Source organism: Pseudophryne corroboree, chromosome 12, assembly GCF_028390025.1.
Source record: "Pseudophryne corroboree isolate aPseCor3 chromosome 12, aPseCor3.hap2, whole genome shotgun sequence".
Lineage (NCBI taxonomy): Eukaryota > Metazoa > Chordata > Amphibia > Anura > Myobatrachidae > Pseudophryne > Pseudophryne corroboree.
The window spans coordinates 149186664-149258752 of NC_086455.1; the positions used below are offsets into that span (position 1 = coordinate 149186664).

Genomic DNA, 72089 nt, shown 5'->3' on the forward strand with positions numbered 1-72089 from the left:
ATATTGCTGGCGTTGTCCGATGTCACAAATCCCCAGGAGAGTCCAATTGGGGTAAGCAATTCTGCGATGATGTTCCTCAGTTTTCGTAAGAGGTTGTCAGCTGTGTGCCTCTTCTGGAAAGCGGTGATACAAAGCGTAGCCTGCCTAGGAACGAGTTGGCATTTGCGAGATGCTGCTACTGGTGCCGCCGCTGCCGTTCTTGCTGCGGGAGGCAATACATCTACCCAGTGGGCTGTCACAGTCATATAGTCCTGAGTCTGCCCTGCTCCACTTGTCCACATGTCCGTGGTTAAGTGGACATTGGGTACAACTGCATTTTTTAGGACACTGGTGACTCTTTTTCTGAGGTCTGTTTACATTTTCGGTATCGCCTGCCTAGAGAAATGGAACCTAGATGGTATTTGGTACCGGGGACACAGTACCTCAATCAAGTCTCTAGTTGCCTCTGAATTAACGGTGGATACCGGAACCACGTTTCACACCGCCCAGGCTGCCAAGGCCTGAATTATCCGCTTTGCAGCAGGATGACTGCTGTGATATTTCATCTTCCTCGCAAAGGACTGTTGAACAGTCAATTGCTTACTGGAAGTAGTACAAGTGGTCTTCCGACTTCCCCTCTGGGATGACGATCGACTCCCAGCAGCAACAACAGCAGCGCCAGCAGCAGTAGGCGTTACACTCAAGGATGCATCGGAGGAATCCCAGGCAGGAGAGGACTCGACAGACTTGCCAGTGACATGGCCTGCAGGACTATTGGCTTTCCTGGGTAAGGAGGAAATTGACACTGAGGGAGTTGGTGGTGTGGTTTGCAGGAGCTTGGTTACAAGAGGAAGGGATTTAGTTGTCAGTGAACTGCTTCCGCTGTCACCCAAAGTTTTTGAACTTGTCACTGACTTCTGATGAATGCAGTCCAGGTGACGTATAAGGGAGGATGTTCCTAGGTGGTTAACGTCCTTACCCCTACTTATTACAGCTTGACAAAGGCAACACACGGCTTGACACCTGTTGTCCGCATTTGTGTTGAAATAATTCCACACCGAAGAGGTGATATTTTTTTGTATTTTGACCAGGCATGTCAATGGCCTTATTCATCCCATGGACAATAGGTGTCTCCCCGGGTGCCTGACTTAAACAAACCACCTCACCATCAGAATCCTCCTTGTCAATTTCCTCCCCAGCACCAGCAACACCCATTTCCTCATCCTGGTGTACTTCAACAGTGACATCTTCAATTTGACAATCAGGAACTGGACTCCTTCCAGCACTTGCAGGGGGCGTGCAAATGGTGGAAGGCGCAAGCTCTTCCCGTCCTGTGTTGGGAAGGTCAGGCATCGCAACCGACACAATTGGACTCTCCTTGGGGATTTGTGATTTAGAAGAACGCACAGTTCTTTGCCGTGCTTTTGCCAGCTTAAGTCTTTTCATTTTTCTAGCAAGAGGATGAGTGCTTCCATCCTCATGTGAAGCTGAACCACTAGCCATGAACATAGGCCAGGGCCTCAGCCATTCCTTGCCACTCCGTATCGTAAATGGCATATTGGCAAGTTTACGCTTCTCATCAGATGCTTTCAATTTAGATTTTTGGGTCATTTTACTGAACTTTTGTTTTTTTGATTTTATATGCTCTCTACTATGACATTGGGCATCGGCCTTGGCAGACGACGTTGATGGCATTTCATCGTCTCGGCCATGACTAGTGGCAGCAGCTTCAGCACGAGGTGGAAGTGGATCTTGATCTTTCCCTATTTTAACCTCCACATTTTTGTTCTCCATTTTTTAATGTGTGGAATTATATGCTAGTATCAATAGCAATGGCCTACTACTATATATACTGCGCACAACTGAAATGCACCACAGGTATGGATGGATAGTATACTTGACGACACAGAGGTAGGTTCAGCAGTGGCCTACTGTACCGTAATGCTATATATTATATACTGGTGGTCAGCAAACTGTGCAAAACTGAAATGCACCACAGGTATGGATGGATAGTATACTTGACGACACAGAGGTAGGTACAGCAGTGGACTACTGTACCGTAATGCTATATATTATATACTGGTGGTCAGCAAACTGTGCAAAACTGAAATGCACCACAGGTATGGATGGATAGTATACTTGACGACACAGAGGTAGGTACAGCAGTGGCCTACTGTACCGTAATGCTATATATTATATACTGGTGGTCAGCAAACTGTGCAAAACTGAAATGCACCACAGGTATGGATGGATAGTATACTTGACGACACAGAGGTAGGTACAGCAGTGGCCTACTGTACCGTAATGCTATATATTATATACTGGTGGTCAGCAAACTGTACAAAACTGAAATGCACCACAGGTATGGATGGATAGTATACTTGACGACACAGAGGTAGGTGCAGCAGTGGCCTACTGTACCGTAATGCTATATATTATATACTGGAGGTCAGCAAACTGTGCAAAACTGAAATGCACCACAGGTATGGATGGATAGTATACTTGATGGCACAGAGGTAGGTACAGCAGTGGCCTACTGTACCGTACTCCTATATATTATATACTGGTGGTCAGCAAAATTATGCACTGTACTCCTACTATATACTACAATGCAGCACAGATATGGAGTGTTTTTCAGGCAGACAATGTATACTGGTGGTCACTGGTCAGCAAAACTCTGCACTGTACTCCTCCTATATAATATACTGGTGGTCCCCAGTCCCCACAATAAAGCAGTGTGAGCACAGATATATGCAGCACACTGAGCACAGATATGGAGGGTTTTTCAGGCAGACAACGTATACTGGTGGTCACTGTCAGCAAAACTCTGCACTGTACTCCTCCTATATAATACTGCTGCTCCCCAGTCCCCACAATTAAGCAGTGTGAGCAGAGATATATGCAGCACACTGAGCACAGATAACGGATAAGGAGCGTTTTTTTCAGGCAGAGAACGGATAAAACTGGTGGTCACTGATCAGCAAAACTCTGCACTGTACTCCTCCTATATTAATAATACAGCTGCTCCCCAGTCCCCACAATTAAGATATAAGCAAGCACAAATATTTGCATTCTCCACTGTGCTTGATTCAGGTGCATTCCCCCTCCTTTGCCTACATCGTGGGCAGATGTATAGGCTTGAATGGCCTTTTGCTGCTCCTCCATCCTCTGAAGCATATAGAGGGTTGAATTCCACCTCGTTACCACCTCTGGCTTCAGATGATGGCAGGGCAGGTTCAGGAATGTTTGGTGGTGCTCCAGTCTTCGGCACGCGGTGGCTGAATGCCGAAAGTGGCCCGCAATTCTTCGGGCCACCGACAGCATCTCTTGCATGCCCCTGTCGTTTTTTAAATAATTCTGCACCACCAAATTCAAGGTATGTGCAAAACATGGGACGTGCTGGAATTTGCCCAGATGTAATGCACGCACAATATTGCTGGCGTTGTCCGATGTCACAAATCCCCAGGAGAGTCCAATTGGGGTAAGCAATTCTGCGATGATGTTCCTCAGTTTTCGTAAGAGGTTGTCAGCTGTGTGCCTCTTCTGGAAAGCGGTGATACAAAGCGTAGCCTGCCTAGGAACGAGTTGGCATTTGCGAGATGCTGCTACTGGTGCCGCCGCTGCCGTTCTTGCTGCGGGAGGCAATACATCTACCCAGTGGGCTGTCACAGTCATATAGTCCTGAGTCTGCCCTGCTCCACTTGTCCACATGTCCGTGGTTAAGTGAAATTGGGTACAACTGCATTTTTTAGGACACTGGTGACTCTTTTTCTGAGGTCTGTTTACATTTTCGGTATCGCCTGCCTAGAGAAATGGAACCTAGATGGTATTTGGTACCGGGGACACAGTACCTCAATCAAGTCTCTAGTTGCCTCTGAATTAACGGTGGATACCGGAACCACGTTTCACACCGCCCAGGCTGCCAAGGCCTGAATTATCCGCTTTGCAGCAGGATGACTGCTGTGATATTTCATCTTCCTCGCAAAGGACTGTTGGACAGTCAATTGCTTACTGGAAGTAGTACAAGTGGTCTTCCGACTTCCCCTCTGGGATGACGATCGACTCCCAGCAGCAACAACAGCAGCGCCAGCAGCAGTAGGCGTTACACTCAAGGATGCATCGGAGGAATCCCAGGCAGGAGAGGACTCGACAGACTTGCCAGTGACATGGCCTGCAGGACTATTGGCTTTCCTGGGTAAGGAGGAAATTGACACTGAGGGAGTTGGTGGTGTGGTTTGCAGGAGCTTGGTTACAAGAGGAAGGGATTTAGTTGTCAGTGAACTGCTTCCGCTGTCACCCAAAGTTTTTGAACTTGTCACTGACTTCTGATGAATGCAGTCCAGGTGACGTATAAGGGAGGATGTTCCTAGGTGGTTAACGTCCTTACCCCTACTTATTACAGCTTGACAAAGGCAACACACGGCTTGACACCTGTTGTCCGCATTTGTGTTGAAATAATTCCACACCGAAGAGGTGATTTTTTTTGTATTTTGACCAGGCATGTCAATGGCCATATTCATCCCATGGACAATAGGTGTCTCCCCGGGTGCCTGACTTAAACAAACCACCTCACCATCAGAATCCTCCTTGTCAATTTCCTCCCCAGCACCAGCAACACCCATTTCCTCATCCTGGTGTACTTCAACAGTGACATCTTCAATTTGACAATCAGGAACTGGACTCCTTCCAGCACTTGCAGGGGGCGTGCAAATGGTGGAAGGCGCAAGCTCTTCCCGTCCTGTGTTGGGAAGGTCAGGCATCGCAACCGACACAATTGGACTCTCCTTGGGGATTTGTGATTTAGAAGAACGCACAGTTCTTTGCCGTGCTTTTGCCAGCTTAAGTCTTTTCATTTTTCTAGCAAGAGGATGAGTGCTTCCATCCTCATGTGAAGCTGAACCACTAGCCATGAACATAGGCCAGGGCCTCAGCCATTCCTTGCCACTCCGTATCGTAAATGGCATATTGGCAAGTTTACGCTTCTCATCAGACGCTTTCAATTTTGATTTTTGGGTCATTTTACTGAACTTTTGTTTTTTTGATTTTATATGCTCTCTACTATGACATTGGGCATCGGCCTTGGCAGACGACGTTGATGGCATTTCATCGTCTCGGCCATGACTAGTGGCAGCAGCTTCAGCACGAGGTGGAAGTGGATCTTGATCTTTCCCTATTTTAACCTCCACATTTTTGTTCTCCATTTTTTAATGTGTGGAATTATATGCTAGTATCAATAGCAATGGCCTAGTACTATATATACTGCGCACAACTGAAATGCACCACAGGTATGGATGGATAGTATACTTGACGACACAGAGGTAGGTTCAGCAGTGGCCTACTGTACCGTAATGCTATATATTATATACTGGTGGTCAGCAAACTGTGCAAAACTGAAATGCACCACAGGTATGGATGGATAGTATACTTGACGACACAGAGGTAGGTACAGCAGTGGCCTACTGTACCGTAATGCTATATATTATATACTGGTGGTCAGCAAACTGTGCAAAACTGAAATGCACCACAGGTATGGATGGATAGTATACTTGACGACACAGAGGTAGGTACAGCAGTGGCCTACTGTACCGTAATGCTATATATTATATACTGGTGGTCAGCAAACTGTGCAAAACTGAAATGCACCACAGGTATGGATGGATAGTATACTTGACGACACAGAGGTAGGTACAGCAGTGGCCTACTGTACCGTAATGCTATATATTATATACTGGTGGTCAGCAAACTGGGCAAAACTGAAATGCACCACAGGTATGGATGGATAGTATACTTGACGACACAGAGGTAGGTACAGCAGTGGCCTACTGTACCGTAATGCTATATATTATATACTGGTGGTCAGCAAACTGTACAAAACTGAAATACACCACAGGTATGGATGGATAGTATACTTGACGACACAGAGGTAGGTACAGCAGTGGCCTACTGTACCGTAATGCTATATATTATATACTGGAGGTCAGCAAACTGTGCAAAACTGAAATGCACCACAGGTATGGATGGATAGTATACTTGACGGCACAGAGGTAGGTACAGCAGTGGCCTACTGTACCGTACTCCTATATATTATATACTGGTGGTCAGCAAAATTATGCACTGTACTCCTACTATATACTACAATGCAGCACAGATATGGAGTGTTTTTCAGGCAGACAACGTATACTGGTGGTCACTGGTCAGCAAAACTCTGCACTGTACTCCTCCTATATAATATACTGGTGGTCCCCAGTCCCCACAATAAAGCAGTGTGAGCACAGATATATGCAGCACACTGAGCACAGATATGGAGGGTTTTTCAGGCAGACAACGTATACTGGTGGTCACTGTCAGCAAAACTCTGCACTGTACTCCTCCTATATAATACTGCTGCTCCCCAGTCCCCACAATTAAGCAGTGTGAGCAGAGATATATGCAGCACACTGAGCACAGATAATGGATAAGGAGCGTTTTTTTCAGGCAGAGAACGGATAAAACTGGTGGTCACTGATCAGCAAAACTCTGCACTGTACTCCTCCTATATTAATAATACAGCTGCTCCCCAGTCCCCACAATTAAGATATAAGCAAGCACAAATATTTGCATCAACAATGAATAAACGGAGAGGACGCCAGCCACGTCCTCTCCCTAACATTTCCAATGCACGAGTGAAAATGGCGGCGACGCGCGGCTGCTTATATAGAATCCGAATCTTGCGAGAATCCGACAGCGGGATGATGACGTTCGGGCACGCTCGGGTTAACCGAGCCATACGGGAGAATCTGAGTATGCCTCGGACCCGTGTAAAATGGGTGAAGTTCGGGGGGGTTCGGTTTCCGAGGAACCGAACCCGCTCATCACTAATTTTAATACATTTTACATAAATAACAATAACATATAATTGTTCATTTCTATCCATCTTGTGCAATCTAATCTACATAAAGGTAAAAAAAAAGTGCTTCAATAGATGGTGAGGGGTTAGTTGCTTTGTGCACTCTCTTGGTCCCGATCTGTTCAACTGAAGACCCAGTTGGAACACTCAGCCTTATCACTCCTAATTAGAGATGAGCAGGTTCGCTTCTCAGAGAACCGAACCCTACCGAACTTCACGTCCCGAGCACAGATCCGAGCCCAGCTCGGTACTTCCGACCAGACTCGGAAAGCAGAATGAGGCAAAATGCCATCATCCCATTGTCGGATTCTTGTGGGTTTTGAATTCCATATAAGGAGCCACGCATCGCCACCATTTTCACTCTAGAATTGGAGAGTGTAGAGAGAGGACGTGTCTCCATCCTGAGTGTCTGTGTGGGCGGGAAAGTGGGATGGCGATTCCAGTGCTGTCTTGTGCTGCTCACTCCAGTGAAATGTCTGGTGCTGCATCAGTCCAGTCACAGTGTTGGTGTCCTCTGCTGCCATATATCCAGTGTAGCTGTATAAGTCCAGTGCAGTGGTGCTGTGTTGTTCTGCATCAGTAAAGCGGTAGTGTCTTGTGCTGCATCAGTCCAGTCACAGTGGTGGTGTCCTCTGCTGCCATATGTCCAGTGCTGCTGAATAAGTCCAGTCCAGTGGTGCTGTGTTGTGCTGCATCAGTCCAGTGATGTTGTCTTGTGCTGCATCAGTCCAGTCACAGTGGTGGTGTCCTCTGCTGCCATATGTCCAGTGCTGCTGTATAAGTCCAGTCCATTGCAGTGGTGATGTGTTGTCCTGCATCAGTCCAGTGGTGGTGTCCCTGTGCTGCTGTATAAGTCCAATGGTACTGCCGTATAAGTCCAGCGGTACTGCCATATAAGTCCAGTGATACTGCCGTAAAAGTCCAGTGATACTGCCATATAAGTCCAGTGATACTGCCATATAAATGCAGTCCAGTGGTACTGCCGTATATGTCCAGTGATACTGCCGTATATGTCCAGTGGTACTGCTGTATAAATCCAATGATACTGCCGTATAAGTCCAGTGGTACTGCCGTATAAATCCAGTCCAGTGATACTGCCGAATATGTCCAGTGGTACTTCCATATAATTCCAGTGATACTGCCGTATATGTCCAGTAGTACTGCTGTATAAATCCAGTCCAGTGGTACTGCCGTATAAGTCCAGTGGTACTGCCGTATAAATCCAGTCCAGTGGTACTGCCGTATAAATCCAGTGGTACTGCCATATAAATCCAGTAGTACTGCCATATAATTCCAGTGATACTGCTGTATATTTCCAGTGGTACTGCCATATAAGTCCAGTGGTACTGCCGTATAAATCTAGTCCAGTCGTACTGCCGAATAAGTCCAGTGGTACTGCCATATAAATCCAGTCCAGTGTTACTGCCATATAAGTCCTTTCCTCCTCAGTAGTTTCCATTATAGTACCCTTGATACTATATTTAGCCTTTGGGTTTTTGAGACCCAAGTGCATGATTTTGCATTTTTTAGCATTAAACTGTAGTTGCCACATTCTTGACCATTTCTCAAGCATAGCCAGGTCATCAATCATTTGTTTTACCCCTCCCGGTGTGTCTACCCTGTTGCATATCTTTTGATCATCTGCAAAAAGGCATACTTTCCCTTTAATACCATTTTCAATGTCACCAACAAAGATATTGAAGAGAACTGGTCCAAGTACAGATCCCTGGGGTACTCCACTGGTAACATTTTCATCCATAGATTGCACTCCATTTAATACAACTGTCTGTTTCCTATCCTGCAACCAGGTTCTTATCCATTTAACTGTTTTATAATCCACCCCTATGCTTTCAAGTTTATTTAGCAGTCTGCGATGTGGGACAGTGTCAAGTGCCTTACTAAAGTCTAGATATGCTACATCTACAGCTCCCCCTTGATCTATTATTTTCATCACAGAGTCAAAAAAGTCAATAAGATTTGTTTGGCATGATCTCCCACCAGTTAATCCATGCTGCTTTGGATCCTGTATGTTGTTTGATTTAAGATATTCCACAACTCTTTATTTTAATAGTTTTTCCATTACTTTCCCTACTACTGATGTAAGGCTTACTGGTCTGAAGTTACTTGCTTCTTCCTTTCTTCTACTTTTGTGCAGTGTAACTACATTTGCTATTTTCCAGTCCTCTGGAATGGCACCTGTATTTAGTGACTGGTTAAATAATTCTATTAAAGGTGTCACCAGCACATCTTTTAGCTCTTTTAGTATCCTTGGGTGTATCCCATCTGGTCCCATTGATTTATCCAATTTTACTTTTGAAAGTTCTGTTAGAACCTTCTCCTCTGTAAATGTACTTTCACCTACCTTATGTTTATGAATGTCCTTGCAACTTAACTGTGGCCCCTTCCCTTCTCCTTCTGCAGTAAATAAACTGTGGCCCCTTCCCTTCTCCTTCTGCAGTAAATACTGAGCAAAAATAATAATTTAGGTGATCTGCAATTGCCTTGTCTCCCTCCACCAAATGCTCACTCCCTGTCTTGAGTCTTATTATTCCTCTATTTGATTTTCTCCTTTCACTTATATACTTAAAAAAAGTTTTGCCCCGTTTATCTACTGACTGGGCCATTTTCTCCTCAGCTTCTGCCTTTGCACATCTGATCACTTTCTTAACATCCTTCCATCTTTCAAGATACACCTCTTTGTTGTTATTATTTTGAGTCTGTTTGTATTTCCTAAAAGCCATCTTTTTTGCTTTCACACTAGTTGATACTTCTTTTGTGAACCACATTGGCTTCCTTTTCCTGGTGCTTTTTTTAACCCTTTGATACAAAAGTCTGTTGCCCCTAGTATTGCACTTTTCAGTTTTTCCCACCGCTCCTGCACTTCTTCCTAGTTCCTCCAGTCCGCCAATGACTCACTTAAACATCTCCCCATTTTTGCAAAGTCAGCATTTCTAAAATCTAACACCTTTGTTTTTGTGTGACAAGAGTTGAATCCTGTTTTTATACTAAACCATACTGCTTGATGATCACTGGATCCCAGGTGCTCACCCACCTATATGTCTGAAATCCTGTCACCATTTGTAAGAATTAAATCTAATATTGAGTCTTTGCGAGTGGGCTCCCTCACCAATTGCTTGAGAGATGCTCCCTGCAAGGAATTTAGAAATTTGCCACTGTTAGCTAAACTTGCAAAAGACCCCTACCAATTTACATCAGGTAAATTAAAGTCTCCCATGATTATGACTTATCCCTTTAAAGCCATTTTAGTGATGTCCAAAAATAGGTTCCTGTCCAAATCCTGCCCCTGGCCTGGTGGTTTATAGATCACCCCAATGCAAATAATGTCCTCTCCGGTTTCTATGGTGACCCAAAGGGCCTCAGTTTTGTCTTTTAGATTTTGTATTAAAGTAGCATTTATGCTTTTTTTCACATACATTGCTACACCTCCTCCTATTCTTCCCATTCTATCTTTCCTAAATAAATTGTATCCTGGTATAGATATGTCCCAGTCATGATTCGCATTGCACCATGACTCTGTAATTGTCAGAATATCTAGGTTATCCCTTGTCATTATCGCAATTAGCTCTGGAATTTTGTCTCCTAAGTTCCTAGCATTTGCACACATATCTTTAAGAATTTTGTCTGTGCATCTGTTATTAGTAACAATGTCCAGAGAGTACAAAATAAATGACAAGTTTAAAGTTGAAATTACCTGTTTGGTGATGTTGCTCAGTGTTTTTTTTTTTTTTTTTACTAATCAGGAATCACACTGTGTCCTTTACACTACAACTACACCTCACTAAATGTAAAGATATAGTACACCTGACCACAAATGGCCAAATGATCAAAGGAGGTGAACACCAGACAGCATGCAATAATAAACTATGTTTCACTGAGCAGCTTCACCACACATGCAATGACAATTACAAGCAAATCATTACATCAAAAAACATACATGAGTTTGCATAAGAGAGAACTGTAGTGAGCAGATTGGGGATGTCTTTTTATAGTTTAAAAAGACAGATAACATTGGTACAGGTAAGAATTCAGACATTTTTGGTAAGATAGAGACATAAATTTGAGTAGTTGAGGATGAAGTGGAAAGGTCTTTCAGCATTCCTAACACAGATTTAAGTTACATGTGTCTGGGTTACTCAGACTGGAGTAGTTTGATGTGTTGCAGAATTGGACTCACATTTGTTTGAAAGCTGTCCTTCAGTGGTCCAGATTGTGGGTTGATTTTTGTCCTTCTGTTTACCATTGTTAAACGTCGGTGTATTGCTGCAATTATGTTTAAAATTGTAGTTATCCTTTGAATAATGTCCTTTGAATTAATGGACACAAGCCTCCTTTATGCTCTTTAAGTAATGGGCCAAGCATGTGAATAGACTGATTACACCAAAACTCCAATGAACCCTCACCCAGCAATGGCTAGTAATAAAACAGTTTAACTAAAATAAGCTAACATACCAACCAACTGAGATTTATCAGAGTCATGCCATCATGCCTATACTCAGGAGACAACACTCCAATTCATCAATAGCAACCCATCATGTGCATAAGCAATCCAATACAAAAGCAGAAGCCTTATGCATATAGCAATGCTATAATGCTTATCACCCAATTTGCCAACCAGTATTTCAGTGCAATCAGTAGTGACAATTTGCAGCTCTCATTTTCAATATACCCAGGCAAGTATAAGCAGATAGTAACCTTATACCTTAATAATGTAGATGCAAAAAAAATAATTTTTTTTTCACTGTGTTAGATTCAGCTCAGTATATATCAGTATATAGAGAAAATGTATGAAATTGAGTAAAAAATAGTGTAACTATACAGGCACCCCCCTATACGTAGAAAATAAATACAGATTGCACTGACAAGGTAGGTAGTAAGAGGATTAATAGATCATGCAGTTGCTTGCAATTACTTTACTTTTTTAATATCTATTCATGGAACCTCCTTTCATTGGTGACCAATGTTTAAGGGGGGTTCCTATGTCCATGGATTAGTTGCTTAACACTGTGTAGATAAACTAAACCTGAAGCAGGGTGCCGATGTCCGTGGTCCAGCCGGTAATTCGGATGCCGGGACCCAAAGTTCAGCTCAGTATGGACAAATATATGGATCAGCTGTATTAAATTGGGTGTTGGGTAGCATAATTATACAGGTGTCCATTTACATGTAAGCCATAGATATGGGTTTCAGTAAAAATGTATATGGTAAGGGAAACAAAAAGTACAGCACTATTAATTACCCCATTTATTAAATGTTTACTTACAAAACATCCATTAATTGGTGGTCAGTGTGAAATTAAAGTGGGAGTCCTGTATCCACGGGCCACTTGCTTACTGCTGTGTAGATGAGCTGGGCCCGGAGCATGGTGCCGATGTCAGCGGTACACATGACCAGAAGTTCGGACACTTGGACCGGAAGTTGATGCGCGTTTCGCTCTAGGAGCTTGATCACCTAATCGCCAGGCGATCATATGCTAGAGAGGAGGGGACCTGCATGGAGTCTGCACACTGGCTCTCCCCTCTCTTAAGCTGCACCTGCTTCCTAATGCTCTAGTTCAACTGAAGAGCAGCCTATTACCAGTGCCAGATTAAGGTCCACATGGATCAGAAGCTGAAATGTATGGCCCATATTGTGCTGCAGCAGAGGGTGTGACTAGTTATGTGGGGGGAGGTCAATGTTGTCTGGGTGTGGTCTGCACATGGGGTGTGGCCTTCACCGTGGGTTGTGACTAGCGGCTACCTTCAAAAACCTCAATCCCCTCTTTGCATATATTAACAGTGTAGTGGAGAAACACCTCTTGTTAACATGACTGTAATATCAAAAACATTATGTTATGAATGTGAAATCTTGGTATAAAAAAAATTATTACCGTTTTGATAATAGCTATAATGAGAGACATTAGATCATGGGTGGTGGGGGGTGAGGCAGAGCAGCATTGATGCAGGATAGGGCAAAACAGCAGGGAAGACTGAGGAGACATTTTGCTTTTTTCAGATCCAAATATGGTGAAAAAAACAAGTCAAAACTGACTTTAAAACTGGGTTAGACTCCGGGAAGGGTTAGGGTTAGGCTGAGGGGGGAGGTTAGGGTTAGGCTGCGGGGGGAGGTTAGGGTTAGGCTGTGGGAGGGGGAGGTTAGGCTGCGAGAGGGAAGATTAGGGTTAGGCTGTGGGAGGGGAGGTTAGGGTTAGGCTGAGGGGGGAGGTTATGGTTAGACTGCGGGAGGGCGAGGTAAGGGTTAGGCTGCGGGGGGAGGTTAGGGATAGGCTGAGGGGGGGAGGTTAGGGTTAGACTGCGGGGCGAGGGTTAGGCTGTGGGTAGGGATGGTTAGGGTAAGGGACTAGACTAAATTGCGCACACAGTAGTAATAATGCTTCTTAGATACAGTTTATTGCACACACAGTAGTAACATCCCATGCACATTTAGCAGCACTGCCACTGTGCCACACAATAGTGCCCTGTCACTCACCTGGTGTGTCTGCTGCAACAGCATCTCCCTCCGCAGTGATGTGGAGTGTGGAACTGATGGGAGCGGGGGGGAGACTGCCTACTGCGGCTGCAGAGGTCAGTGCAGGGAAGGAGCCAGGACTGACTAGGGAGCAGGCGCCCGGCATTGTTTGTCTGCACCATGTTTTACGGGTAGACCTGCTCCCCAAAGTGAACGCCAGGGCCGCAAGGTTAATAGAGCCACAACAGTACTGCACTCCAGCACTCCAGTACAGTGAGGCAAGGATAAAACAGCCTCGGCCAGCAGGCTCTGTCAGCTAACGCTGACGATCAGAGTGCTGGCCTGGTATTGGGGGGGACGTGCGGCTACTGACAGGACAAAGTGACCAGCCAACCAGGAACTGTCATGGTGTCCCGGTGTCCCAATCCGCCCCTGGATATATATACAGTATATATATATATATATATATATATATATACAAAAAGAATGGATCAGTGCACTCGTCCTCGTCAGTATATCCTGTTCACACAACTCAGTCAATGGAAAATAGTAAATAGTAGATCTTGTATCCTGTTTCCACACTCGGGGTACACAGGGTATATTCACAGTCACAGAGAGGCCCAATAGCCAAAAGTCCACAGCCTCCATGTCTTACGGGCAGCTGCTGGGTTCTTCAAATATGCCACTAGGTACAAGCAGCCCAAGGATAAACTAAAAAACAACATTAAGAACAAGAAAGCGCCTGCAATGTAGTAATTCTTAAAAACGTCTGTCACACGCAAACAATAAAATTGTGTACCGGGTCACGACTTGACTCAAAGCATATCAGTTTCCTATTCTGTAGTCCAGATATCTCAAGACCTTGTTTGCTCTCCAACAAAAATCCCTACAGATGATCAACAACAAATACAAGATGAAAGGTCTGCAGACATACTGAGGCTCTCCTAAGGGATTTGTGAAGTTTCTGAGCACACAGTTGGTTCCTGTGCCTTAACAAGTTACATTTTTTTGATCCATGATTCAGTTGAAAGCTGAAGAGGATTTAGCATACAGTTTTTCTTCAGGGGCCTGGCACTCCACTTGCTTTAGTATTATCTGCCCTGGTGAACTCCTTAAATTGAGAGACAAACGTACAAAAAAGACAGCGGCAATCAGGGACTTCAGGTGATAAGCCCGCCAGTGTGTAGAGACATCACCCACACTGTCAGCTGCAGCAGGTCCTGTACAGTTTCCGGTGTCCCAGGAGAGTGACGTCACTGAAGCTGACAGAGCTGGTGATGTCACTACACACTGGCAGGCTTATCACCTGAAGTCCCTGAGTGCCGCTGTCTTTTTTGTACATATATATATATATATACATACACACACCCACCCATACATACATGCATACGCACACAGGAATACATTTGGGAGACTGGCAGATAGGATGCCGACTGTCAGTATGCCATCAGCAGCATCCCATCAGCCAGGGATCCCATCAGCGAGGCAGCAAGTCCCCCTCACGGGCTTGCTGCCCTCCCCACGCTTCTGGCTAGGTGGCTTAGCTTGCCACAGGTTATATTCCCACTCGGGTGTTGGCATACCCCCTCTGGCTCCAATTATTTAAAGGGAGAAAAGCTGGGTGCTTATCCCTATTAAATTCTGTGGCTATCATTAGCTGTAATTAAGTACCACCCGCAACAGCTTCTGTCATAGGCCCTCATTCCGAGTTGATTGCACGTAGCAACTTTTTGCTGCTCGTGCTATCAACTAGACGCCGCCTATGGGGGAGTGTATTTTAGCATAGCAGGGCTGCGATTGCTTGTGCAGCCCGGCTATGCTTAAAAAGTTTCCTGCAAAACAAGATCAGGGTAAGTGTTACTTACCCTGTGCGACGGATCCAGCGACGAAGGTCCCAGGATTGACGTCAGACATCCGCCCTCCAAACGCCTGGATCCGCATGCGTTCACCTCACCATGCCTGGAAAATGATCAGTTGACGCCCTGGATTGCCTCCCGCCTGTCAGTCTTCATGTGATCGCGGCTGCAATCACTTTCTGTGCTGGCAGCGTTGCTGCCCAGTGACGACCGTCGCCGGGCAACGACGCGCATTCGCATTGCTGGCACCGTGCATTCGCTGCCCGACCCGTTCGCACCACAGCGAAGAACTGCTGCATGCGAATGGGTCAGAATGACCCCCATAGTTATCTACCAATGCCAGTGGTTCTACAATTACTGCTAACTATCCTCTTTTCACTGAGATATTCTTCGTTATTATTTTTTTTCCATATTGAAATACTTTTTGATAATTAGTTTGCAATTTATTCTTACATTTTCATACTTTTTTGTAATAAAAGTGCCACAGAAAGTCTCAGATTCCAGATCACTGTATATGCTTTAATAGGCAAGGACTGAGCAGCATAATGGCGGGAGTCCTCTTAGTGCTCTTTGTCAGTATTGCTAGTTTCTGTTATCAGCCATTATTGCTGGGAAGATTAGTGGCACTCTGCTCTGCAGGTGATATTTTAACAGTTAATTAAGTAAAAAAGATTTTCTATACTGTAGTTGCGATAAGTGGGAATAAAAACTTCTTATTATATAAACCTACTGTGCTGTTCAGGTCTATTTGACACGAAATTAAATTGATGTCAGTTTATTATTTATGTAACTATGATTACAATTTCTTAACACTTTTATTTTTTGATGGCAAATAGTTGTTACGATAAAAAAAAATTCACTTTGAGTCCGACAATGAGGATGACATTGTAGATTAAAATGTTGCTACAAATCGATATGTTCTTTCCAAAGATGGTCAAATAGAATGTGAACACGATCCTCCTTGACATCCTACTGGTAAGCTGCTCTCGAAAGCCAATATAGATTAAGAGTAGATGAGGATATTGGTGCTTTGAAAGGGTTCAGCCTGCCATATACACTCAGGGTCTGGCCCCAGTGACCCCTGGATATAACTATGGTAGAAAACAAATGGTGTATACTACATGGCGCTCCCTTTATTGGTGATGGGTGAGGTGTTAGAAGGACTATGGGATATATAGAAGAGGTATTGGGTGGAAAGAATAAATAAATAAATAAATAAATAAAACCATACATCCCTTTGGATGCCCCTTGAGCCCTCTTCTATACATGTTTACAATCAACCCTTTCATCAGAAGGTTAGAGAGCGGCATGGTGGAGGGGGTGCAGCTGATCCGGAGACACCTTTGAGGGTAATAGTCTACGCTGATAATGTCATGGTGATTCTGTCATCGGAGGCGGAGGCACGTGAAGTGGACCAACTAATCTGTGAATACTCTGGAGCCTCTGGCTCTATAATGAATCAGGATAAGTGTGAAGCTTTTTAAATGGGGGAGGGAGACAAGTAGTTCTGCCTCCTGGATAGCCTCCCCAAGGCCAGTCATCAAATTAAGATCTTAGGCATCCAATTCGATCACGGTGATTATGCCACAGCAAATTTGGATAAGAGTTTGGAGGATGCTGCCAAGAAGGTGGAGGCCTGGAGAAAATGCAAGTTTTCTCTGAAGGAAAGGGTTGACTTGTGTAAGACTTATCTGATTCCAATATTTTTTTATGTCAGTTATGTATGCTTTTTGCCGCTATCAAGGTGGTCTGAAATATGTTCCTTCTTCTTCATGTTATGGGGGAACAAGATGAACATAGTAAAGAGAGGCCTAACCTACAAACCGAGGGAGGAAGGGGAACTCGGGATGATAAATCCTGTGGTCTTCTTAATAACTACCTTTTTGAAAATACAAAAATACAGGTCTCTTTTTAGGGACCCCCCTCGGTGGGTAGCTGGTTTCAGGAAAAGGGGGTCCCCTTTCTTTGGAGCATGGCTGGATTGAAAAGTCTTTGGGCTAGAAAGGGCTACCTCCCAATCTATGTGATTCAGTGCCTGAAGGTAATAGGGCAGTGGGGCTTGGGAGTCGGGGAGCTAAGAGACCTCAGGAGGAGAGAGTTGGAAAAGAGGATCTTGCAAACCCATTTTCATGTTCCGCTGGTCTTGAGGGATTGTCCAGGTGATGTTTGTTCAGAGGGAATCTCTCTGTTCAATTTAAAAAGAATTCCGCTCAAATTCAGGTACATTGCCTTGCTCTCCTTTCAAGGGAAGCTCTATGTTGGGTGAAATGTAATATTTAGAAGTTCCAGTGAATGCGGGTGTCCGCGGAAGGAATGTCTGGGAGAAGAAGAGACCATGGACCACTTCTTGCTGCAGTGTACCTTTAACATAGAAATTTACGAGGAGGTTTCAAAAGCTTTACGTATCCCTTGCCTATTGGGGCTTAGTTACCCAGAATGAGTTTATAAGACATTGAACCGGTATGAGGCTTTTGAGTTGAGCACTATTTTTTTTAGATAGTTTAGCAGTCAGGTATCACATGTGGAGTGCATGGTGTCAAGTACCTTTAAGAGGCAAAGTCCTTCCCTGTAGAGAGCTGTTGGCTTTAATTCAGTACGAGGTGAGATGGATGATGGAGTTGGAGAAGGAGAGACTAGACGTTGTCAACTGGTCATGTTTGTGGCACCAGTTTAAATCCCCTTAGTGGGTGGCGAATGACTTCCCTCTATTCAGCCTTTAGCTAAGCTTTCCTTCACTAGAATCTGTATCCTAAGATTCTGGTATGGTTTGTTTTGTGAAATGGATTGCATGGGTCTCAAGGGCTACAAAAATCCGTTGTTCATTCTTGTTAAATGTCGGTAGTCCTGGTTTGAGTGAGGGATGTTTGGGACTGTGTGGCAGAGTGGATGGAGTATGGATGGGTGTGAATGGGGAGGGCTGTTTGGTGGTGGAGGGAGTATGAATGGTTGTGAGTTTGAGTTTGACTGGGCTCCTATAAGATAAAGAACAGGAATTTGATGGTTTAAAGGTTATAAGAGGGGACTCGCTTAAGTAAAGACACTTTTTTTTTTTGACAAATAAATGGAGACGGTTCTGTGGTCATTAGAGATAATTATATATGACATCATTGCAAGATTTTCTTTGTTGAATATGTATTTTTATTTTATTAATTTATTGTAAAAATAAAGTATTTAGGGCAAGTATCCAATAGGTCTCTCTTTTAAGAAGATACCTTTGACTATCTCCCCCTCTTTTGTTACATGTTACTAATTATATCCCCTTTATTTTTTATCCAGTTGGATTCAGATTTAAAATGTCTTGGGACACTATGAGCAAGGACACCATTTTCAATATTTCTGAGGTGCTCTAAAGCTCTAATCTTTTAGGGCCATTTTGTTTTCTTGATATATTGTCTATTGCAGGGACATGTGAGCATATAAATTACGAATGTTGTATTGCAATTAATTATGCTTTTTATATACAGCAAAAAAAAATTTCAGAACCTGACTATTAATAATAGCTCCTTTTCAATAAATATACAGATTTTACAGTTTCCACAAGAGAAACATCCATGCAAAAACGAGTTGGTTAGGGATTTATCCTATATTGCATCTAGTTTACTTTTAGACACAATGCTCTTTATATTTTTTGATTTCTTATGTACAATTTTTGGAGCATTTGGTATATTTCCAGCTAAAACTGGGTCGAGCTGGAGAATATGACAGTTCTGTTTCAAAAATTCTTTCCATTCACCCAGAGTCGGATCTGGCAGGTTTTGGATTCCATATAAGGGAGCCACAGCCACTCCCTTTCTGCCAAGTTGTCTGAAATAAAGTGGAAATATGTTTAATTAATACAAAAATTAGTTGTGTATATTGGTCAAAAACATGCATATTTATTTACATGGTGCATGGTATGTAAACAACACATTTTTGTATTAATTAAGCATATTTCCACTTTATTGCAGACATCCCTGCAGAAAGGGACTTGAGCAACTTGAGGCACTCCACCCATTGATGGCAAACTACTCCAACAGGTACCTTCTCCAGGTCAAACATAACTTTCAGGAACTGATCCTACATTGAAGCTGAAAATAATCTGTAGAGATAATTACTTCATCTGAAAATATATATTGCACAATATATATTTTTCATTGTTTGTACTGTGTTCAAAAATTGCCTGGAAATGCCTGAAAACTATTGTGATTGGTGTTAATAGTACTCTAGAAACAAAAAATGGCAAAATCATATCATTTTAGCTGTAAAAAATAAAATAAATAAATAAATATGAAACCAAAATCAGCAAAAATGGTCTGACACAGATCTTGATCAATCACTAGATCAGGGTTACAAGGGAAGTATGTAGTAGAAGGAAATAGTGATTAGCAATTTAGTTTAATTTAATTTGTTTGATTCTAAAAATGTAAATTTACCATTGAGGGCAGTGGTGATGGTCTTTATTGAATAGACACCAATATTTATTGTTTTTATAGCCTTAATCTGATTCCGACTAATCCGACTTTTACTATGTTTTTATTTTACATGCCATGACTTAAGCCATCGATGCCCTTGGGCATCCACCTTAGTGGACTTGTGTCATCATGGCTGGTGGCAGCACCTGCAGCACTAGTATGTGCTTCCTGCTCTCAACTGAATTGTTTGTCCTCCATATATATCAAAAAACATGAACCAAGTGGGGTACAGCACACACCACAATTTGTACAAAAAATGTACCACCTACAGTGTCACAATATATGTATGAGTCAGATATAATAATCTAACACTATGGTTTACTTTCACCTACAGTGTCACACAATATGTGTATGAATACGAAATAAAATATATTACTGTGGAACTACCTTCACCAACAGTGTCGCACAATATGTGTATGAGTTTGAAAATATTTTACTGTGGTACCACCTTCACCCACAGTGTCGCACAATATGTGTATGAGTATGAAAATATATTACTGAGATACCACCTTCACCCACAGTGTCGCACGATACGTGTATGAGTATGAAAATATATTACTGTAGTACCACTTTCACCAACAGTGTCACATAATACATGTATGAGTCCGAAAAAGTAATAGAACACTGCAGTTTAATTTTACCAACAGTGTTGCATAATATGTGTATGAGTAGTAAAATGTATTACTGTGGTACCACTTTCACCCACAGTGTCGCACAAAATGTGTATGAGTATGAAAAAATATTACTGTGATACCACCTTTACCCACAGTGTCACAAAATATGTGTATGAGTATGAAAATATATTACTGTGGTACCACCTTTACCCACAGTGCTGCACAATACGTGTATAAGTCTAAAATAGTAATAAAACACTGCAGTTTTAATTTTACCAGCAGTGTCGCACAATACGTGTATGTGTATGAAAATGTATTATTTTGGTACCACCTTCACCAACAGTGTCACACAATACGTGTATGAGTATGAAAATATGTTACTATGGTACCACCTTTACCCACAGTGTTGCACATTACGTGTATGAGTATGAAAATGTTTTACTGTGGTACCACCTTTACCCACAGTGTCGCACAAATGGGGTGATCCCGAGTTGTTCGCTCGCTAGCTGCTTTTAGCAGCATTGCACACGCTAAGCCGCCGTCCTCTGGGAGTGTATCTTAGCTTAGCAGAATTGCAAACGAAAGATTAGCAGAATTGCGAATAGAAATTTCTTAGCAGTTTCTGAGTAGCTCCAAACCTACTCACAAATAGCGATCAGTTCAGTCAGTTTCGTTCCTGGTTTGACGTCACACACACGCTCAGTGTTCGGCCAGCCACTCCCCCGTTTCTCCAGACACTCCCGTGTTTTTCCCTGAAATGTTTGCGTTTTTCCGCACACTCCCCGAAAACGGCCAGTTTCCACCCATAAACACCCACTTCCTGTCAATCACACTACGATCAGCAGAACGATGAAAAAACTTTGTTAGGCCGTGAGTAAAATACCAAACTTTTGTGCTAATTTACTTGGCGCAGGCGCGCTGCGTACATTGCGCATGCGCAGTTTGCGACTAATCGCTCTGTAGCGAAAAAATAATAATGAGCGAACAACTCAGAATGACCCCCAATATGTGTATGAGTATGAAAATATGTTACTATGGTTCCACCTTTACCCACAGTGTCGCACATTACGTGTATGAGTAAGAAATAATTATATACTGCGGTCTGTCTGGCAATGTCACAGTAAAAAAAAATTGTATAGTACATTGGGGTACAGCACAAACCCAAAAAAGTATACCGTATATACTCGAGTATAAGTCGACCCGAATATAAGCCGAGGCACCTAATTCTACCACAAAAACCTGGGAAAACTTATTGACTCGAGTATAAGCCTAGGGTGGGAAATGCAGCTCTAGCCGTACACAGCCCTCAGTGCCAGATATGCCCTCATAGTGCCAGATATGCCCCCACAGTGCTGCCAGATATGCCCCCACAGTGCTGCCAGATATGCCCCCACAGTGCTGCCAGATATGCCCCCACAGTGCTGCCAGATATGCCCCCACAGTGCTGCCAGATATGCCCCCACAGTGCTGCCAGATATGCCCCCACAGTGCTGCCAGTTATGCCCCCACAGTGCTGCCAGTTATGCCCCCACAGTGCTGCCAGATATGCCCCCACAGTGCTGCCAGATATGCCCCCACAGTGCTGCCAGTTATGCCCCCACAGTGCTGCCAGATATGCCCCCACAGTGCTGCCAGATATGCCCCCACAGTGCTGCCAGTTATGCCCCCACAGTGCTGCCAGTTATGCCCCCACAGTGCTGCCAGATATGCCCCCACAGTGCTGCCAGATATGCCCCCACAGTGCTGCCAGATATGCCCCCACAGTGCTGCCAGATATGCCCCCACAGTGCTGCCAGATATGCCCCCACAGTGCTGCCAGTTATGCCCCCACAGTGCTGCCAGATATGCCCCCACAGTGCTGCCAGATATGCCCCCACAGTGCTGCCAGTTATGCCCCCACAGTGCTGCCAGATATGCCCCCACAGTGCTGCCAGATATGCCCCCACAGTGCTGCCAGATACGTTCCCTCCCCAAGTGCCAGGTATGCCCCACAGTGCTGTTACTTACCCCTCCGTCGATCCCGCGCTGTCTTCTGGAGGGACACGAAGCACACAGCGTGCGCGGCTCTCCTGTGTCCCTCCTGCATCTTCGGCGGCCGCGGCGGGTCTATTATAGGAAGTGCCGGTTCGTGATCAGAGGTCACGAACGGGTATTTCCTGTAATAGAACCGCCGCTGCTGCCGCCGGAGATGCAGGAGGGACACAGGAGCGCCGCGCGCTGTGCGCTCCATGTCCCTCCTTCACACTGCTCTGCCTCTGCCTGCACTGACTCGAGTATAAGCCGAGGTGGCTTTTTCAGCACAAAAAAAAGTGCTGAAAAAGTCGGCTTATACTCGAGTATATACGGTATATTTTTTTCAATAAAAATATTTTATGCTTTTTAGCTTTTATTATTTTCATTTTACACTGGGGCAGAGCTCTTGGATGGACACACAGATTACCCCTTGGTGGACAGAGCACCTATTGTCAGATACAGCAGATGACAGAGCACCCCTGGACTGATAATGATAGGACACACCAGACCCTGGATGTACACACACTATAATGGGTTTTTAATTAACACTGGGGCAGAGCCACTGGATGTATGGACAGATCACCCCTATGTGGACAGATACACCAAACGACAGACAGAGCAGCCCGGGACTGGTACACCAGCTCTCCCATCAGCCACCAGCTGACACAAAACCCAGCACTGAGATGGACACGTCCATTCAGTGCACTCTTCACAGCCGGAGTGAAAATGGCACTGATCACTGGGACCTATATAGAATCCAAAACCCCAGGAGAATCCAACAGCGGAATGATCACATTTTGCCTCCATTTGGGTTCTGAGTCTGGCAGGAAACCTCAAGCTGTACACAGATTTGTACTCGGATGGGGAAGTTCTCGGAGAACCGTACACGCTCATCTCTAATATTAATATGTCCTGCTGATCCTGCATTTTTCACTGCTGTTATAAGTGGTGATAAGAAATTATAATTATTGGGAGCAAGTCCCAATAATTACTAAAAATGCCTCTTTCTGTCAGATATGTAGAGCATGACTCAAAGCAAGAAATTTATTTGTTAGCCTACATAACCAGCATCATTATAAACTGGTGTTACAGTAGCAGAAAAAAATGAAAGCCACAAAGGACCTTGTTAGGACTGTTCATAATTAAGTTCTAAAGAATATGGATAATGAGAACTACCTAAAGATTTTTTTTTTGTTCAATTATACCAGGTGTAATTTATTTTTCTGTATCCATTATATAAAGGGCTACATAAGGTAAGGTTACAACTCTAACACTACCAATGCTGGATTCAAAGCATAATCTGCTTTGATTATTTATTTTCCAATCTTCTATTCTATAGAATAAATAACAGAAACTATTACCAAAAATGTATATAACCATCAAGTCTTGTATACAGTATATATATGAAACTCTAGAATATTTTAGTTAAGGAAATATTTATCCAATAAATCACAAGTAAATATCTATGCAATACCATATTGCTTGTGCTTAAACTTAAAAAATAATAATAATAACTTAAGGTATTGATGTAAAGATAATGTCTTAATTAACAAATTGCTAAAATATAAATATTTTGCTTGCACTTAGCAAGTTTAGCTGATTGAAACAAATCCATTGTTTTATGGATGAGCAAGTATTAGAATTTTTTTTCCTGCTCCATAAAAAGCAAAGAAATGTACTATTTATTAGTCTCCACTAGTCTGGTGTATAGCTAAAATACTAACTGCTTGCAAGTGAAAAATATAAGCCCACAGGAAATGCAATTCACCAGACATGCGACAGATTTGAATTTTCTTTTTTTTTATATATTGAGAAAAAAAATTACTGCTTATATCATACTTGCCTACCTGACCCTCTCCGTGAGGGAGAAAATGCTCTTTTCCTGGACTTTCCTGGTAATGTATGATTGCCATCACCTGTGGTGAAACACCTTTCTTATCAATTAACTAGCTCACCACAGGTGATGGCAATCATACATTACCAGGAAAGTCCAGGAACAGAGCATTTTCTCCCTCATGGAGAGGGTCAGGTAGGCAAGTATGGCTTATATCAAGGTATGGGATTAAAAATGATTTGTATTTTCAACTATATGTTTGATAATAGGTATGACAGTAATGTTATTACTATTATTATTATTATTATTATATTTTTTATTTTATTTTCGATTTACCATACCATCCCTTTAAATCAAGATGCTCATGGATTACACAGGTTCTGTGACTGATTAAAATCAGGTGAAATGCATGATTGAAGTGAGCCAGCCACAGAACCTGTGTAATACCCCGTTCACACAGCCATAAATTTCCCGGGTTAAAACACATGAACGCGCATCAACCCGGGAAATTTCTTGGTGTGAAAGGGTACAGGGACAAAAACCCCGAGATTTCTGTCCCTGCATTTCAACCCTGCAATCGACCAGGGTTGGTCCCGGGATCGTCCCTGGAACCTGCACAGTGTGAATGGTGCAGGGACATGTCCCACCTTCCCATGTTGCCTCTGCTGATGCTGATTGGCTATACAGGGCACTTCCTGGTCTTGTGGTTTTTCTGAGACGCCCATTCTCAGAAAATGCAGGGCCATCCCGGGTTCAGTATGAAAGGTGCAGACCCGGGATGTCTCGGCAAAAAATGCTGGTGTGAAAGGTTCCAACCTTTCATGCATGTCCCTGCATGAGCCCGTGGCAGTATTCCCGGGGTTTGTCCCTGCATTTCTGATGTGAAAAGGGTTATAATTGATTAGTGTCCCAGTTAAAATGGATAATATGGTAAGTTTAATTATTTATTTTTTATAATAATAATAATAATAATTGTTATTATTATTATTATCCTCATTATTATTATTATTATTAATATTATTGTTTTTGTAATAATGGGCCTGATTCAGATGTGGATGGAGATGTTATTGCTTCTGCTTCTATGGAAGCAGCAGTGATAGCACTGATATATTAATGCAGCATGTGGAATTACAGATTTTTCTTGCATTAGTTATCCGAAATGAATACTAGGCTGCATCATTGGATCCACGGCCATAACTAAGTGTGTGCCAGTGGTGCCTTGCACACAGCGCAACTGCACTGTGGGTGCATCATATGGCAGCACCACCCACACGGCCGCTGCCCACTGTCTCTCATTGCCTCTCGATGCAGAACTCCCGCTGGCCGCTGCAGCGCTGCCCTGCAAAGAAGCCGGAGCCACAGGCTGAAATTTAAGTCCCACAACCCTGGAATTTGGCTCCGCACCTTCAAAGACCCACAAATAGTGGGTTGTGCACTTGTGGTGTGTGTCTTGGCACTTGGCAGCTGCTGTAACCTCCGACTGCCTCAGTTCCTCCACTGGCTGCTGCATCCTATTACTACAGCCCATTGCCTGGTCTTCTTTCTGGAGGCACTTGTAAGTGATATTATTCCAAAAATACTTATATCTGCTATAATGTGTAAAAGTTGGACTCTGCTGCCGTAATGTTTAAAAAAGGGTCTCTACCTGTAGTAATGTGTAAAAGGGGGGCTCTGTTGCTGTAATGTGTAAAAGGGGGACTCTGCTGATTTAAGGTTTAAAAGGGGGCTCTATCTGGCATAATGTGTAAAAAGGGGGATTCTGCTGCTGTAATGTGTAAAAAGGGGGACCCTGCTGCTGTAATGTGTAAAAGGGGGACTCTGCTGCCATAATGTGTAAAAAGGGGACTTCTGTTGTAATTTGTAAAAGGGGCACTCTGCTGCTGTAATGTTGAAAGGGGGGCTCTACCTGGCATAATGTGTAAAAAGGGGGATTTTGCTGCCGTAATGTGTAAAAGGGGGATTCTGCTGCCTTAATGTGTAAAAAGGGGGACTCTGTTGCCGTAATGTGTAAAAGGGAGCTGTGCCTGCTGTAATGTGTAAAAGGGAGCTCTGTCTACCGTAATATGTAAAATGGGGCTCTACCTGTCGTAATGTGTGACGGGCTCTACCTGGTGTAATATGTGTAAGTGTCGCTACTGTGCAGCGTAATTTGAATAATGGAGACTTCTGTGCAGCGTAATATGAATTGGTATTATTTTTTGGCCATGCTCTTTTCCCATGAAGCCACTCCTCTATATTTTTGATGAGTGCCTACGATCCACACTGGCCCAATTTTAATAATGGGGGGTGCCGATGCTGTTTCTTGCACACAGTACTAAAATGTCTAGTTACAGCACTGATCAGATCATCTATGACACCATCGGCAGGTTGCATGACCCATGTTTTTTTTTAAAGCTAACTACCACACAGGAAACAAATAGGCCAGGAAGTCCCCGTTGGGCTCATCCCTTTCCCGCAATGTTGGTGACATGCCTTCGTTTAAGGAGATATTTAATCACAGTTTATACTAAAAAACAGACTTTTGGCTGATTATGTCTGCTGATATTGTCTGTATTTTTTTTAAGGCTAACCTGTAAAGAATTCTCTCTCACCATTCACTGCTATTGAGCAAATGTAGAGCAGAATTAGAAAACAAACTATTTTATCCTCACTATATTCTCTGTACTCTCCTCTGTATAGATGTTTTGAACCACTCATTTGTTATAACAACACATATGAGTAACTTATTATAAGCCTGCTGTTTTTACACAACTAAGATGTGTTAACAAAGGGGGATATATATATTAGAGATGAGCGGGTTTGGTTCCCAGAGAACCGAACATCCTTCCCCCCAAACATCATGCTCTGAGTCCAGATCCGAGTCCGGCTCGGGACTTACCACCAGATCTGAAACCAGAACGAGGCAAAACGTCATCATCCCACTGTCAGAAACGTGCAGGTTTTGGAACCCATATAAACAGCCGAGCATCGCAGCCATTTTTACTCTGGACTTGGAGAGTGAAAGAGACAGACCTCTGTCTCTCTGTGTGGGTGGTGGCCTTGGGTGGGGTTAGTGTGAGCTCTGTAGGGGCATTGCTGCAGTCACTGTGGTGTACCTGTTCTGTGTTAGGGGTGCTTTCCTGGCTGTCCTGACTGTCACTGGCTGTCACTGTTGTTTCATGTGCTGCAGTTGTACATGGGTGTTGCTGTCCTTGCTGTCACTGTGTTGTACAGGGTGCAGGGCACTGTCTTCCTGTATGCTGGAAAATATAGGGGTGCTGCTGGCCTTGTATGTTGTAAATATTTAGGGGTGCAGTTGTTCAAAATTAAAAGCACAATGCTCCTGTATGCTGTAAAATATTGGGGTGCTGCTGACCTGTATGCTATAAAAATTCAGGGGTGCATTTGTTAAAAATTAAAAGCACACTTATGTATGCTGTAAAATATAGGGGTGTTGCTGTTCAAATAACATTACACTGGCCCTGTATGTTGTAAAAATTCAGGGGTGCAGTTGTTAAAAAGTAAAAGCACACTGCTGTATGCTATAAAATATAGGGGTGTTGATGTTCAAATAACATTACACTGGCCCTGTATGCTATAAAAATTCAGGGGTGCAGTGAAAATCAATGTACACTGGCCCTGTCTTGTATGCTCTAATTATTCTAGGGTGCAGTGAAAATCAATGTACACTGGCCCTGTCTTGTATGTTGTAATTATTCTAGGGTGCAGTGAAAATCAATGTACACTGGCCCTGTCTTGTATGCTGTCATTATTCTAGGGTGCAGTGAAAATCAATGTACACTGGCCCTGTCTTGTATGCTCTAATTATTCTAGGGTGCAGTGAAAATCAATGTACACTGGCCCTGTCTTGTATGCTGTAATTATTCTAGGGTGCAGTGAAAATCAATGTACACTGGCCCTGTCTTGTATGCTATAATTATTCTAGGGTGCAGTGAAAATCAATATACATTGGCCCTGTCTTGTATGCTGTAAAATTACAAGTGTGTTGTGAAAATACAGGGGTACTGGCACTGTCTGTGGTTGCGATGTCTAGGCCTGACCTTCACAACACTGTATGGGAAGAGGAGGCTCCTACCACCATTTGCATGACCACTGCAAGTGCTGGGAGAAGCAGCGTCAGTCCGGTTGCTGATATTGAGATTGAGGATGTCACTGTAGAAATACACCAGGATGAAGTGGATATGGGTGTAGCTGGCACTGCGGAAGAAGTTGATGATGAGGATTATGATGGTGATGTGGTTTGTTTGAATAAGGCACCAGTGGAAACAGTTGTTGGCCATGGGATAAAAAAGCCTATTGTCATGCCTTGGAAAAATACCAAAAAAGCCACCTCATCAGTGTGGAATTATTTCTCCACAAATCCGGACAACAGGTGTCAAGCCATCTGTTGCCTTTGTCAATCCATAATAAATAGGGATAAGGATGTTAACCACCTTGGCACATCCTCCCTTTTACGTCACCTGCAGTGCATTAATCATACTGTAAGTCATTGTCAAGTTCAGAAACTTATAATGGGTAATAGCGTAAGCAGTCCACTGACAACTAAATGATGTGGTTTTGTTTGTTTGAATATTATTTCTCTGTGAGGAAGAGGATGTAAACACTGAAGGGGAGAGGAATCTGAGGATGAGGATGACATCTTGCCTCTGTAGAGCCAGTTTGTGCAAGGAGAGATTAATTGCTTCTTTTTTGGTGGGGCCCAAACAAACCAATAATTTCCGCTACAGTCGTGTGGCAGACCCTGTCGCTGAAATGATTGCTTTGTTAAAGTGTACATGTCCTGTTTATACAACATAAGGGTGGGTGGGAGGGACAATTCCATCTTGCACCTCTTTTTCCTCTTGATATGGTTTTTAATTTTTTAATTGATATATCTTATTATTATTAAATTGTGCATTGTCATTCTATTTTTTATTGTCTAAATAAATTAGATAATTATGATTATTTAGCGCTCCCTGTGTGCACATGTATGTATACATTATTGTAATTTCTTGTTCGGTTTGAATAATTGCAGATTATTCATTGGGAGCAGCATTGTAGATTTTACTTATCCAGGTTATTTAAAGTTAGTAATAAGTGCGCCTGATTGCCTTTTTTCTAAGTAAAATTAGTGTGAGTTTTATAATCCACTCCTAGATGGGCCAGGTGTTTGTGCCGCCCACTTGGGTTGCTTAACTTAGTCATCCAGCTGCCTCATTGCACCTCTTTTTCTTCTTAACATTATGTGCTCTTTGGGCCTAGTTTTTAAAACTGCCATCCTGTCTGACACTGCAGTGCCACTCTCAGATGGGCCAGGTGTTTGTGCCGCCCCCTTGGGTCGCTTAGCTTAGTCATCCAACGACCTAGTTGAGCCTCTTTTTCTTCTTTGCATTATATGCTCTTTGGGGCCTAGTTTTTAAATCTGCTATCCTGTCTGACACTGAAGTGCCACTCCTAGATGGGCCAGGTGTTTGTGCCACCCACTTGTGTCACTTAGCTTAGTCATCCAGCTACCTCATTGCACCTCTTTTTCTTTTTTGCATTATGTGCTCTTTGGGGCCTAGTTTTTAAAACTGCCATCCTGTCTGCCGCTGCACTGCCACTCCTAGAGGGGCCAGGTGTTTATGCCACCTACTTGTGTCACTTAGCTTAGTCATTAAGCGACCTTGGTGCAACCTTTTGTCCTAAAAACAATATTGCAAGGTGTTCAGAATAGACTAGAAATGAGTGAAAATGAATGTTATGTAGGTTAATAATATCATAGGATCAAAATTACCCCCAAATTCTTTGATTTTAGTTGTTTTTAACCAAAACCAAAACCCGAAAGGGTGGTTTTGGAAAAACCAATCCAGATCCAAAACAGGAGCAGGGATCCAGATCCAAAACTAAAGCACAAAACCCGAGAAGTGCCCGCCGCACATCTCTAGTATATATATATATATATATATATATATATATGCCTGACGATGATTGAAATAAATTGAAACGTTGCTATAATTTCCAGGACAATGGCCTGTTGAGTCATAGAAGTAAGACCCATGAGTGCCGCTTATTTTTGTTGATATATATATATATATATATTACAAAAGCCATGGGGTAACATTACATTTATCCTAACATGTTATTAATTTATTGTGTATATCGTGGCAATATTTTGCGGTCCCCTCTGGGGAGATTATCCCACAATCCTTCAGTTCACGCTCCAGCAATTGCATTTTTTTCACTATTTATCTATATTTTGTTCATTGTTAGTTCATTTTAATTACACCCATAAAGTTAATATAAGTTCATTTTTATCAACATTAATCTGTTCTAAAGAATGCTCATCTATAGAGTTCTTTTTTCTTTTTTTAATTATTGTTATCTGGTTATCAAGACTACAAATAATGAAATGATAAAGCAATCAGTCCAATTATTAAATAATAGTGGTCTTTTTACCATTAATGGTTTACTGTTAACCAGTGCTTTGAATAACTCTCTCTGCTATTATTTTGTTTTTTCAGTGACCAATTAACCTACCAGTTTGATGCAATACAGTGGTGACTATTTAATAGTCATTTGTTACATAATAATTTTGGAATCTGTCTTTCTCCCACATATCTGTTTTTGTCATCACAATGGTGGAAACAAACCAAACTGTAATAAAATATTTTATTTTGTTCGCTTTTGCCGATTTGCACCTGTTGCAGAATCTACTTGTCTTTGTGTTTCTACTGACCTACATTACCTGTATTATGGGGAACATGGCTATAATTGTTATCATTAGAATAGAACCTTCTCTTCATACTGTAATGTATTTTTTTATTAGTGTATTTTCTTTTTTGGAAATTATTGCTGTGACTATAACTGTCCCAAAACTTTTAGCCAATTTGATTTCAGGTAATGATATTATATCTTTCAACCAATGCTTTACTCAAATGTATGTCTTCATCTCCTCGGGTGCAACTGAATGCTATCTTCTCTTAGTAATGGTCTTTGATCGACATCTGGCTATTAACAATCCTTTACGCTACTCTACTATTATGACACCTACGTTTTGTATTAGTTTGGCTATTTCACCATGGATTATAGGATTTTCTATTTGTTTAGTCCCTGTCATCTTCACAGCATGTTTGGAGTTCTGTGGACCTAATGTGATCGACCACTTCTTCTGTGACTTAACTCCATTGCAAAATTTGGCATGTTCTGACCCCTTTATTAGCAACACAGCTACAATCTTAGCCACTGCAATTAATGTTGAACTTCCTTTTATTATAATTATAGGTTTATACATCTTTATAATAAGGACTGTTTCAAAGATCAAGAGTAAGGAAGGAAAACAGAAAGCATTTTCCACATGTTTATCTCATCTCATAGTAGCCATCCTATTTTTTGGAACAGGCACTATTGTATATGGGAATCCTATGGGAAGCCGTTATGACAAATATCTTGCCTTTATGTACACAGTATTTACACCAACGAGTAACCCTTTTATTTATACTTTCAGAAACAGAGATGTTAAGAAGGCTTTCAGGAATTCACTAAACCATATTATAAAACCAAATGGAATGTAAAATGATGTTTATATACTGTAAAACAGTTCAAACATCCCTTTATAGACAGGGACATCTTGACATATGTACACACTGGGCAGATGCACAGGGCCCCAAGATTCTAGGGGCCTTTGTTCAGAGGCAGGCTGTGTCAGGGGCGGAGGGCTGGGGCATACAGAGCTTCCTGGGAGGCAGGTAGAGAATGTTACACATTTAGAACAGCCAGATAATGGGGCAGATGTATTAACCTGGAGAAGGCATAAGGAAGTGATAAACCAGTGATATGTGCAAGGTGATAAAGGCACCAGCCAATTAGATCCTAACTGTTCATTTACATATTGGAGCTGATTGGCTGGTGCCTTTATCACCTTGCACATATCACTGGTTTATCACTTTTTTATGCCTTCTCCCGGTTAATACATCTGCCCCACTATTCTCTACCTGCCTTCCAGCCTGCAGCTGTAAAGTGAATGGTTGTCAACATGCTAATTGATGGATTGCTGGTGCTATCCACCAATCAGAATGCTGACAGGCAATCACTGTATTGAATATTGAAGTATGTGGCAAGATGGTGAGGGACTGCAAGAGGGGTAAGTTAAATTTTTTTTTAAAGGATTCCTGTGAATGGACAGACACTCCAGTGCATTGTTTTGCCCAGCGGCCTACAATGCTGTTAAGATGGCCCTGTTTATAGATTTTTTTTATATATATTGTGCATATACTATATTAAAATATCACAGAGTTCATGTAGACTACTCATTTTATGTCTGTGTAATTAGATTCCCTCAATAAGATTTCAGTTATTTTCTGTTATCCAACTACATGTCAACAGAAATTGCTGTCTAAAAATATAATAATTCTTGTCATTCACCTACGCTTGTTCATAAATAGTTGTCCCTGAGAAAACTATGACTCTATTAAATATATATTCAACAGATTAAAAATCAAAGTTACTGTGGCTTCCCTCCCTCATACCCCTTTCACACTGCACAAATAAGCCGGTATCAACCCAGTATATTGCTGGGTCGACACGGGTCAGTGTGCGGTGTGAGAGGGGCCACTGTCGAATTCCTGGGTTGCCTGACCCGGTAATATAACCCGGAATTAAAGCAGTGTTATTCCCGGGTTGAATGCCAGGTCAGGTGCAATGTGAACGGGTTGCCGGGTCGATGTGACCTGTGACCCGTTCACTACATAGGGAGAGGCAGTGCGGCGATGAGCTCATCTCCTTGTGCCGCTTCCACCCCAATGCCCCTGATGCCCCCGATGCTATGGCAACCCGACCCGCCATATTGCCGGGTCAGGGACACAGTGTGAAAGGTCTAATGCCTAATCCCACCCGGGAATGACCCGTTTCCAATTCCCGGGTGGGACCCGGCATTGAGATCTGAAAGGGGTATAAGTGAGTACAACATAAAAATAAGTAGTAGAACCATCTCAATATTCAGCCCCACAATTTTTTAAATCACACCAATGGAAATCCATTTGTTACTGTGATATTAAAAAGTATAACTTGAATGCAACAATCTTTCTTCTGGTTCTGCTTTTGTTTAAGATCCTAATAAAAATGCTAATACAGTAATGGTGAAAACAAAACAACATTAATTGTACGTGCATTTTTAGCTGTTCTTCAATGTCAGTGGTTTCAGTATAAAACAAATGACATGGTAGAAAAAGCACATGACATCAGCATTTATAGCCAACCCAGCTGCTGCACAGCTTTCATCCATTGGGCAGGATGTAATGGTGTCTGAGATCGATGGTGCCGTATACCAGCCGATTTTGGATATTTTTTTAAAGGGGCAATCAATTACAAGGCATGGCTTTGCCTTGTAAGTGAGTGCATCTTGAAAAAAACATCTGAGATTGGCCGGCACCTCACACCTCCAGCGATCTCAGACTCCATTTCATTCCGCCCTGTGTACCTGGATTAGGCAACCATCAAGCTTGCCACAGTTGGTCTGGTAAGCTCTTGATTAAGCTTTCATTTGATCCAGGGTCTAGACCTTATGCATCTCATCCCAACAGATTGCTGCTTTCATGACATATATCAGATCCTTATCTCAGGACTTAACATTCAATGCCAGTCTTTAAGGTGGTAATTAATACTCCCTACTAAGGATGGACAGAAGTAATTGTTCATGGTGTAGCTACAGACATGAATAATAGCAGTTGGACTTTACCAGATGCGTTCCTATGCCCTGTGACACCCAGTGCAGCACAAGGGGCTTCTGCGCACGCCAAGGGGGTGCACTGGCAAAGGGGGTGTGGTCTTACAAGATGGGGGTGTGGCCTAGCAGCAACCCTGTTTCTATCACTTCAGGAGCCGGGAGATGCTGGGCTGCAAGTGGAGACTGTAGAGTCTGTGGTGCCGGCTCATACACTATTACAGGAGCCGAGTGCTACAAGTAAGTTACAGTGCAGCACCTGGCTCTTGTCACTGTGGATGGGTCAACACATTGGTGTCACCCCTCGGTGGGTGATGCCCGGGTGCGGGTCGCACTCCCCACACCCTCCTTGTGACGACACTAACTTTACTTGCCAGTACAACAGAGCTGCTATTGACCTTATGCTGTTTTTTATTATAACAGTTATTAAGATCAATTTGACCTTCTATATTTAAATATTATGTTTGTACACATGTAGTTTTATGTTTATTCCTAACTGGCTAGGTATTATTTTATTAATCATATACTGATAATGGATAGATGTTTCGTATTGTATCATATTTCGCCACAGGTTCTATTCCCACTTTTTTGGTGTCGTGGACATCCACAAGTGGGAATAGTCCCTTGTTGGTTGGCATGCCGACTAGATGGATTTTCAGATGCCGGGATCCCAGTGTTGGTATTGTGACCGGCGGTCACATAAACGCATCCACTCTATACAGTACTTAACATAGCAGTTTCAAATCACTTTCCATTGCAAAAATTTGATTGAAAATCTACCCCAAACTATATTTTGATGGTGGCTTGGAAATATACACACATATTGGTTCCCATTTGTTTTTCTTTATTGCAAATTCAATTAAAAACGTCTTTATTGTGCAGTTTGGCTAGATTTTTTTTGCTGTTTCATGGATTATCATAATAATAATGGTACTTTCTAAAGATTTAGAGGTATATTCAATTGCAGTCCAATCCTCTCCAACAGAGGAGAGGAGCCGACTGCAGCCTATTCAGAAGCAGGCCGTTTCCGCCCTTTTCACCCTCCCTTTTGACCATTCATTTCTGCTCTCTCTTATGGGCGAAAATGAATGGTAAAAAATGGCTCGTTTTCAACAGCGCCGCTGTCGGAAAAACACATGGATGAGCAGAGATTCTGCTCATCCATATGTTTTTTGACTTGTCAGAAGTTTTGACAGTGTGGAAAACCGGCACTTCAATTGAATATTAAAGAGTCGGAAAGTTCCGATCATCGGCAGAAAGTGCCGGCTTTCTGCCCTGTCGGAACTTCCGACCACAATTGAATACTCTGCTTAGGGGTAAATGTAATAGCTACATTGGGAAGTTCCCAGCACGTCTCCCAGCAATGTTTTAGCTACAGTACACAGAAATTGTTTTTTATTTATTTATTATTGAATTAGGTCAAGAAGAAATATTTAAAACTTATCGAAAAAGATTTTATAAAAAAATAATAATAAATCTTTCCCTGTCTGTCTTCAGTTTAGATTGAGTTTCTTGATTTGATATTACAGAACAAGAAATTTCCACAGCAATTCCTCTATTTATATTTGTAAAATACGGGGGCCTGGCGGCTTTTCTGGAGAGTATTTTGAAATCCTACTCTTGGACCATACCCCTAGTCTATTAGAATTATATCGTACTACACATAAAAATCATCAAATTTAGCAAAGCTTTCACGACACTGATTCCCAAACCTGGTCGCGATCCTGCTTTACTAGACTCTTAATGTCCTATTACTTTTTAAATTATTATTTTAAAGTATTCTTTCTTTCTTTCCTTCCTTCCATTACAGTATCTCTTCACACCAGCTAGGTTTTGTCAGTGGATGAAATTCAGTTATGCGCTTACGTACAGCGATAGATGGCTGCAAATCTTAGACCTGATACCTAATACAGGTTGAATTTCCCATATCCAAATATTCCGAAATATGGAATATTCCGAAATACGGAATTTTTTCAGTGAGAGTGAGATAGTGAAACCTTTGTTTTCTGATGGCTCAATGTACAAAAACTTTGTTTCATTCACTAAGTTATTAAAAATATTGTATTAAATGACCTTCAGGCTATGTGTATAAGGTGTATATGAAACATAAATGATTTGTGTGAATGTAGACACACTTTGTTTAATGCACAAAGTAATTAAAAATATTGGCTAAAATGACCTTCAGGCTGTGTGTATAAGGTGTATATGAAACATAAATGCATTCTGTGCTTAGACTTGGGTCCTATCGACACAATATCTCATTATGGTATGCAATTGTTCCAAAATACGTAAAAATACGATATCCAAAATACTTCTGGTCCCAAGCATTTTGGATAAGGGATACTCAACCCAGAGCCAGTTTAAAGGGGGGGGGGGTCCCGGGGATACGTACCCCGGGCCCCCCTTTCCAACAAAAGGGCCCCCTGTCACACCACAGATCGGATCTCTCTTCCGATCCAATCTGTGGTGCTGCGCTCTCATCCACACTGCAGCCGTACAGACAGGACAGCTGAGCGACGGCTCAGCTGTCCAATAATGTATGACTGAAGTAGTCTGCCCCAATGGCTGAGCAGCAGGCTGCTTCACTCATACATGATTGGAGAGCTGAGCCGTCGCTCAGCTGTCTGTGTAGTTGGCGGGGACAGGAGCGCAGTGTGATCGGGCTGTGGCTGGTATGTGACACACACCCCCCGCCCCCCCCCCACCCACACACACACCCACACACCCCTTCCCTTCTCTTAAATAGGGGCCCCTCTGTCTTAAGTGCCCCGGGCCCCCCATGCTCTTAATCCGGCTCTGACTCAACCTGTATATGATTTTAAGCTTAGATGCTCATAAAGCTTTCAGTACTGTCTATTGGTCTTACCTTTTTAATGTCTTATCTTTTCGTGACTTTGAATCTGACTTTGTTACATAGAAACATAGAATTTAATTGCTGATAAGAACCTCTTGGTCCATCTAGTCTGTCCTTTTTCATTTATCTATTTGGCAACTTCAACCATATTTGTTCTTAGGTCTTTGAAAGGACATTCTAATTTCTATGCAAAGTATGTTTAAATTGCTAATTTAATAAGGTTTTTTAATAGGGATGAGCGGGTTCGGTTACATATTGCAATCCAAGGTGGGATCTAAGTACACGGATCCCAAAGCGAGGTGGAATGTCATCGGAATGTCATCTTCCAGCTGTCGGATTGTCACGGGTTTTGGATTCTATATAAGTCCCTTGCATCAGCGCCATCCTCACTATGGCAGTGAAGAGTGTACTGGATGGGTGTGTCCGTTTTCAGAACTGTGTCTGGTGTGGCGTGGGGCGGGGTGCTCAGTCTGCTCTATCTGAAATGGATGTTTCTGTATCTGAAAGGGGTGCTCTGTCTGCTGTATCTGAAAGGGGTGCTCTGTCTGCTGTATCTGAAAGGGGTGCTCTGTCTGCTGTATCTGAAAGGGGTGCTCTCTCTGTCTGCTGTAAATGAAAGGGGTGCTCTCTCTTTCTGCTGTAAATGAAAGGGGTGCTCTCTCTGTCTGCTGTAAATGAAAGGGGTGCTCTCTCTGTCTGCTGTATCTGAAAGGGGTGCTCTGTCTGCTGTATCTGAAAGGGGTGCTCTCTCTGTCTGCTGTAAATGAAAGGGGTGCTCTCTCTGTCTGCTGTAAATGAAAGGGGTGCTCTCTCTGTCTGCTGTAAATTAAAGGGGTGCTCTCTCTGTCTGCTGTATCTGAAAGGGGTGCTCTCTCAGTCTGCTTTTCCTGAAAAAGGGGTGCTCTCCTTGTCTGCTGTATCTGAAAAAGGGTGCTCTGTCTGTCTTCTGTATCTGAAAAGGGTGCTCTGTCTGTCTTCTGTATCTGAAAAATGGGTGCTCTGTCCGTCTGCTGTATTGCATCTAAAAAAAGGTAGTGCTCTCTCTGCCTGCTGTATCTGAAAGAGGTGATCTGTCCATCCATCCAGGGTCTCTGCCTGCCCCAGTGTAAAATGAAAATAATAAAAGCTAAAAACAAAAAGCCTAAAATAATAATTAATATATATATTAATATATATATATATATATATACAGTCCATGTGATCCACACTCATGTTATTCAAAATTCATACCGATGAAAGACAACCCATAGGTTATAATTCCAATATATCCATAGCATATGGGAGCACTCACCAGACTTCTTTAAAAGTAGATCCTTTATTTCAATGCATAAGATAAGAAGTTACATCGACGTTTCGGTCCTATATAGGACCTTTGTCAAGATACTAACACAGTGCAGTGAACAAACATTTATACCCACATATGTTCCCACCCATCAATTAAGTCGGGAACACCCACAAATATCAAACAATATACATACATAAGTTTCTCACTTAAATGAACAGAACTAAACATGACAGAATAAAAACTATATTCATAAGTCCGCTGGTATATGAGAGCTGGCATCAGAAAGTTATAAATATACCGAAGCGGCGTGCTTTCCAATAATAGCGCATATCCGGTCACGCATTACGGAAGTATTCAACAGTAAGGTAACACTCAACATGATCAACGGATGTGACATGCGTCTCAACATACACGTCACTTCCTGTCTGTGAACCGCATATCCGGTCACATGTCGCAGAAGTATCGTGGAGACAAAAAGTAAACAAGATGATGATCGGAAACGGGAACTAGTATCTCGGAAATTTAAGAACTATTATATGATGTTTGGACTGGAATAATATCATCTTCCAATCAGCGCTAATTATCAAAAAGGGGATTAAGTGAATAAATCACTGACTATGATAAGCATATAAAATAACACATGTGTCACGTCATTTCCGGTTAGGGAATAAGCCAATAACAGATGAATATGTAGTGATACAATAAATGTAAGGTGGATACTGTAACATATCCACACCATATAGCTTTCTCAAGCACTTAATGAAAATAAATATAAATCCTAAAGATAAAAGTATTTTAATAGATCCAAAGTCAGAAAGTGCCGTATCTGTATGCTTCATGTTGATATCTAGCCACATAAATATACCAATTTCCGCTATATGTCAGAATACTATAACCTCACTCATTGCCCACGTGTATCCATAGACACCCAATGGTTGAATAAATCACCAAAGTCCATCATTAAAACCACTGTTACAAGTCAAGTTGGTATAATAATGGACCCCATATTATCACAGATAAAGACACTATGGGATCCGTTATTATACCAAATATAGTGGCATGTCGGTATTTTTGCACTGTTGGGCAATTCAAACTTTTGATCAAAGATGCAATTTTACACAGATGTGTCCATTTCTGTTTTTGCCACTATGCATACCCACAGGCAAACACTTTGTGGCGACGTTACTCCCACTAGGCTGCATCCACAGGTTTTCAATACATTGCGTATGGATCGTGGATGCATGCATATGCATCGCGGTAGCAAAATAAATGGACACATCTGTAGATCGTCCCCTTAGTGATTCAGGCAGTTAGGCCATGCCCCCACTATGAAGCCATGCCTCTTACCAGTGAGATCACGCCCTCTATTTTTCCCCCACCACGGGTGTCACCATCATTAGTGAAGCCTCAGAATTCAGGGCCTATTCTTTATCACTCAGCTTCTATAAAAGTAGGGACAAAATAACATTTTCACCTACCTTTTTAAAATTACGTGCTAGTGTCATTCATTATAAACATCATGCAGGGATATCATGGATACTCACCCTGCTTACATTTCAATCCTGATCTGATCTTCTGTCCTCAAAATTCAACATTTTTTAAGCTTGACAGCAGGAACCGTCACCATCTTCAGATGGCACTGATTCCCAGACCCTAGCTCCTTCTTATAGGAAGAAGGTGCACTACTAATCGCAGTGAATTGAATACTGAAGTTCAGTAGCACTGCCAAATAGTTATATTATGAGAATTGTAACAGGGAAAATAGCTCATATAGCTTATAGTTTGAACTAAACTACCTCACCTCTTACAACCATCTCTTTTTTTGACTCATTTGTGTGACACTGTAATCACTTTGCTCACCAAGCTTGGGGCAAGGTGCCTTGCTGCGCTCAATACAGGTTACCATACCCAATTGTAGTCCATGTGGATCATAAAGTATGAAAAAGTTAAAAAAAATTAACAAATTGTGCAAAACTCATGTCGACCTTTTGTTATGTCGACCTAGTAACCCGTCGACCTAATGCATGTCAACCTAAGTGTGATCGACCTAGAGACCGGATACCCCAGGGGCTGCAGCTGCTCTGTCCATCTAGGAGTGTTCTGTCAGTCCACCCAAAATAAAAGACATCTTTTTTATATATTCTGTGCTGGGTCCTCCCCCAGAATACATCCAGGCATGCCCCGTCAATTTCAGGGTGTGGTGTCTGTAGCTCATATTCTTATTATAACGTATTGTCCTATTTTCATAACTCTTCTTATCACCGCATTGTCATTAAGTTAAATTATTATTAATAATAATTATACAATAGATACATTTAAATTAATATAAAAAACTCTGCACACTCATATAGTGAACTTTCTGCATATCGAAGAGATCTTGGAGGAAATGAAGAATTTGATTCTAAATTAATAAAATTAAATAAATGTAATTAAAATAAATTTAAATAAAAATAAATTAAATAAATTAAAAAACATTTTTTACTCTGCCTTAATTATCTTTTTGTGAACTGAAATATTGACCCTTGCCTAATGAGTCTTTTTTAATATGCATTCTTTTTTTAAAATATTTTATCATCCCAGTATATACATCCAAGGGCCGCTGATGCTCCATCCAGCTACCTCGGTGCAACATTTTGGCTTAAACGGGATAAAAACAATATTGTGAGCTGAGAGGTTTTCAGAATCATCTGGAAATGAGTTGAAATGAATGTTATTGGGGTTAATAATACTGTAGGAACAAAAACACCCCCACATTCTGTTATTTTAGCTGTTTTGATTTTTTTTCAAAAACAGATCCAAAACCAAAACCCACAAGGGTGGTTTTGGCAAAACCAATCGAGATCCAAAACACGAAGGAGATTTATGGAAGTTGGAAATAGTATATTGGTTGAATAACTAGAACTGTCCTTGCCAGATTAATGAAACATAAAAGGAATATTGTAAATAAAACAAGACTACACAGCCTCTATGCACATATCAGTATTTGTGCTATGGGAAGTGTTAATAATATTCAGATGCTTGGCATTGAACAGGTTAATAAAACCAGCAGAGGTAATAGGTTTGGCCTCCTCTGTAAAAGGGAAGCCTATTGAATTTTTCGATTAGAGAACTTAGGGGTCTTTTTACTAGAGATGAGCGGGCTCAGTTCTCAGAGGACCAAACCCTACCAGACTTTGCCTTCCGAGTTCAGTTCCGAGCCCGGCTCGGGTTTTCCCGCCTGACTCGGAAACCCGAATGCGGCAAAACGTCATCATCCTGCTGTCTGATTTTCACGGGATTTGGATTCCATATAAGGAGCCGCACGTCACGGCCATTTTCACTCCAGTCTCGGAGAGTGTATTGAGAGGACGTGTCCTCAGTGTTCAGTGTCTGTGTGGGGGTGGGAAAGTGGGGTGGCAAGTCTTGTGCTGTGTTGTGTTGCTCAGTCCAATCCAGTGTAGTCACAGTGTTGGTGTTCTCTGCTGCCATATATCCAGTGTAGCTGTATAAAGTGGTGCTGTGTTGTGCTGTCCAGTCCAGTGTAGTCAGTGTATTGTGCTGCATCAGTCCAGCCAGTCACAGTGTTGGTGTCCTCTGTTGCCATATATCCAGTGTAGCTGTATAAAGTGGTGTTGTGTTGTGCTGCATCAGACCAGTGGTAGTGTCCTCTGTTGCCATATATCCAGTGTAGCTGTATAAAGTGGTGCTGTGTTGTGCTGCATCAGACCAGTGGTAGTATCCTGTCTCATTAGTCATTCCAGTGATGATATATGCTGCTGCTATACTGTATGTGCACAGCTGCCGTATAATAATTATAACAACAACCACAAGTCCCTTACAGTGTTGTTGTGTTGTACTGCATCAGTCCAGTGGTAGTGTCCTGTCTCATCAGTCATTCCAGTCATTCCTGTGCCGCATATTGTCTCATATAACTCCCAAAACATAATGGAGAACAACAATTTTGAGGATAAAATAGGGAAAGATCAAGAAGAACCACTTCCTCTTAGTGCTGAAGCACTAGGAGGAAGCTCCTAGCTGGAATTATATTTCATTCAAATGAGTTTGCACAATTTTACTCTACTGAGTAAAATAACTTTGATTAGGCAATGCCTTTTCAATGGGTGCTGAAAACTGATGTGCATTATATATAAAAATTTAATTGAACCTCACTCATCTTCCTTGATTTCAAGCAATAACAATTGCAGGAAACCAGTGAGATTATTTTTGGTGATCTCCATGGTGGTTTTGTAAGTCACTCCTCAACAATGTCAAAATTAATATCTGTGATTGTGAGATGCTTACTTTTTATTTTGAGGTTCTAAAGAGTTACATTTACAGTATATGGTGATTAAGTATATTTTTAATGAGGATGTGATGTATAGCATGTCCTCTACACTCCTTAGAAATCCTTTTTTTTCTCCTTTTTATTATATTTGCAAATTACAAGTGTCATGTAAATCTTTCAAGACTACAGAAAGAGAATTGATAAAATTGAATAGCCTATAGCTGGGGTTCTCAACCATGATCCTCAAGTACCCCCAACATGGGATGTTTTGATGATTTTACTAATCATAGGTAAGTTACTCTATTTTGTTGGATCTGTAGTTACTGTTTCCACATCAAAAATCCTGAAAACGTGACCTCATACTCTGGGGATGACACCCCGGGCGGTCCCGGAGATGCGGACTGTCCATGGGAATGAGTGTGAGTGCAGTGCCTGCTCCTACACAGTCACAGGAGCCGGGGACTGCATGTAATGTCACAGTGCAGCACCCGGCTCCTGACACTGAAGAAAAGTCTGCACTTTGGTGACACCAGGCTACACCCCCCCCCCCCCTCCCCTGCACACCCATTGTGACACCAATGATCAGGTGCTCCCACTTGACAGTGGTCTATTAGGTTTGCAGGCTTACTGAATATTAACTAACTTTGCTAGCAGAGAGTATGTTAGGTCTTTAATATTGTCTTTACAATAATATATGGTAACATTGAATGTTTTGCATCCAGTACTAATAGGCAGTTTGTCCTAATCTTCGTGATTTAGAGTTTTTCAGACATCACACAATGTGAGTAGTTGGGGGTTTCTCTCTCCAAGCCACTGGACAGTAAATCATTTTGGGGGGAAAAATGAGTAGGATAGTAATTTTTCCCTTAAAAATTTATATATAATTATAATAGAAATGCAATGGTACAGTAAGAAAATAAATATTTGCTGTCTTGTAATGATGGGATGGTTTTATAAATGAATCTAGGTCAGACATAGTTGGATGACAAACACAGAGATTTAACTAGAAATATATTTTATTTAAGTTTTTACCTACACATAATTTGTCATATGAGATTTAAGTACATTAGCTTTATTATTGAGTTCAGGTTTGAACAGTATAATATAACATTTAGGAATAAATATAAATCCCAGTAATCCAGAACTAGAAGCAATGATAGCAAATATCTCCACTGCCACAGCATATTTACGCTTGCTGCTCAGATAACATGGAATAAATGAGATCCATACACTGCAAAATACCAGCATACTGAAAGTAATAAATTTGGCCTCATTGAATATATCAGGTAAATCCCTAGCTAAGAAAGCAATCATAAAACTGACTATGGCCAGGAATCCCATATATCCGAGAACACAATACAATCCAGCAATGGAACCCTCATTGCATTCTGCTAATATCTTCCCAACTTCATCCTCCATGTTATAGTTTGGGAACGGGGGAAATGTTGCCAACCATACAGAACATATTACAATCTGAAACAATGTACAAAGAAGTACAATATAATTAGGCAATTTGGATCCAATCAGGTGATTTAATTTGCTTTCAGGTCTGGTGACATTGAAGGCAATGATGACAGTAATGGTTTTGGCCAAGATGGAGGAGATGGCTATTGAGAATATGATTCCAAAAAACATTTGCCTGAGAAGACAAGTCACTTGCACAGGATGTCCAATAAATATTAGTGTGCTGAGGAAACACAACTTTAGAGATACAAGAAGTATGTAGCTGAGATCTTGGTTATTAGCTTTTACTACTGGTGTGTTTTTGTATTTAATAAAAGCTATCATGACTAAGCAATTAAACAGAAATAGTATAACTGATACAAGAGCCAAAGACTTTCCAAGTGGTTCTTCATAAGATAAATAAACTATGATCTTAGGGATGCACATGTTTTTTAGTTCATTAGGCCATTCATTTTCTGAGCATTTGAAACATGTATCCATATCTAAAATTGAAAGTAATATTATTATTATTATTATTATTATTGTTATTACTATTATTATTACTGATATTACAATATAGCTACCTGGGGTGAATTCAATTAGCCCAGATAAGTTTTCAGGTGCAAAAAAATGATTGTTTTGTATTTTTTGCTTCAGGTAATTCAATTAGAGCCATTTTTTTTGCACCAAAAAAAAACGATCTGTTTTCAGGCAAAAACACATAGAATCTGTGTTTTCACTGACTAAGAGTTATTACTGGCCGATTCACCAAAACTGGGATTTTTTTTTTTTTTTTTTGCAGCTTTGATATTGAATAAAAGTATAGCACTGGGGGTCAATTAGACTTTTTTTTTAAAACAAAATCTGATTATTAGTGGGGCAAAAAAGTAAACTGTAATTTTAAGAATGCATTGCATTAGACATATCTGTTTAAATAACCAATAATAATTAACATACATTGACTCTAAAAAAAATACTCATTCTTTTTGTCATTTCTCACATTTCCAGTAAAAAATTGTCCAACATGTATCATCATAAAAAGAAACAAAAACAAAGAAAACTTCATGCAATATAATGGGCATGTATTCATTCTATTAGGTCTTGATATAACACTTAAGGGGTGATTTATCAAAGATTGGAGAGAAATAAAATGGAAAGAGATAAGGTGCCAACCAATTACCTCCTAACTTGTATTTTACAGGCTGTGTTGAAAAAATGAGTTAGGAGCTGATTAGTTGGTACTTTATCTCTCTCCAAGCTTTGATAAATCTCCCTCTTAATAACTAGGGTATAGTGGGTATGTGGTAGAGATGTGCGGCTGACATTTTTCGAGTTTTGTGTTTTGGTTTTGGATCTGGATCTCTGTTCGTGTTTTGGATCTGGATTGGTTTTGCCAAAACCACCCTTTCGGGTTTTGGTTTTAGAACTGGATTTAAAAATAATTAAATAAATAATAATAATAATAATAGCTAAAATGACAGAATTAGGGGGTATGTTTGATCGTACAGTACTATTGCCCTCAATAACATTTATTTCCATTAATTTACAGTCTATTCTGATCACCTCACAATATTGTTTTTAGGCTAAAAGGTTGCACCGAGGCCGCTGGATGACTAAGCTAAGCAACACAAATGGGCAGCACAAATACCTGGCCCATCTAGGAGTGGCACTGCAGTGGCAGACAGGATGGCAGTTTTAAAAACTAGGCCCTAAAGAGCACATAATGCAAAGAAGAAAAAGAGGTGCAATGAGGTAGCTGGATGACTAAGCTAAGCAACCCAAGTGGGCGTCACAAACACCTGGCCCATCTAGGAGTGGCACTGCAGTGTCAGATAGGATGGCATTTTTTAAAACTAGGCCCCAAAGAGCACATAATGCAAAGAAGAAAAAGAGGTGCAATGAGTTAGCTGTATGACTAAGCTAAGTGACCCAAGTGGGCGTCACAAACACCTGGCCCATCTAGGAGTGGCACTGCAGTGGCAGACAGGATGGCAGTTTTAAAAACTAGGCCCTAAAGAGCACATCATGCAAAGAAAAAAAAGAGGTGCAAGATGGGAATTGTCCTTGGGCCCACCCTTATGTTGTTTAAACAGGACATGCACAGTTTAATACACCCACTATTTCAGCAACAGGTGGTCCCCTTGTGAAAAGTTTGCCAAGTTCTCCGAATTATAGCTAGCTGCACACATACCACCTCCTTCTTTGATGACTTTTCACATTATGAGAAGAGGCAAGAGGAAGAGGACAGTGTCAAGAAGGTGATTAAAAATTAGAGAGGCATACGCAATCAGGAACAACACACAGGCTTTCATCTCCAGTCCTATATTGGTGTGGAACGGAATGGACTTCAACCAAGCAAATATATAAATGCCAAATTACTGGACAAACTGAAAAACTAGGGGCCAAAGCCTTTGAATTTGTACCCCCTTCTCCATTTTGAGGGATTAAAAAGATAACCTCAGATTTAATGCTGTGATGCAAATAAACTGGTGTTTACCACAGGATTAAGATTGGATATTTTCCCCTCCACGGAGTCTGGAGGCTTATTTTGTGAAAATCTCCTGGGTTTCTTTTTTTCCATTTTTTATTGCATTTTTATTTACATATTTTGTGGCAGATGCCTTATTTTTGTTTTTTACAGCTCCCAGTTACATGCATGTGAGAATACCTATGTGTCCCAGTTACATGCATGTGAGCATACCTGTATGTCTTGTTTATTTTATTCATATTTTATTTTTAAATTAAGCAGCCCCTTAGATGTTTTAGCAGCTCCTCGTGAGCCCCCACAGCAGCCCCAGATCGTGCAAGTTAAGTTTGGTTGGGTTCGGTACAGCACTAATCAGGACTGTGCAGTGATTTTTTTGTTATTCAGCCCCTGCCTTAGTTGAGCTTACCATTCTACAGTTGAAACTCATTTCATACTATTGGTAGGACTGTGGGAGGAAGCAATGCTAACCTCTGTGGAAACAGCATGCCTCAGCCTTGAAAGCCAGACATCTTCCTGACTGTAAACCACCATGAAACTCCATACTGGGCCTTATTCAGTAACTGTTTGTTCCTCACAGGATCTCCTGGCCCATCTAGTGCTGCAGTGCAATGGAAAGCTGATGCAATGCAAGATCACTAAAACTCTGTTCTTCTAACATCGCAAGGTCTTGCGATGACTCTATACAGCCCTTAAATTGCACAATTATTAAGTAGAAAACATTTACAAAATAAAGAAAAAGAACAATGTACAACAAATGCACATCTTGTAAATAATCCCAAAATATGAAATATCAATAATAAATCAAAATTAAGGTTGACTAATTGGAGCCATACATTTGATTCCCTAACATGAAATAATTGAGAAGAACCTCTCTCTAATTCTGAGTACACAGTGCACAGTGAAGATGTAAATGAGCGGGTTCAGACAGGGCACCCCTGGAATTATATGGCAGACATATAGACATAGGTGTGTTTGGAAAATATAGTTTTCTCCAGCAGTTGCGCTGGATTATGATTCTGAGCCTGATGTTATCTATGTTTTGTGAGTAAGGCATCTAGTGGCGGTGATCGCATGTGTTGATATGTTCCTATTTATATCTATAGTAAATATTTTTAATCTGAGTGATAACTTAATTAGTCGGTTTCGGTTCGTGTTCGTCACTTCCAGTCACGGGTCTTATAAACTTTAGCTGTGAGACAGTAGTGGATGTGCAGCCTCGGTACACCATGAGATTCTCCGGACTTAGTACGTTGTTTGCGATTGGACTTGCTAGTGTGTACATTTAATTTATTTTATTTAATGTAATTTACTTATGTTTATTACACAGAGATTGTAAAGCTAGTGCTGTAATATATTGTTCATCGGAAGGCTGAACTGGAATTTGTTTCTTTGGATGCCTAGGTAATCTCCTTCACTCTGCTCTTTCAATATTTGTATCTTGATGACCTGAGTGCTTACACCATGTTTGTTTTTAATAACAGCGCTTGAAGAGCTCTTTGTTGGTAGGACCAATTGTGAATTATCGTGATGTTTCACCTGAATTTGTAACTATGAATTATTTAGGTAAACATAGTATGTTTTGTCACGGTGGTGGTGTCTTTTTAAGTACTATAATACCCTCTGGCTGAGGCACATGTATGCTGTTCTAACACTTGCATCTCGTTATACTTTTAGAGTTAATAGTATGATGGTTTAATACTTCTATGCATGCCTGTGGGGTTGTGGGTATGAATTGCTAGATCTATTGAATTTTTAATATTACCACCATGGGGCCTGGGAGACTGAGTCAATCTTGTTTTCTTTTCCCCTAGATGTACACATTTTCTGATACATATGTACTGTGATTTGTATGGCCCTTTCTTGAAAAGAGTTCCATGTTGGAACCGAAATGCCAGATGAATATGGGGCTACAATTTTTCCCAATAAATTATGAGAATCTACTTGAGGACTGATTATTTGTGAGAGTGCTCCGTCCACGCTTGTGGAACTTCATATATATATATATATATATATATACAGAGAGAGAGAGAGAGAGAGAGAGAGAGAGAGAGAGAGAATGTATCGTTTTTCTACTGGTTACTGGTCTATAAAGAAAGATATATAGCTATTACTTGTACTGGTTGGGGGGCTTTACTCTAATGCACTTTGTTCATGTGCATCTATAAACCCTGTGAACCATGCAGTGTGTGGCAATGTTTCATAGGAGTGCTATAAACTGTTGTGTGTTTGTGCTGCTTCTTTGTTGCTTAGTAACCAGCCAGCTCGGTGCAGCCAGAGGCCAATAATGTTGAAAACAATATTGTGAGCTGTGAGGTGGTTAACATTGACTGGAAATGACTGGCAATCAATGTTATTGAGGGTAATAATACTCTAGGAACAAAAAACAAAGACCCAAATTATGTGATTTTAGCTTTTTTTTGTCAATTTTTGGAAAAAAAAAGCAAATCCAAATTCTAAGCTAGTCATGGCAGTTTGGCAAATCCAAATCCAAAGCTGGATGATGAATCAGAGCCAAATCCAAATTCAGCAAAAATGGTCCAGCGTACATATCTAGTACATAGGTATGCTTTAACTAACACTGATATGCTGCTTGGTGGCACAGTAGTCAGCATTCTTTTTTTCTATACTGTGGACATGGGTGTGATCCCATCTTGGACATTTTATGTAGCATGTATGCTTACTGTATGTACAGTATACATACTACTCATGTTTACATAAGGTTTTCCCCAGATGCTCTGGTCTTTCCCCAAAAAATCTAAGTTAATTAGGGCTAGATGCATCATCGCTTGTAGGGCGGGATTCAAATCTTTTTTTGCCCCCGATCTCCCGTCTAAAGTGACGGGAGATTGCGGGGCGATATTCTATGGACCCCTGTTATTGTGCTGATCGCGCCCATAAGAGATGGGTTTAGCCGCGTAAAGCGGCTAAACCTGACTAAAGTCATGGGCGCGATCGTGAAAAGTCCTGTTTGGGAGTCCAAACTAGTCACTTTTTGTGCATCTCAGCTCACCACCCCAGGGGGTGGCGAGCTGAAATGCTGATATCGCACCCATCGGCAGCAACATTTGAATACTGCCGGCGGGTGCAATGGGGACAGGAGGGAAAATGCAAGATTTGAATCCCGCCAGTTGAGTGATAATATGTGGAGAGAGAAAGCACCAGGTAGTCAACTGCTAACTGTCAGTTTTCAAACACAGCCTGTAACACGGCAGTTAGGAGCTGATTGGCTGGTACTTTTTCTCTCTCATTTTATCGCTCTCCAAGCGATGATGCATTATCTTTGAAGAAATGAACCTGTTGCTGTGGATGACAGTATAGATCAGGCCTGGCCAAGTTGTGGCTCACCAGATGTTGTGAAACTACACATCCCAGCATGCCCTGTCACAATTTTAGCATTCCCTAATAGCAAAACTGTGGCAAGGCATGATGGGACTTGTAGTTTTACAACAGCTGGAGAGCCACAAGTTGGCCAGGCCTGGTATAGATCATACACTAAATTGGTACTAGAATGTTATAAATGATTATTCTCTGTAACCCACTTTTTAATATTTTGGTGACATATAGATCTAGGAGAGCATGAATAATGTTACCTGTATGGTTGGAAATCTCACCATCTGGGCAGGGAACACAATCATAACAGCAGGATGACAGTGACTCTCGAGGTGATTTTCTGGTGCCAGAGAGACAAATTTCACTACAAGCTGAGCCTGGAGTCTGTGTTATTAAAATATATTATTTAGTTCACCTTCTAAAAAAAATTGTAAAATAATGTTAAATAATTAACCTTTTTATAAGAACATGCAAAAGCTCATTTTGTAATGTCATGTTTCTACAGTACTTCTGCAGAAATACTGTATACCAATTTAGGAAGCTGGATTTCATGTTAAGATGGCAAATAGCTGTGAACCACTATGACTTCTGCAGTTGCATGGGTGCAACAATAAGCACCCTGATTTAACGATTACCACAACCCTTGCAATGTCTCCAGTTCCACTACAACCTGCAACCACTAGACAGTGTGTGCCACATGAGGGATTATACTGATGTATATTTTCTTAACTAATGCACTTTGGTAGCTATCAGATACTGTACCTTCTATATGACCTTAAATTACTTAAACATTGAGTGACAACCACCTGATTGAAACGTGGGCTCCATCTGATTTCTGTTTCATTTAACATCAGCTGATGAGGGGATCTTGGCTTATATTGTCCAATTTTGATGGAATATAGGGTTTCATTCGGATGCACAATCCAGTTCAAAATGTCAAAATCTGAATGTAAATCTCCAGACTCATCAAATTGCACCTCAATTCCTGCACTGTTTGTAAAATGGACAGTCTTCAAGTATTTATAGATCTAGCAAAAGAGCAAAACAAATGTTGAGTCACCTTATTATGACCACCAGCTAATGGCCAGAGTAACCGCTTCGGAGCCCCATGCGCAACAGGGTTTGCTAAACTCTCTTTTTAGACACACATCTGGCACCCCCAGGTTCTCTTTGACAGTAAGCTGCTCCACTGTATCATGTAGGTCGGCCTTCATCCATCTTTGTAGCCAACATTCACCTCTGACATCAGTAGCACATGGTGCTCCACAGCTGCCCCATTGGTTATTCACTATAGTGCCATTTGTCCAGTCACGATACACCTTCACCACAGCAGCATGTGAACAGTTCACAAACTGCACTGTTTTAGAAATACTGCCACCCTTAGCCTGAAAGCTGATAATCATCCCTGATGTAAAACACAGAAAAAGATAAATATATATATATATAAATATAAACTACATACACATATATATATATACATATATATGAGTGCGCTGTCAGCGGCAGCCTGTACAGGGATGGTTAGTCCCTAAAAAGATGTGAATCAAAAGAAAAAGAATGAACTGGCGCCAGCTGGATTTCAAATAATGAACGGATATAGATTTTCAATAAAAGATTAATTCATGAATTTATTACAATATAGACTAAAATTAATAGATACATAAAAAGATGGTTAGTCTTCAAAAAATATATAAAAAATTGAGAGTTTCTCAATAAGTTAAATTCGACCACTTTGCAAATTAAAACAAATAATATTTGCTACTGGCTAGGACTCCTTTCTCCGAGCAGTCCTCAAATGATTTTTAAGTGTAGTTATTACCCATTATCTCTGGAATGGTCCCCTTGGGTCTCAATTGCCAGCGGAGAGCCAATAGCATCAGGGGTATGTGCAAGGTTTCCAGATAAACAACACTTATGAGGATCCTGTGGGAGTATGGAAGTCCAATTATTGCCGGATTGAATGGGAATGGCATATGCTCCTGAGGAAGCTGGCAGCCACTAAGACCAGCGAAACGCGTTGAGCCTTTACCCCTGGCCACAGGCACTGCACCTTCTGCCATTCCCATTCAATCCAGCAATAATTGGACTTCCATACTCCCACAGGATCCTCATAAGTGTTGTTCATCTGGAAACCTTGGACATACCCCTTATGCTATTGGATCTCCGCTGGCAATTGAGACCCAAGGGGACCATTCCAGAGATAATGGGTAATATCTACACTTAAAAATCATTTGAGGACTGCTCGGAGAAAAGAGCCCTTGCCAGAAGCAAATGCTATGTGTTTTAATTGGGACATAAGTGGTCGAATTTAACTTATTGAGAGACTCTCAATTTTTTATATATTTTTTTAAAGATTAACCATCTTTTTATGTATCTATTAATTTTAGTCTATATTGTAATAAATTCATGAATTAATCTTTTATTGAAAATCTATATCCGTTCATTATTTGAAATCCAGCTGGCGCCAATTCATTCTTTTTCTTTTGATAATCATCCCTTTTTGCACTATGATAAATCTCCCCATTTACCCATGACAGCAATGAGTGATATGTCTGCAAACGGCCTATCGCACAACCTACCCACCAAGCCAGTGCATGACACAATGTATTTTATGGGCTACTCGATGCCGACATCAAATGTAGGAGGTGGTCATAATAATGTGACTCGCATATATAGTTACATAGTTACATAGTTAAATAGTTGTTGAGGTTGAAAAAAGACAAATGTCCATCGAATTTAACCTGTAGTAACAATTTTTTTTTATTTTTTTTTAATCTTAATTAAATGCTGTATCCTTGGATATGTTTTTCCGTTAGGAATTCATCTAATCCATTTTTAAACTTATTGATAGAGTCCACCATTACTACCTTCTCTGGCACAGAATTCCAAATCTTTACTGTTTTTACTTTGAAGAACCCTTTCCTCCGTTGTGTATGGGTTTTTTTTTCTTCTAACCTCAGGGGGTGTCCTGTGTAGTGTTTTTTTGATGAACAAACCATTTGATAAATCCTTGCATTGTCCCTTAATGTATTTAAAATATTAATAATGTCTCCACTGAATCGCCTCTATTCCAGTGTAAACAAATCTAAATTTTAAGTCTTTCCTCATAATCCAGTGCCTCTAACCCCTTAACCAGTTTTGTGGCTGGACTCTGAACCTTTTCGAGTTCCAAGATATCTTTTTTATAGTGAGGTTCCCAGAACTGTACACAATATTCCAGGTGTGGCCGCACTAATGATTTATACAGTGGCAGGATTACACTCTCATCCCTTGTCTCCATTCCCCGTTTTATGCATGCTAACACTTTACTTGCTTTTGTTGCTGCATTTTGACATTGCGTACTGCTACCAAGTTTATTGTCAATGAACACTCCCAAATCTTTTTCAACTACTGTTATCCCTACATTTTCCCCATTTAGTTTATAGGCTGCCTGGTTGTTCTTAGTCCCAAAGTGCATAACTTTACATTTGTCTGTATTGAACCTCATTCTCCATTTATCCGCCCAGACCTCAAGTCTAGATAAGTCATTCTGTAGAGACTCAACATCCTTGTCTGAATTAATTACTCTACATAGATTAGTATCATCTGCGAAAATTGAAACTGTGCTTTCCAGTCCCTCTCCTAGGTCATTAATGAATATGTTAAACAACAATGGTCCGAGTACTTAACCCTGTGGAATTCCACTGAGCACTGAAGCCCATTCAGAGTACATCCCATTAATCCCCACTCGCTGCTCCCTATTGAACAGCCAATTATTCACCCAAGTACAAATAGTATCCCTACCCCTTAATTTGAGAATTAGTGTCTTATGTGGATTTTTGTCAAATGCCTTAGCAAAGTCCAAAAAGATCATGTCCACTGCATGACCCTGATCAATATTATCGCTCACTTTCTCGTAGAAGCTTATTAAGTTAGTTTGACAGGATCTGTCCTTCACAAAACCATGCTGATTCCTAGTAATAACCTTGGAGGTATCCAAGTACTCAAGTATGCTGTCCCTTCAGATACCTTCTATTAATTTCCCCACTATAGATGTCAAACTTACCAGTTTGTAGTTACCGGGGTGAGTTTTACTCCCCTATTTAAATATTGGGACAACCTCTGCTATACGCCAATCCTTTGGTATCGTTCCTGATCTAATTGACTCTCTGAAAATCAAATATAGGGGTCTCGATATCTCTATGTTAAGTTCCATAAGAATCCTGCGGTGGAGTCTGTATGGACCAGGAGATTTATTTATTTTAATTTTACTTTTTCTCTACTGGACTACTTCCTCATTTAACCAAGTACCTAGCATGGGGTCATTGTCATAGCTAATCTTATGCTCTACTCTCGTCAACCTGTCCTTATTCGTGAATACTGATGAAAAAAATTATTTTAAAAATCCACTTTATTCCTATCCTCAGTAATCAAGACATTCAACTCACCCTTTAAAGACCCAATATTCTCCCTTTTTAACCTTTTTCTGTTTATGTACTTAAAGAACTTTTGGGGGTTTGTTATACTCTCTTTTGCGATTTGTTTTTCGTTTTCTGTTTTTGCTGCTCTGATTTCTTTTTTGCATTTTTTGTTACATTCCTTGTAGAACTGGAATGATTCCACCATTCTGTCAGACTTAAATGCTTTGAAAGCATGCCTTTTTTATCCATTCGTTCCTTGACCCTCTTATTAAGCCACATTGGTTTGAATTTCCTACTCCTGTTTTTGTTGACTTTGGGAATATACAAATGAGTGTACTTATTGAGCATAGTTTAAAAACATCCCACATTTCAGCAGTATTCTTATCATGCAACACAATTTCTCAATTGATGTCCCTCATTGCTTGTTTCAGCAATATGAAACTAGCTTTCTTAAGGTTAAAAGTTTTAGTTAGACCCTTATGTTGTTGTTTTTGGAAGCTGATATCGAATGTGATCATATTGTGATCGCTATTTCCTACGGTCGTCCCTACTTTAGTATTTGATACTATTTCCTCATTATTAGTTAGTACTAGGTCCAGTATAGCCCTATGCCTAGTTGGTTCCCCGATTACCTGGGACAAGTAGTGATCTTTTAGCATGTTTAAGAACCTATTACCCCTAGTTGTAATTACTGGTACGGTGTTCCAGTTTATGTCTTGGTAACTAAAGTCCCCAACAATAATGACGTCCCCCACACCTGCTGCTTTTTCGATTTGCTGCCAGAGTAGTAAATCGTCAGACACACTGATATCTGGCGGTTTAAAGCATGTCCCTATTAGAAGTTTTTTGTATCTTTACCCCACTCGAAATCTCAACCCACAATGACTCCAAGTTATCTCCAGTCCCCTCATAAATGACTTCCTTTAACCACTTAACTGACTATTTATTTCGCAGAAAACCGCTCCGAAATTGTCGAGGTTTTTTTTAATGAGTAAATTAGGTGAAGAACATGACTTAAACCCAATCCCAAATGATTTTATTTAAAAAAAATGAAAAAAAAAATATATTTTTTTATTTTTCAAAAATTGTTTTTCAAACATCAAAACATCAGTCGGGAACATCGTGACCATCAGAACATTGTGACCATCATGGCTTTCATTTTGAAAGCTGGGACAGCCTGCAGGTATACAGTCGGGGGGTGGCTTAAGAGGGTTCATTTACTCTCCCCAGCGGCTGCCATTGTCTGCAGCCGCTGGGGGGGGGGGGGATCCTGCCGTGCTGACCGATCAGCAGTGGACTTATATGGCAGCACCCCTGGATTTATACTGCAGCGCTACTGGATTTACATGGCAGCACCACTGGACTTATATGGTAGAATCCCTGGACTTGTACGGCTGTATCACTGGACTGGACTTATACGGCAGTATCCCTGGACTTTTACGGCAGTACCCCTGGACATATGCGGCAGTACCCCTGGACATATGCGGCAATACCCCTGGACTTGTACAGCAGTACCCTTGGACTTATACGGCAGTACTTATGGACTTATATGGCAGCACCCCTGGATTTATGCAGCAGCACCACTGGACTTATATGGCAGCACCACTCGACTTATATGGTAGTACCTCTGGACTTGTACGGCTGTACCTCTGGGCTTGTATGGCTGTACCCCTGGATTTGTACGGCTGTACCACTGGACTGGACTTATGCAGCAGTACCCCTCGACTTATGCGGCAGTCCACCTGGGCTTATACGGCAGTACCCCTGTACAGTACTTCAGGACTTATACAGCATCACCACTGGATTTATATGGCAACACCACTGGACTTATACAGCAGTACCACAGGACTTATATGGCAATGCCACTGGAATGGACTTATATGGCAGTGCCACTGGAATGGACTTAGATGGCAGTGCCACTGGAATGGACTTGTACGGCAGTACCCCAGGACTTATATGGCTGCACCCCTGGACTTATATCACAGCACCACTGGACTTATAAGGCAGCACCCCTGGACTTATATGGAAGCACCCCTGGACTTATATGGCAGCACCACTAGACCTATATGGCAGCACCACTAGACTTATATTGGCAGTACCCCATGACTGGACTTATACAGTAGGAGGAGTAAGTCCTGGGTTGTGCACAGACTGCACAAAGTGAATTTTTGCAGCTCAGTTACACATGCGAACGCACACTTGCACGGCAAATTTACACTCGCCCTGGAGGTGACGACTATCTGATTGCAGAACAGCAAAATTAGCAGTGATCAGATCTGAATTAGGCCCAAAGTTAGGAATTGTGCCTGCAGCACCAGAGTCTAGGAGTACTGAGATAAATCTGATGCCATGAGAATGCCCCAATGATGCAGATGGGATACAGTCTTTACTTGGAGAAGTTGTTTGTATTTTCCCTAACCTGACTTCTCCTCCACAGGCTAGGTTCTGTCATTTCCCAAATGAATGGGACTGGTGCCAAGAAAATGTCTTGAAGCAACACAATAGAGACACAACCTCTCTCAATGTCTTCTAGAGTGTTCTTCAGAGGACAGTAGTGATCTGTTTATTTACATGGGTTCTTCAGTGGACATAGGCATGAAGAACTGGTTGTGTTTTAGTTCAGTTACTCCTGAACTTTTGAATGCAAAGCAGTTTTGATACACAGACAAAAAAGGTCATCCAGCTTTGCTGAGAGATCAACGGCGGCCAGCTCATCCTTTCGCTTGCCTGACGGTCCATTCCAGAAGGCCGTTAATAATGAATCATTGCTCCAGCTTAATTTGGAAGCTATAGTCTGTAACTGAATCATATATTGCCCGAATGGTGTAACATGACAAATCCAGAGGATGTCAGCAGAGGCTGAAGAAGGTCTGCCTGGGTCATTTACGAGCCTTCTAAAAGTGGCTATGAAGATTGTATAGCTTGACAGAATTAGCATGTTCCAATAATGGAGAAACCCAATTTAAAGCTCAACCTGACAGCAAGGAGACAATATACAATACGCAATTTTGGTTACAGCTGTAGGGAAGTTATGAGTAAGCATGTTCCAATAATGGAGAAACCCATTTTAAAGCTCAACCCAACAGCAAGGAGACAATATAAAATAATCAATTTTGGTTCAAGCTGTAGGGAAGTTATGAGTAAGCAATTTGAAGCAAACTTCAAACTGGTTCAAGAAACCTCAATAGAGTTTTGGACTGACATCTAACTTGTTTGTTATGGGCAAATAGAGGCAAGATCCTGGAGCATTCGGAAACGAAGCTGGCTAAGCTGGAACTGGAGCAGGACCTAGGAGCTGGAACATCCATGGTTAAAAGTAACTGGATGTTGTTCAAACATGAAGAGACCTCCTTCAAGAATTGAACTACTTGCCTCTTGGACGTTTCCTGACCTTCAAGTCTTGACATGAGACTTTGAAGAGATCCTGAACAGATAATCTGATTGTCACCCAAATCCCTTGGCTCAAACTGTTATATCTGTGATTTATTGTGAACTTGGGGTGGACTTTGGTATGGGCTCAGTAGAGAGCAGTAGGCTAAGTGGATGCAGATAACTCTTGCACATGAGGTTCTCTGGACACAGGGAACACTGGTACAATCTAGTGTAGGTAGCTGTGATGAGTCTCAGCTTATGAGTACAGTATAGTCCCCAAGAGGACAGACTGGAATTGAGACCGTACAGGAACTGGACTGATTGCTGGGAAAAGTGGAGTTGGAGTCATCCTGTAACTAATGGAGCACTGGCTGGCTGAAGTTAATGGAGACTTGGAGTGAAACAGGATTCCGTATGGAAACTGACTAGTACTGGTCATATTGGAACCTGTGGAGACTTGGAACAACATTCAGTATGGGAACTTAATAGTACTGGTTGGATTGGAACCTGTGGAGACTTGGAACAGGAGTCGGCATGGGAACTGACTAGTACTGGCCAGACTGGAACTGGTGCAAGCTTTTGAACTGGAGTCAGTATAGGAACTAACTAGTACTGGCCAGATTGGAAGCGATGGAGACTTTGGGAACTGTATAAAAGCAAATAGTCAGCAGTATTCATTATGAGCACAATGGATGGTCGTTGTTGAATGCTGGGATTCACCATGTTGGAGTTACTGACTCATTGCAAGGATAACCTGTATATCTCTGGAGAGGAATCAGAGCAACTGGAACAGAGGATTTGTACTCAGGAGTCTGGTGCCTGAACAAAGCTGAAGCAACAATGTTGTTCTAGGCAATTTGCAGAGAGCAGAGACAGTCCTTATATACCCCCTGCTGGCCTGTGACTGGTGGATAGAGTCAGCTGACCCAGGCAGAGCATGGGATTGGTGGATCTGCGGTCAGGTAATCCCTATCAACATGGCGCATAGCAGTGGAGATGGCGGGAGAGACGGCAGGGTTTGTGGGGAACTGGGGTGCCCGGACACTGTGGCTGGGAACCAGGAGAGTGTCACATTTGATATTAGCTTGCCAGGTTAGTATCTAATTAAAATATAGTAAGAAAAACTGGAGCATCGTCCACTTGTACCTTCCCGACTGAGGCACAGAAAAAAACTGAGGTACCTTTGGGAGTATGGAGGGGTGGAGAGTTACTAATTTAAATATTTAAATGTGCCTATCCCTGCTAACGCCCGTCCATATCCCAAGAGTACTCCAGTGACCCCTAGTGGATGAAAAAGAAAATACAGTTTTGTACTATATGGGTCTGTTTTGGCTTTTTCTAGAAATATCCATGTATCTAACTAGTCCACTCTGTGACAGTAATAAGTACTGGATGATATACCAACTTTTTTTCTAAAATTATTGTCCATGTTATACCTTTGGAAAGGGTCTAATTTAAATTGACATTGTTACACAAGATGAACCATCTTAATATTTTTTTATTAGATTTTTTTTTATTCATGTTTGGTGTGGTATTGAACATGTGACAGAAGGAAGTAGCCAATAGGATAAAGTAAATATTCACCGGATTGAACATTAGTAGATACATTTGGGACATAAGTATAGCATTTGGCACTAAAGGGTTTTATAGGTAAATATTGATTTTAAAAATTAGTGAGGTTAATACAGGTTAAATATCCCATATCTAAATATTCCAAAATACAGAATATTTCGAAATACAGAATTTTTTGAGTGAAACTAAGATAGTGAATCCTTTGTTTTCTGATGGCTCAATGTACACAAACTTTGTTTAATACACAAAGTTATTACAAATATTGTATTAAATGACCTTCAGGCTGTTTGTATAAGGTCTATATGAAACATAAATAAATTGTGTGTATGTACACAAACTTTTGTTTAATGCACAAAGATATTAAAAATATTGGCTAAAATGACCTTCAGACTGTATGCATAAGGTATATATGAAACATGAATGCATTCTGTGCTGAGACTTGGGTCCCATCGCCCTGATATCTCATTAGGATATGCAATTATTCCAAAATGCAGAAAAATCCGATATCCAAAATACTTCTGATTCCGAGCATTTTCTCTATGGGATACTCACCCTGTATTGCAATTTTTAGCAGGTCTAATTGGGATGAATGTTGATGCTATTGATTTAATGTACAAAGTTCTATGGTGGTACTTTGCTGTCCAGGTGGTGAATAATGGTTTAATAGATATGTTCCACTAAGGCCAGGATGTAATGAAGTCCGAGTTCGGCAGCTGTGCGGGATGCCAGCTGAAGTTAGACATTTTTTTTAAAGGGGCAATCATGTACAAGGCTAAACCATGCCTTTTACATGATTGCTCCTTTCAAAAAACATCCGAGATATGCCGGCGTTCTGCACAGCCACCGAACTCAGACTTCATTACATCCCGCCACAAGACTGATCTTTTACTGCCATTTGCATCAGTGGAATTGAAAATATGCTTTTATAGTAGGGGAAGGGGGCTTGCGGTGCTCCAGTGACCTTCATCTGGTGTCACACTGACATTCTGATATGGTCACTCACCTGTGTACTATGGGGGTCATTCCGAATTGATTGCTAGCTGCCATTGTTCGCAGCGCAGAAATCAGGCTAAAAATTGCCATTTCTGCGCATGCGTATGCACTGCAATGCGCAGGCGCATCTTACAGGTACAATGAGCATTGTGAGTTTGCACAGAGTCTAATGAACATTCCTGTCGCACGGCCGAACACAGGAAGATTGACATGAAGTGGGAGTTTCTGGGTGTCAACTGACCGTTTTCAGGGAGTGCTTAGAAAAACGCAGGCATGGCTGAAAAAATGCAGGCATGGCTCGGCGGGTGTGTGACGTCAAAAGCCGTCTCTTCGTCGTTAGAATCAACGCACATGAAGAGTAAGTTCAGGGCTGGTCTTGTTTTGCACAAAATGTGTTTGCAGGCACTCTGCTGCACAAGCGTTCGCACTTCTGCAAAGCGAAAATGCACTCCCCGGTGGGCGGCAACAATGCATTTGCAAGGCTGCTAAAAACTGCTAGCGAGCGATCAACTCGGAATGACCCCCTATGTCCTTGCATTTGTGAGTGGGGCAAATTGTAATCTAGCAAACAAGCCACAGCACAATATAAGCACATCACTTATAGAAAATACAGTTATCATGTATATTACCTTCCAAGCATGCATACCGTAATCATTACTCTGCTCCAACTTAATATGCGATTGCATTTTTTGCAAACCTTGTGCCAAGGCATACACAGCATTATATATACTGAAGCTGTACATGGAAATGTCCTCGTATAGATATTTGTACTTTGCATTTCGCATTGTCTCATTTCCAGTACATAAATCCATATTTATGTTAATTCCCCTTAAAATGCAATCAAATAGTTCCAGCCATACTTGCTCAATAAATATATCATTTGGATAATGAAGAGGTTGCAAATTTAGTATGAAATCTGTGAAGTTTGGGATTGTATTTGTATGAAGAGCAAAAGCCAAACTGCCGTTGAAAGAATGAAAGTTTAGAAAAACATGTTCAAATTCATTGGAGACCTCCCATTGAGAAGAAATGAGCCACACCTTTTCTGGGATAGGATACATGTGCAAAATGATTTGCAATGTAAACACGCAGTCTTTGTCACCATAAACAATTATAACATTAGCAGAGTTCCTTCTGAGTGTTTGAATAATTTGTGTTGTCTTTCTCTGTTCTAAGGATGCATGGTAAGGAACAAATTCCAAAAATGCAACACAAGACTTATGTTGTGCCAGATACATTTGTAGCACTTGGCTGGCTTTTAGACCTGACTCGTTGTCTGGGACCAATATACCAACCCAAGACCATCTAAAAAATTGTATTAATTTGTCTATAGCTTGAAGTTGCATCATTTCATTGGGAACAGTGCGAGAAAAGTAGGGAAAATGCAATTTATTGCTAAGTATATGGTCCATTGCTGAATAACTAATCTGCAATTGAAATATAAAGTTACATGTGATTAACACTGAAGAATGATTTACAGTTAGATGCAAAATTGCTGGAAAAACATGATATTACTCAATATTACAGAGCAATTCCATGGTATGCCATTCTGCACTGCATTTTATTGAAATTCTAGTCAATGAATATTTACTGAGATGACGATGGTTAATTCGTTCATTTGTGTAGTGCAGGCACCTCTGTCCTCAAGGTACACTAATACTGCAGGTTTTAGTGATAGGCAGGCTTCAGCACAGATGGTTAAATCAAAATAACGGGTGTGGTTCATTAGATCGTCAGTGTCAAGGTCGACAATGTTTAGGTCGACCAGTATAGGTCGACAGCCACTAGGTCGACAGGGTTGGAAGGTCGACAGGGTTTCTAGGTCAACATGTGCTAGGTCGACAGGTCAAAATGTCGACATGAGGGTTTTTTGTGTCGTTTTCTTCGTAGAGTGACCAGGAACCCCAATTAGTACAGCGTGTCCCCTCGCATGGCTCGCTTCACTCGCCATGCTTCGGACAAGGTGCCTCGTTTTGCTACCACTTCACTCGGCACAGATTACTGTTCCAATGGTAGTCCACGTGGATCGTTAAGAATGAAAAAGTTCAAAAAAAGAAACAAAATGTGAATTGACCTGTCGACCTAGCACATGTTGACCTAGAAACCCTGTTGACCTTACAACCCTGTCGACCTAGTGACTGTCAATCTATAGTGGTCGACCTAAACATTGTCGACCTAGACAGTGTCGATCTTCAGACCGGATCCCGAAAATAACTGGAGCACTAATTAAGTCACCTGTGCTCAAACACTGATATCACTCAAATCTGGACTGTTAGTGTGCCTTGAGCAGGGGCGGATTGGGTTGGAAAACCAGCCTGGGAAATTCATAGAAGTAGACCTATTGGGGGTGGGGTCTGTTGAGGGGGGCGGGATCCCTCCTCATTTGGCTTTCTTCTGAATTGGACGACCTTGCAGTTTCCTTATGACTTTTGCTGCAGTTGTTTTTGCGACTTCATGGTAATGCTGCTTTAATGCACCTTCCTGGTGTACATCCATGTGTCTGAATATGCAAGGGCTGAGACACCACCGTCGACCACAACACTGAAACTTTCACCAGCCCTATGCTATTATTATTATTATTAACAGTTTCTTATATAGCACAGTATGTTCCATTGTGCTTTACAATTGGAAACAGTGATATAACAAAACTGGGTAATAACAAACAGACATAGAGGAAGGCCCTGCTCGCAAGCTTACAATCTGTGCTACATGCAGATCATCTGTGTATAACCTCCAGTGTGAGCAATTCAGCACCTCTATATGCAACCACTTTCAGCTATGCACCCATACTATGTTACACCTGTGTCTGATTAGTCTGGCCCCTGTAACCACACAATAACGCTTAACACAATTCTAATACACTTCTTGGTGTGTGCGTCTTTGTCTGTACTGCACCATTGGGATACATGCGCAGAAGAAAAACACTGCAGAAGAAAAAATACATTGGCCTCCACAGGAAACAAAACAGAGAGAAAGACAGCAAGTGCAGCAGAGACGGCAAGAGCGCAGCCGAGAGAGACAGACAGCAAGAGATTAGCAAAGATATCCAGAGACCAGCAGAGAGAGACAGAAAACCCGAGAGCAGCAGAGTCACTAGGGCCCTCATTCCGAGTTGTTCGCTCGTTAGTTTTTTTCGCAATGGAGCGATTAGTCACAAACTGCGCATGCGCAATGTTCGCAGTGCGCCTGCACCAAGTAAATTTGCTAAAAAGTTTGGTATTTTACTCACGGCCTAATGAAGAAATTTCATTGTTCTGGTGATCGGAGTGTGATTGACAGGAAGTGGGTGTTTCTGGGCGGAAACTGGCCGTTTTATGGGTGTGTGCGAAAAAACGCTGACGTTTCTGGGAAAAACGCGGGAGTGTCTGAAGAAACGGGGGGGTGTCTGGGCGAAAGCAGTGTGTGTTTGTGACGTCAAACCAGGAACGAAACTGAGTGAACTGATCGCAGTGTAGGAGTAAGTCTCGAGCTACTCAGAAACTGCTAAGAAATTTCTATTCGCAATTCTGCTAATCTTTCGTTCACAATTCTGCTATGCTAAGGTACACTCCCAGAGGGCGGCGGCTTAGCGTGTGCAATGCTGCTAAAAGCAGCTAGCAAGCGAACAACTCGGAATGAGGGCCTAAGAGAGCAGAAATGGACAGCAGCAGAGAGAGAGAGAGAGACGGTAATAGAGAGTATAGAGAAACAGACAGCAAGAGAGCAGCAGAGAGAGACACACAGACAGCAAGAGAGTAGCAGTGAATCAGAAACTGAGCAGCAGGGACAGTCAGAAGTGCCAGGAGAGAGACAGATAATAGGCAGCGGAGAGAGAGCCAGTGCTGCAAGGCTTTCTCATTGTGCTGAGGGACCTGGGAGTCACATCCATCATCCACCAGGTTGTACCTGTTCCTCACTGGCATGGTCCCTGTGCCCTGGGTAGCATGCCTCTCTCCTGGTCTGATGGAAGTCTCCAGGGTCGCAGCGCCCCAGTCCTATCTCCTGGGGTGGGGGGGCTCATGTGTGACAGAGGACCCCGCTCAGCCCTCTCGGTGTGTCTCCTGTGTGCAGCTTCCTGATGGGGGGGCCCGGCTTTCCTTGGCTCCAGCTGCCATAGTGCCATCACACCCAATTCAAATGCTCTCAGGCTGTAGATTACCAGAGACGCTTCCTAGCTTGCAAGATCACATTATCCGGTTTGTGTTCCACAGTGTTAAAATGTTGTATTATGCCAGATGCATGTATTAGGCCAAACCAGCAGGTAGAGTGAGCCGGCCTGGCCAAGGGACAAATGATAACATCCACCCCTGAAACACACACACGCACACACACACACACACACACACACACACACACACACACACACTATAAACACAGTATACAGTGCATCCAGAAAGTATTCACAGCGCTTCACTTTTTCTACATTTTGTTATGTTACAGCTTTATTCCAAACTGGAATTAATTAATTTTTTCCATCAAAATTCTACACACAATAGCCCATAATGACAATGTGAAAAAAGTTTTTTTTAGAGATTTTTGCTAATTTATTAAAAACAAAAAACTAAGAAATCACGCGTACATAAGTATTCACAGCCTTTACTCAATACTTTGTTGATGCACCTTTGGTAGCAATTACAGCCTCAAGTCTTTTTGAATATGATGCCACAAGCTTGGTACACCTATCTTTGGGCAGTTTTGCCCATTCCTCTTTGCAGCACCTCTCAAGCTCCATCAGGTTGGATGGGAAGCTTCGGTGTACAGCCATTTTCAGATCTCTCCAGAGAGATTCAATCAGATTCAAGCCTGGGCTCTGGCTGGGCCACTCAAGGACATTCACAGAGTTGTCCTGAAGCCACCCCTTTGATATCTTGGCTGTGTGCTTAGGGTCGTTGTCCTGCTGAAAGATGAACCGTCACCCCAGTCTGAGGTCAAGAGTGCTCTGGAGGAGGTTTTCATCCAGGATGTCGCTGTACATTGCTGCCTTCATCTTTCCTTCTATCCTGACTAGTCTCCCAGTTCCTGCAGCTGAAAAACATCCCCACAACATGATGCTGCCACCACCATGCTTCACTGTAAGGATGGTATTGGCCTGGTAATGAGCAGTGCCTGGTTTCTGCCAAATATGACACCTGGCATTCATGCCAAAGAGTTCAATGTTTGTTTCATTAGACCAGAGAATTTTGTTTCTCATGGTCTGAGAGTCCTTCAGGTGCATTTTGCCAATCTTCAGGTAGGCTGCCATGTGCTTTTTATTAAGGAGTGGCTTCCATCTGGCCACTTTACCATACAGGCCTGATTGGTGGATTGCTGCAGAGATGGTTGTCCTTCTAAAAGGTTCTCCTCTCTCCACAGAGGAATGCTGGAGCTCTGACAGAGTGACCATCGGGTTCTTAGTCACCTCCCTGATTAGAGAACTCCTCCCCCGATTGCTCAATTTAGACAGCTGGCCAGCTCTAGGAAGAGTCCTGGTGGTTCCAAACGTCTTCCATTTATGGGTGATGGGGGTCACTGTGCTCATTTGGGACCTTGAAAGCAGCAGATATTTTCCTGTTCCCTTCCCCAGATTTGTGCCTCAAGACAATCCTGTCGCGGAGGTCTACAGAAAGTTGATTTGACTTAATGCTTGGTTTGTGCTCAGATATGCACTGTCAAGTGTGGGACCTTATATATACAGGTGTTTGCCTTTCCAAATCATGTCCAATCAACTGATTTTACCACAGGTGGACTCCAATTAAGCTGTAGGAACATCTCAAGGATGATCATTGGAAACAGGATGCACCTGAGCTCAATTTTGAGCTTCATGGCAAAGGCTGTGAATACTTATGTACATGTGATTTCTTCATTTTTATTTTTAATAAATTAGCAAAAATCTCAAAAAAACTTTTTTCACGTTGGCATTATGGTGTATGTATGTATGTATGTATGTATGTATGTATGTATGTATGTGCGTATATATATATATATATATATATATATACTCAACCTGTATGTGTATGTATATATATGTATATATATATATATATATACACACACACACATATATATATATATATATATATATATACACACATACATACAGGTTGAGTATCCCTTATCCAAAATTCTAAATCTAATTCAGTGTGCCCCTCACTATTCAGGTAATAATGTGCTGTAAGTCCAACATTTACAGTGGGGCATATGTAACATGTGCAGAGAGATTTAGATTTGGGTGGGTCATATTGTTTCTGTGCATGGTAAATACTGGCTGCTTTATTTTTACACTGAAATTTACTGTAGATTTCAGGTTAAACCAATCCTACCCCAATCAAAATCTTTCTGCACATTTTACATCTGCCACACCTGCAGTGCAACATGGTTTTGCTCATTAGTGTGCTCTTTTGGTTTGCTAACAAACCTGAAGTAATTGGTGACCAATAGTAAACCCATCATCCCCAAGCAAGCTACTGATCTGGCCAATGAATATATGGTTTAATGGCCATGTTGGAGTACTACCCTCAACACAACCAGAAATATATTTTTTTGACTGGGGAATCAACCGTACTGTATGTGTCCCAGTGGCCAAGTTTAGCAGTCTGATCCCAGCTGGTCAAATTAAAGCAGCAAAGGAGTTGTTGTTGCTGCGTTGGCTTGAATCACATTCAGTGGGACTGTCCCTAAAGTTGTAGTCCAGATCCTGGTCAATTGATTTGGTCTCCAAAGGAGGCTTGTTGTGAGGAGGAGTTTGCATATGCTACTGAGAAAGACTACTACCCTAATATTCCAGAGATGAAGTAATTAGTGTATCAGTTTTACACCATTGCAGTTGTGGGGAGGGTTGCTGAAACCAATATACATACACAAATCCAGTCAGTGTGTGTAGCATGGCAAAAGTGCTGAGGGACTCAGGTGATTCCATCACTTTAGATATCCCTTACTTGTACTCAAGGTCTTGTTTATTCCTGAAGTGAAGTATTTGCAATTCTACAATTGGCGGTGACTTAAAGATCATACCTATAACTGGAATTTGATTGTTTTAGGGCATGGTAGGGGCCTAGTGGAAGTGACACTTATGAATGGACTCACAGCAGATATTATTTAGGGAAATGATTTGGGCCATGGATTAACCAGCTTTTTTGCCAACACCATGACCCACTGTAAAACTAGAGCTGGCCAGTTAGTACCCAACCAAATCTACAGACTGGTGCCAGAAGTCTTGGCTGTGTCACAGATCACAGTCCATGAATCATTGATGGTAACTGTGCCTGATCCAAAACTGACTTTGATGCAAGGGGTTTTGGTGAAGGTGGACCAGATAGAATTTAAACATGACCAATGGGTAGACCCTTCTTTAGTGGGCTTACTCAGCCAAACTGAAACAACCCCTTAGTAAAAAAGTAAAAGGCTCAGGTTGTGTGGGAGATTGATTTGCTAAATTTGTTAGATGTTCAATGGTACCCTCAAGATGTTACTAAAAGCATATGTCCACTCAGTGGAGGAAGATTAGGGAAAATTGGAATAAGGCACTGTGGCAATTACTGTTCACTTGCTGTATCTTGAAGTGCATAAAGATTCCATTGGTTTCCTCCCTATGAGTTGCTATATGGTCACAGGTTTCAAAGACTACTAGCCTTATTTCATGAGGGTGTATACCAGGAGACCCAACAGTTGATACCTCAGTATGGTTTTAAGATATGAGACCAACTTAAGAGGCATATAACCCTCACCAGTGCCAACTTGGAGGTAATAAAACATTCCAGAGACAGTGGAATGACAGACATGCAAGACACAGCAAAATTAACTGTAGGATAACAGGTTATGGTGATATTACTCACTAAGAAACATAAACATCAAGCTACTGTATCTGGGCTGTCCAATTAACAGTAATGTAGATAATGCTGGAGGTAGAGTATGTTGTAGCATTAGAAGCAGTGGTTAGTTGCACTAGGAATTATCTATTAAAGGTTATACCAATTGTAAGGTAAGTGATTTGTCCATATACTGTCCACCTGTGGATTACTCTGATATGGACAATATTCCTTTTTTGGAGGAAGGAACCTCAGAAAGATATAGGGGTGGAAACTAGAATAACTAGGTGAAAAGTTGCAGATATGACAGATAATCCAGATGAGAGAAGTGTTGAACATGTAACAACCACAATTTACCACAAAGCCAGGTCACACTTATTTATTCTCTCACCATACCACACTGTAAATGCACAGCCACTGCATCAATCCACATCTTGAGTACCCCCAGAGGTACTCATCAGGATGTAGTCAAAGCTAAATGACATGCAGGCCATGGGCATCATTTACTCATCATGGGGAGTTTTCATGCTCAAAAGTATGTTACCATGCACTATTGTGTGAACTATAGCCCTTGCCTAGAGTAAACGAGCTCTTGGACTGGATGAGAGATCGAATCTGTATATTGCATTCAATCCAGGAGACTAAGGGTCTAATTCAGACCCCATCATGGCAGCGATCGTAGCCTGATGCCCTTTGGGGAGTGCGCCCACGCAGCAAATGAGACCCAGTGAGATGCAAAAGCATCTCACTGCTTCAATTGCCTTTGCCTGTTTGACAGGCAGAGGTGGTCGTGGGGTGGGAGGGGGCATGCCAACGGCATTAGAACGCCATTGGTGGGGCGCGGTTCCGACAATGCAGGCATGTCTGAACCGTTGTGGGGCAGGCTGCTGCGTGACAACACACACAGCCGCTGTGACCCAGAACTAGGCTGCGCAGGCAGCGAGCTACTTGGCAGGTGTGAAAGCATTGCCGCTTTGCAATGCTTTTGCACCTGTGTGGGTGTGTGTGGGGGGTTGGAGGGCTTGACATGCTGGGTATCACCCCGCATGTCAGAGAAACTATTGTAGATGTGCTATTTTTAGCACATCTATGATCAAATTTGAATCCCCCCCCTAAATAGCAAGACAGGACTCATATAATATTCAAATATTCTGAGAATTTGTATAAACTAAATAATCTTAGCCTTGAACAGTTTAAAGTAAATATTAAAATAACTGAGATAAACAGATTATTATTTTTCTAGATTTTTATTTTAACATAAAACCAGTGTTATATTTTAATTTCCTATTTTAAGATTTAATAAATGTTACCTGTGGAATTTTGTACATTCCAAAAACCCGGGCCAGTAAGAGAGAGACTTTAGATGATATCCCATCAACATAGCCCACCAGTCTGGGCAAGACACCACAGTGATAATTTAATATGAAATTCTCCTTTCCAGATAGAATATTAAACATTCCAATCAAAGATTTTCTTTCTGAAAAACAAGGATCAATGATATGGAAGCCTAGGCTGATATTGGGCAATAAGTATGGATTATTATTAATTTCTGTGATCGCAAATACGAAGGCCAAAAGATTCTGGTAGGTCCTAAGGTTCAGTCTATAAAGATAAGAAACATGTAAGAAACTGGGTTTAGCTGCTTAAATAAAATCTACAATAAGCCCCAAAAATATTACTTACCAAGGATATTTGAACAAATATAGGGTATTTTGAAGTTGCTGATTTCAAAAATGAAAGGTTTTTTTCTAATTAGTGCTAATTATTGAGATTATGGATTCCCTCATATTATAGGAAATTTAGTCAGAATGTGTGCATTCTAGGTGAGACAACACAAAAATTCCAGATGTTCACTCCTCGGTCATTCTAGAATACTCTCCATATACTGTATGAGTGATCAGCCACTCTCAGTTGACTGTTGAGCGGTTAATTTTCTCTATTGTGTTTGTTTTGATTCTCGCCCATGTTTCGCAAAAAATTGAGCCAGTCTAGCAAAACTGATGTCATATTCAAAATCAGTGCACAAAGTTACCCCAAATTTGCTCTAATATTATTTAATCATTTACAGCTGTAGAACGCTTTCACTCTGTACAGTATATCTCAGTACATATGACTGTCACATTACAGTATGTCATCAGAACAGTTTATTTAATAACAATACAGTCATCATGTATGTCCACTTTTATGATTCCCACCTGAATAACAGCTGTAAGAGTGTGTAGTTAGCTCCATCAGTGTATCAGTCAAAACTAGGGAAAATATATGTGACTGCAAGTGTCAGCACAGAAGAACCTCCCACCTGGCACTGCAGACATTAGCAGCTACTTGGGAAATGTAAAATTACTCACCCAGGCCCCCTATTGTGTTCCTGGTGGCTGCTCAGATGAGCAGGCACTGGGAAAATCATTGTTGGAATAGTCACAATATTCTCAATGTTCCAGTGGCAATGATCCAATGTTCCAATATTTGAAATATATATATTTGTTTACAAATATAAAAAAAAAATATATATATTTTTAAAATTTATTTTTGATAAATTTATATACATGTCCTTTGCCTACGTCACTCAGAAAAAAATGACAATTTGTGAGTGGCTTTTAGAAGAAAAAAATGCCATTTAAGTGGTTAAAGGTACTCTGTGCCAGAATATTAAACTTACTACTTGTGCTTCAGTATTTGTCTGTAAACTGTATGCTGTCTCTTGTATAATTGATCCCTGATGACCCTCTTGTCTTTTGACTTGACTCTGATTCTGTATTGTGTAGTTTTGGCCCAGCTTGTCTAGATGTTCCCTTCTAGAAATCTATGTATATGTGGTTATGGCTTTTCACATTTCCCTTTTAGATATTAAGAAAGAAAAAAATTCTGTGCCAAGGCTGTCACAGGTGTTTTTCATGATTGATTTAATTTAAGAAAATACTTTATTCAATCAGTTTATTCATTGTTTATAAATGAGTGGTAATTAATTACTTGTAAATATTAACTCCATAGTGTATATCTGTCTCTATACATATTATATTTCATACATACTATCAGTATAAGCAGGATGCTTTCTAAAGCCTTAAAATGGCAAGTTAATACAAACAAAAGGTTTCTATAAACAGGATTTTGCTTTCTGTTAGGTCATGGGAATATTTAATATACATATACATACATAAATTAAAGGACTAGTGCAGGAGGTATACATGTTGCATTATCTGCTATTTAAGAATGACCAGATTTTCAGATAATCATATAAAAATGAAAGATGTGCTCTGCTCAAACCCCTTTGTATTGGTTCTGGTTCTAAGTTTCCATTGTGTTTTGGCTTTGTCAAAATCACCCTCAAGTGTTTTTTTTGTTCTTGGATTTGGATTTCTTTAGAAATGTATAAAAACAGCTAATATCATGTAATTTAGACCTGATTTTATCGGTACAGTTCCTCTAGTATTATTAACATCAATAACATTATTTTCCAGTCATTACCTCTGTAAAATAGCACATAAAATAATATGGTAGGAAATTACATGAAATCCAAAACCTTCAAGATTCAGTTTTAATGTGTAGATCCAAACTTGGCGAGATTATCTGGGTTGGGACTCGGTCTGAGCAAAACCAGGCAGCTAATTTCTAATAAAAAATGTGCTAAATCTTACATCTGTGTGTATATCAAACATATATAATTTCCTCTGTTGGCCAGCTAGTTCTAATAATTTTTGTTTTACAAATCTTGGCTGGAATATGTTTAATATATGCACTACATAATTAATCATTTACGCATATCTTCATATAAATCCATTGTCCCAGCATAAAAAAACATGTTTACTGTATGTCATTTTCAGATAAAAATTCATTCTAGCAGCTTAATTAAAAAGAAGGTATTCACTTCAATTGATCCTGCATTAAATTTTTAAAGAAAATAACACTCTTTGCATACGGTATCTACCCTATTTATTTTAAATGTATGTTTTCTTTATCGAATACATTCAAAATAATTATTTGAAAAATGTATACAGAGGGTCAAAAATTTATATTATAATAATCATAATCATCATCATCATCATACATTGCTCTGCAGGCAAAGCGTTACCTTTATTATGCTTGAGGATATAACATTCTGAATTGTAAGAGAAAGAACATTTACTCACGTGCGGCAATCTGACATATATCCTAATTGTCCAGAATCAAAATTGAATTTCTGTTGCATCATTGACCCCCGAACAGTAATTATCCCACCAATGATTAAATCGCCTTCTTGGTAATAATGGGGGGCAGCTGGTGATCGGAGAGAACAGATGGATGTTTGCAGGCTGCCTACTACATGAGGCAGCAAGAGGAAAACCAGTACTGCATGTAGAACATTGCACATCTTTCACAGATGTGAGTTCTTGTAGGAAGTTTTTTTTTCTATTCCTATTTCAAAAGATCAACTATGTTCTGTGCATCTATTGCATGATTTCATAGTGACTTATACAACTGCAGATCAGAACACATGGATCTTAGATTGCTGGCTTTGTCACATTTTCTGTTTCAATGTATAATGTTTAGACATCTTGCATTTTTATATGC

The 72089-nt window shown here is 41.2% G+C and overlaps 2 protein-coding genes across 2 annotated transcripts; one reads left to right on the forward strand and one right to left on the reverse strand.

Annotated features, from left to right (window-relative positions):
- The first annotated feature begins 30694 nt into the window (after positions 1-30694).
- LOC134980768 (olfactory receptor 10AG1-like) lies at positions 30695-31630 on the forward strand. Its single transcript, XM_063947725.1, has one exon. It carries the CDS (start codon positions 30695-30697, stop codon positions 31628-31630), a length of 936 nt encoding a protein of 311 aa, XP_063803795.1.
- Positions 31631-43212: 11582 nt separating this feature from the next.
- LOC134980769 (vomeronasal type-2 receptor 26-like) lies at positions 43213-50844 on the reverse strand. Its single transcript, XM_063947726.1, has 4 exons — positions 50590-50844; positions 50248-50469; positions 49702-49825; positions 43213-44126 (listed from the first exon to the last, which is right to left on the reverse strand). Exons 1-4 carry the CDS (start codon positions 50842-50844, stop codon positions 43213-43215), a joined length of 1515 nt encoding a protein of 504 aa, XP_063803796.1.
- Positions 50845-72089: the final 21245 nt, after the last annotated feature.

What these genes read in the sequence shown, in the direction of transcription:
- LOC134980769 (XM_063947726.1), bottom strand. Translation starts at nt 50,844, where the DNA reads ATGATTATCAGCTTTCAGGCTAAGGGTGGCAGTATTTCTAAAACAGTG. An exon ending in AGAACCTGGGGGTGCCAGAT is followed by an intron (nt 50,470 to 50,589) that starts GTGTGTCTAAAA and finishes CTCTTTTGCTAG; the next exon opens with ATCTATAAATACTTGAAGAC. An exon ending in GGAGCCCACGTTTCAATCAG is followed by an intron (nt 49,826 to 50,247) that starts GTGGTTGTCACT and finishes TTAATAACACAG; the next exon opens with ACTCCAGGCTCAGCTTGTAG.
- LOC134980768 (XM_063947725.1), top strand. Translation starts at nt 30,695, where the DNA reads ATGGTGGAAACAAACCAAACTGTAATAAAATATTTTATTTTGTTCGCT.